General features: G+C 43.0%; 2 protein-coding genes across 3 annotated transcripts in view; one reads left to right on the top strand and one right to left on the bottom strand.

Annotated features, from left to right (window-relative positions):
* Window positions 1–10,440: 10,440 nt before the first annotated feature.
* On the bottom strand, window positions 10,441–56,774 carry mllt10 (MLLT10 histone lysine methyltransferase DOT1L cofactor). 2 transcript variants are annotated; one of them, XM_034108517.2, is made up of 19 exons: window positions 56,414–56,774; window positions 52,966–53,045; window positions 50,926–50,980; window positions 48,197–48,306; window positions 48,011–48,114; window positions 47,701–47,794; window positions 37,626–37,724; window positions 34,547–34,880; window positions 33,477–33,695; window positions 31,722–32,234; window positions 23,288–23,445; window positions 19,401–19,512; window positions 16,453–16,531; window positions 15,223–15,416; window positions 13,951–14,091; window positions 13,359–13,414; window positions 12,602–12,840; window positions 11,152–11,242; window positions 10,441–10,748 (listed from the first exon to the last, which is right to left on the bottom strand). In XM_034108517.2, the coding sequence occupies exons 1-19, from the start codon at window positions 56,574–56,576 to the stop codon at window positions 10,503–10,505; spliced, it is 3,087 nt and encodes a 1,028-aa protein (XP_033964408.1). In that variant the 5' UTR covers window positions 56,577–56,774; the 3' UTR covers window positions 10,441–10,502. The 2 variants fall into 2 exon arrangements, with proteins under 2 accessions (XP_033964408.1, XP_071062977.1); XM_071206876.1 differs by having other exon boundaries at window positions 50,926–50,991; window positions 52,968–53,045.
* A 10,002-nt stretch (window positions 56,775–66,776) lies between these two features.
* Window positions 66,777–68,104, top strand: part of skida1 (SKI/DACH domain containing 1) — a 3,470-nt gene continuing 2,142 nt past the window's right edge. The window contains exon 1 of the mRNA XM_034108345.2: window positions 66,777–68,104. This exon is cut by the window's right edge and continues 2,142 nt beyond it. Coding sequence (XP_033964236.1) covers window positions 67,053–68,104 — 1,052 coding nt within the window. The 5' untranslated portion in view covers window positions 66,777–67,052.

Genomic DNA, 68,104 nt, shown 5'->3' with positions numbered 1-68,104 from the left:
TCATACACGCCTGCACACACAGAGAAGCAGATATTGATTGGCGATAGATAGCGAGAGCACGGCTCCTGATAAGAAGGCCATATTTGATGTTTGTTCTGCCAGTAGAGAGAGATTAAATCACAATGAGCAGCCCACTCCATCCTTGGCTTCGTCCCTTCTCGAGGCTTCGCAGGAGTTTAGGGGTCGAGCTTAAGGGATGACGGGTGAGGGATTGTAGACAAGGGGCGCCCGGCCCGCTTAAATCCACTGTGGTGAGAGCCATTGATTAACGTAGCCGGCCTGTAATGTTATTCAAGGGTGTGTTTCGGTACAATTCCAACATTTCATGCACAACAACAACTGCTTCTATTCTAAAGACTCCCTTCTCGTGGACTGACAGGCATCAATGCATGTCTGCAGGCCCGCCATGGGTAAGAACACCAACACATGCACGCAAGCATACACACACAATGGGTCATTCAACCACTGCTGCTCTACATACCTGGTTTAAGAATGAGATTTGTCCCCCCTTCTTTAAGGTATACTTGTGCATACATGTGTCACTTAGCATATATTAAAATACAAAATGTTTTAAAACATTGTTGTGCCTCAATTTAAGCAAATCTGTAACTACTCATGCAAATCTGCATAAAGCGGAAAAAGTTAGAGCTGGAAACTTCTCAACGTCAACAGTCGCCATCTTGGCTACATAACAGAAGGGGAGGGGACAGTAGTTTATATTTACTTCCATTATAAGTAGATGGAAGCTGCTTCCAAGAAAGCCCTTGTGCCGGAAATATAAATCCACACGTGGGTTTTCATGTGACAGCATTTCCCCTGCCTCCCTCCTGATTGCTGTCAACGTGTTTACCTCTATTGTGTTCCCTCGTTGTAATAAATCCTTCTCATCACTACAGCGTTAAAGGTTTTGTCCCATCGATTATCACCTAAGTGTGGCTAAATCAAAATGCACCGATCCCGGTTCCTGCAGCGAGCGACCTGAGTTTTACATTCGACCCTAAAGCCACGCGCAGGACCCAAACCCCCAGTGGAAGAGCATGTGCGCGTATAAAGACGGTGCATGTCGGCCAGCACCGTCTCAAGGGTTGGGAGATTATGTCGACAAAAGGTGCACCTGGTGCTTTAGATTGAGTTTCTCTCCTCCCCTTCCTCCTTTTATCCCCCGTCCATCCCCCTCTCCCCGTCTCCTCTGACCATCTCCAACGTCACCCTGGGACTTTTATAAGATTAGACCTGCACAGCTTTTATAATTGTGCCACTAATGCACGTCAACAGACCGGAGAGACTAAGGAGACTTTTTCATAGCAGACACACCTCTTCTACGATTCTAGTTATGTTATCCTCAGATATAATCATGTATGGTGTGAAGGGGGACAGATAGGCTCAGTTACACAGGGCTAGTCCTTTTTATCACAATGTAAGAGTATCACGGGTCACTCCAAAGGAAGTAAAGTACCAATGCATTGATGCACAAAAAGACCCAATTACAAATAAAAGTGCTGCAGTTAAAATCATAATCAAGTAAAAGCACTCATACTGCAGGCCCACTACGTCTGATATTAGTGGTATTAATTGTGTGTTCATGGGAAATCTAGTTTGTTCTACTTATAATATTTTAGATTTCTATAATGTTTTGTTTAAATATTGGATTATTTTAAATCAATAAGGGGAAAAAGTCATTGTTTTTTGGTGCAATGGAAAAAGAGAAGAAGACACTGTTGATGCTGCAATGAATGCCTCTTATGTTATAAGCTTATATGTTATAACAGCTCCTAAATACATGTTTTTTATTCAATTGCTGCCAGATACATGTAAAGGTGAAAGGATGTTAACCTCTGAACTGTGGTGAATTAAATGTATAAAGTAGCATTAAATGGAACTATGTGTACGAATTCACTAAGCTTTAAATAATTAGACTTTATTTTACATTTTCACATTTAATGGGAGAGTTATGCTAAAAACTGTTAGCATTCAATAAGAAACATTTTTTTGTTACTGAATGAATCAAATCAGCCTCTCTTAAAATAAACCGTATAGAACCACTCTGCTTTTCATGTCTTGTATTTGATGCCACGGATGTTTTTAAGATGTCATTTCTGTGATAAATTCGTTACACATGTTGCATTAAGGCTTCTTGTGTCCACAGATGTTTTTTCAGGTTGAAATACATGTACAGTTCACCAGGAGAGCCCTTTTTGTTCTCCCTTTCTGAAGAGACACACCAGAGATACAAGTTAGCAGACGGCTCCTGTGTGTGTGTGTGTTTCAAGGTCTGCGTGATGCACACGCACGCACGCACGCACACACACACACACACACACACACACACACACACACACACACACACACACACACACACACACACTTCTGAACCCCTTGAAAACATCACCGCCATATTTTACAGGACTAATATCTCATCGCGGTATGCAACAAGTCCTGCACGCAGGACAGACACACGCGCACAGACACACACACACACACACACACACACACACACACACACACACACACACACACACACACACACACACACACACACACACACACACACACACACACACACACACACACACACACACACACAGCCTTTAAAGCTCTCTCGGCTCCCCCAGCAGTGAAACTGAATCAGCTGTGTGTGTGTGTGTGTGTGTGTGTGTGTGTGTGTGTGTGTGTGTGTGTGTGTGTGTGTGTGTGTGTGTGTGTGTGTGTGTGTGTGTGTGTGTGTGTGTGTGTGTGTGTGTGTGTGTGTGTGTGTGTGTGTGTGTGTGCTCTAGTTGAAAACACACACACTAGCCTTCCCTTACAGCCCAGGGGTCTCCAGTCTGCATAATAAATGAGGCCTGCTGATAGGTGGATGAACAGGGGAGGGGGAGGGCTCCCACACGCACGCACGCACGCACGCACACAGCCTGTATTATGGGTCTATACCATTTAACAGCTGTTGCCGGAGGAGAAATCCCAGGTCTCTTTACATGCTTGTTGTTCGCTCATTTATCGTGATTGCAGCTCCTCCTCTCTCTCTGATCTTCCAAACAGCCTCTGCAGGGATGTTTTCTGCAGTGTCCTTGAGCAAGGCACTTCGCACTCATCTGCAGCTTTTAATACGTGATGTTTATCAGCTAATCATAAAAACACAAACATACGGGGATGATTAGGATTTTAGGCTGATAATTTGATATGCACACTAAATCACTAGAAATGCTTGAGGAATACCTAAATCAAATCTGTCAAGTATAAAAAAAGATAATTTATAACACACCTCTCCTTTACCTCATCAATTCAATGTAATTATTTTACACGGACACACATGAAGTTCCCCGAACTGGCCATCACTAACCAGAGTTATTTCATAATATCTCACATAGCCAACCATCAGGAAGTAATTATCGGTAATGATCTGCCGGTGACTGATCTATTTTTACCTGATGATCAAACCAGATCTCATCGGAGAACTATATCCCGTCACATTCATTATAATCTCCACACACACATCCATCTCTGCCAGCCCCACCTGTCCCTGTAATGGAGTTCATTCTCCACCCATTCACACTCAGGGTAAATACAGGAAATACACTGAAGAGGTTTCTTATTGTGTGCAGGTTAGATGTAAGCATTTTAAATGGGAATACATCTGAATGAGTGAGTGACTTTAGACCTGTGTACGATACATTTCTGGCCCTTTTTTGCATTATGTTCTAACAGGTTACTTTGGATAATAATCCTTTTTTTTTGGGCAAATAAATACAAATATTGGAAAATATATACACCATTGACTAATCATGCGTTTAAAACAAATTGACTTATAGAAGCCAAATAAAAAATGCAACTTGCAAAGAAAAAGGGAGTTTATATATAAGTTTAATTGAATGTATACATAATTTAGTGCACTTCTGTGTGGGTCCCCTGCAGTTTGCAGCGGTGGTCGATGGTCTTTAAAATACCACAGTGGAGGTCACCATAAGAGACAGCAGGCTGTACAATCTCCATCCAGTTGAAATATAAATATAATAAGAATATAGTGCAGAATGAATTGATTAAACTAAAACAATGCTATCAAAAACACCACTACATTAGTACAATTATAAATACTGTAAAATATGGTTATAGTAAAGGTTTAGGAAGTGACAAATCACTCACTGTAGGCTTCATGTATGTTATAATACACACATCATGTGTAACAGGCTACATGCTAAGTAGTTGAAATACACGCCAGAGCCACGGAGTGTAATCGCTTCCTGCTTCACATAACCGTATTTAAAACCCTTACCCTAACATTTAGGCAGAGTGTGGAAATTATCATAATTAAAAATCATTTTTGCATGCAACATTTTGTTCTAAAAATCTCGCGTGACTCAACATTATCGCGGGTCCTCAGACAAAAACGAACCCGCTGCAGGCTGCAGGAGAGCCGGGCTCTGCAGAGCTGCATTTCCCCTCTCGAAGGGGGAAAAGCAGAATACAGAACACCTCTTCTCCCCTCCTCTCCCCGCTGAGGTTCATTCTCTCTCGGTGCTCGGTCGAGTTTTCCTCCCCGCTTGTTGGAGGGTTTCTGAGCTGCTTTCTGCTCGCCGGTAGGCAGCGGAGGAGGAGCGGCTCTCTGGCCGGGCAGCAGTGCACTACAGGCGGCAGGAGCGGAGCAGGAGCCGCTGAGTCCCGGAGAGACGCTGCAACACGCCCGGCGATGAACGCTTAAAGGCGTCTGCAGATCAACAGTTCCCCCGCAGATCAACAGTTCCCCCGCAGATCAACAGTTCCCCCGCTTACAGCTACATATAACCAATATTATTTATACAGTCTTATATCCGAAATAAAGTGTTAATTTGTACTAGCCTATTTCTTTGTTTGCCGGTGTTTGCAAACACCAACATACACAAATAGATATAGATTTTTTTTTTTTTATATATATAGTTTTTTAAAAATTGTTTTGTATTTATATAAAACACGTTACATTTTTCTGTAATTGTTTGCGGTTTTATTCAATGTTTTTAGTAATTGTTTCTCAACTGCAAGAATCCTATCTATTTTTGCTGTGGACATATGTAGCTAGGTATGGTGTGTTCTTGTTGTTGTTGTTGTTGTTGTTGTAAATGATTTCATTGAACTAAACTGCAAGTACTCACGTGGTCCAGTGCTAACATGTCGTTATGGGGAGTTGTTCTTGTCTGTATTGAGGGACAGAGGGTGTTGTAAGATTGTACAGAAGCAGTCATTTAAGACTACATGAATAAAACTGAGCAGACGGCCTTTCAAAATAAAATGAACAATGTTGCAGTCTGTGTACCTTTAGGACATCGCCAAGAAGCTCAAAGGTGACTAAAGATAGAGTGTGTGTGTGTGTGTGGGGGGGGGGGGGGGGGGTTGACAGAGGAGTGTCACTACTAACCAGAAGAATACGAGCTATCGGAGAATGAAGAGGGATGAGGCAGAGTCCTGCTGCTTCTCCTCACCACCATTATCCTACAGGAGGGAAACCTGTGGGGGGCACGCGCACACACTAACATTCAAACACACACCCTGGGAATCTCCTCAGCTGTTCCCCCTTCTCTCTCCTCCTCCTCTTCCTCCTGCCTAAACACCTCTGCTCTGCGGCTCTGGTTCCCTGCAGGTTCCTGGCCATGAGGCTCCTAATGGCAGCCACTCTGTGATGATTTACGCTGCATTACTGTACACACTGCCTCCTGCTGATGGTTTATTACATCTCTGTTTACTGCTCTTTGGTCTCTCTCTGAGGCTGGGGCCTAATTAAATAATTTAACTGAATTACCAAACATATGCCAGAACCTGTATATAAATTACTCATGGTTAACTTGTTTTATGTTTGTGCGTTCATTTCTGCTTGGCTGGAGAGGAGTTCTCAGTTCATCCAGGATGATGAAGAGGAAGATGGCAGAGTGGAAGTCTGGGAAAATAATGTTCTGCAAACCAGCAGGATCTATGTTTAATGCACATGTAGGTGAGTGTGTGTGAATGGTTTATTTTTAGTTTAGGAAATAGGAGAATTTCTCAGTTCATAAAGGAATAACGAATCCTTCAATTAAATAAAAATAGCACATTTGGACGGTGACAAATTAAGAGAGTGTCTTGAGCTGTGGTTACATTTAATTCAAATAAACTAGTAACTATTTTAAATGCTGTTTTTTTTGTTGCATCATTTAATAACACATTAATTTATATGTGTTAAAAAACACATTTTGGGGCCCCTCGTACTATTACATCAGTGTGCAGATGGTAGTTCCCCAATAGCTAATTCTAGCGAAAATCATCTGTTCCCTTTTTGAATTAATCTGTATTCATGGTTCTGTGTATAAAAAACTACACACATAACGAGTAAAGAAAACAGAAAGGGATACCTACATTTTAAATGCATAATGTGTGTGTAGTAATTGCAAGCTGTGGATTTTTTTTCTCTCCAATCTCTTCTGTTTAACTCTGTTAAGCTATCTTGGTTGGAGTTTTTTGGAAAACAAAAATGCAAAACAATAAAGAACGCCTCATTGAGTAGCTCCTAGCTTAGCCTCGAACACAACGAGGCTGCACGCTGCAGACAGAGGTTCTGTTTCTGCAGAGCATTCCGCTATCTGCTCCGTGTGTGGGTCAGTGTGTGTGTGTGTGTGTGTGTGTGTGTGTGTGTGTACTAACATCGGAGTTTACCAGTGTTTTCAGTTTGTGATCAGGCTCCTGGTCGGGCAGCCCAGGGGTCCTCCATCAGCTGGTAAGCCCTCCCACCCCGGGGTTTCTGGGGGGGGGTGATCGATGATGGACACAGCAGCTTTGCCGTGTGTGTGTGTGTGTGTGTGTGTGTGTGTGTGTGTGTGTGTGTGTGTGTGTGTGTGTGTGTGTGTGTGTGCGCGCGCGCTATTACCAGGAGCAGAGGGGAGGCAGGTCTGATGGTGGAGGCTTATAGAAGAGAGGGTGGCGGTTGTGTGTGTGTATATTTAAACAGCCTGGGTTTGATTGACAGGCCTGATAGTGAGGGGGGGGGGGGGGCACGGTGAGGGATGTTTGGTAGTGGGGGGGCTGGCTGAGTGAGCAAGTGCTTGAGAAAAGAGAAGAGAAAAGGGGGTTTGTGTTGTTGAATGCAGGTTAGATTGTGTGTGTGTGTGTGTGTGTGTGTGTGTGTGTGTGTGTGTGGTGTGTGTGTGTGTGTGTGTGTGTGTGTGTGTGTGTGTGTGTGTGTGTGTGTGAGAGCAGGGAAGGGGGACTGGAAACTCCCGTGTAGGGGGTATTTTGGGGGGAGCAGGGGTGCAGGAGGAAAGTGAGCTTTTAATTACCAGGGCAGAAGCAGATGTAGCAGAATGGTGCCCCCACCTCCACACACACACACACACACACACACACACACACACACACACACACACACACACACACACACACACACACACACACACACACACACACACACACACACACACACACACACACACACACACACACACACCACACACACACACACACACACACACACACACACACACACACTCTTGGCAGCTGGAAATCATCAGCCTTGGTGGGTGGATGTGTGTGCGTGCGTGTATTTGTTAGGACAGGAGCCTTGAAGCACATTGTTTACATGTAAAGATGTTCAGCTTCTATCGGCACTTCTTACCTTGATGATCCCCCCCCGCTTATTACTGAATAGGTAACGTCATGCTGCCATATTTAACTAAATGAGTGCCTCATAATGTAAACCAAGGTTGATGTCTTAATTGACATTGCTGTAATTAATTTGGAATACAATTAATTACAAATACATATTTTCCAGGTGCAGGGATCACAGGATCAATAGAATAAATATATCTAATATTTCTATATTATTTTACGAGTTATTAACAGTCTTCTGTACTATGTTGTGCTTATCAAGTTGTTTACATTTGCCTTAAATGTTACATTACTCAATTTTTGAGTATCTTATAACATCTAGCCACAGGCAGTTTTTAAAAATACAAATAGAATTAACACATGATCAGTGAAAATATTGCAGTATATTAAGTGCATTAAATATACTGAAATATTCGTCAGTCTTTTCTGACCGGAAAAAGTGTACAATTTGAAAATAGGATTTGCATTATATTTTGTTCACAGAGTGATAAATACCACTGAGGATTAGCTCAATACATCTGTGAAACAGCAACACATCTTTACAACTGATGGAGCAACGTAACTAAAGCATCATTTGAAAACACTTCTTGATACAAAGACAGAAAGCTCTTGTTAGTTTTATCCAGAGTGTTTCTTTATTTTTGGTGTTTTGAAATACATTGTCAGATTTGTTCCCCTCCCATTATTTTCCACCTGTATAAAATGTATCCGAACAAATGTGTGCAGATGAAAACACGGTGCCGAGTATAAAATGACTTCTCATCATGAAAACGGTGCAAAACTTAAAAAAGAAACAATGTCCCTGCACATAAAAAAATAAATTAATACTTTGTGTGTCCAGTCACTGGTCCTAAAGATTCACACACAAGCTGAGGCTTCATTGGCTTTCCTTCACACCAGCACGGCCAATCACAATCACTTATGTACACCAACGGCCAATGAGAAAGGTTTATGTACACTTAACGAGGTAAAAACTGTGATGACACATCCTCCTACGAACAGCTATGTACAGCCAGACCCCGCCCCAATCAGCCAACTAGCAATAGCTTCTAGCTTTCAAACACAACACAGGTAGAAGTCATCAGACGGGTTTTACAGCAAGATGAGGGAAAGAAACAAAACAAAGAAAACGTTACACAGTAGTATAAAAACGATGTTAGGTGGCAACACCAGCGGGCTTTTTAAAATATATCTCCTTATGCCCTTTACACAAACCCCAAATAAATAAAAAGCACAATACAAAGTTGGCTTTGATATCAGAGAATGCAGCAGAATAATATTTCCTGGTTTTTATTAAACGCACGTCCACCCTGATGAGTCTTATTGTAATCTGTTGCCTTAGCAACGCAGCTTAATTACCAGTAGCATAAACTGGTGCAGGGGTGATGTGTTACTGAAGGCCGACCCGGAAGTTAGCATCGCAAATACTCCCCCGTCAAAAAGCCGATCGGATTTCTTCATTGGCTTTTGGATTATTGCAGAAAATAAGATCTGTGGAAAACACACATTTCAGATACGCTTTGTTCAGCAGGATATGATGATTTTTTAAAAGCGTAAATGAAAACACGAGAAGTAAAACGATAACGTAAGGCTATAAAGGAACTACAGCACGGTCACATCACCACCGCTAACCTAAAGGCGGCTCATGTTGGGTGTGATGACGTTTAGTCGTCTCATTTAGACACTTGTTAGCGACCGCGTTTTTTTAATTAACCAGTGATGTATCTGGTCCAACTCGTGTTAACCACAGAACTTATTTCAAGCTAACAACCAAAAACACATTCATAAAAACAGTTGGCTTTAACAGGAGGGAGCTGGAAGTGGTCAAATGCTAACTCATTTCCGGGTCTTTAGGACTCATTCCTGCGCCACTCTATTGTGAAGAGTTGGGCCGAGTGACAGGGACTCGGGTAGAAGGGACACAAGTCCTCCACCTTTGGCCTCAGGCACTTTGGTGTGGCCCCCGACTGGCCTCACTGTGGTGGTTTGCGTTAGGTCCTGATAGCTGGTCCTGCTCGAGAGGTAAGGCTGACAACCAACTGCATCCTCTCTCTCCGTGTGAGTCTGTGTGGATTAACGCATCCCTCTGAACATTCAACGTGCTGCGTATTCCTTTTTTTTTTTTTTTCACATTCCCTGAGTGAGCCCCCTGTATCTGGCCCAGAGAAGAGACAGTCAAAAGCAAGGCTTCTGCGGTGACTGTATGAGGCTTGGGTCACCGACATAAAGAGACAGTGAGAACATGTGGGATATTTTCACAAGCCTCTCACTCAATAGTCCCCTCGGGATCGCTGCGAGACAGATGTCAAACACACATCTGCTACTGTAAAGTCCTGTAGTGGGGAATTCTTTTTTTATATATATTTTATGTATTTCTGCTATATATTTTTTATGTTTGTAGTTCTGTGTGTGCTAGCTTGTGTGCTGAGTTAGCAGAGGCCCTGAGAGAGTGAGACAGCAGAGTGGGATGTTAGTGTGGACGATGGAGAAAAGAGACACAACGAAAAGAGAGGAAATTAACGTGACACACACGAGAGAGACGTGAAGAGATTAGAGAATAAAACATTGAGATCAAACACACCATGTGCTCATTACTGACACGAAGTTGCTACCAGTGATATCGAAACAAAATGACCTCAACAGTGACAAAAACTTGAAGCAGCACTAAAGCTAAAAAAACCTAAAACCGGATGGACATAAATAGCACAATGTATCTGATTCCTGACATAAACCTCCAGCTGCAGATGCACGCCGCCACTCGCCATAGTGTGTGCTAATAATCCAGCAGGAACGCAGATTTCTCTGCTGCACTGAACCACAAAGTGGACCCACAGCCTCCCGAAGACTCTGCATATTTATTTTAAAAGAAAAAACAATAACCCAAAAACAAAGAGCATCTGCCGTCATGTCTTCTCCTGACCCGCCACGCCCAGCGCCTTCTCGCCGAGCCGCGGCTTCTGCGAGTCGGCGTGAGCGTGCTGCATCGCCAGGAAGGGGTTGGCGGTGATGGCGCTCTGGTTGTTGATGGGCAGCTGAGCGGAGGACATGGAGGACATGGAGGGGATCTGGGCGGAGGAGGAGAGCGACTGAAGCTGCTGGAGCTCCTGCTGCTGCTGCATCAGCTGGTAGAGCAACACCTGCTGCTGCTCCTGAGGGAGAGAGGGAGGAACAACAATATTTGACTAATGTGCAGGTCGTAATACTCATTTTGCGTTGTCAATGCTGTACATCTACTGTATGGTCATGTCAATAAAGCTTTTGAATTGAATTTAGAGAGGGACAAAGAGGGAAAGGGAGGAATACAAAGCAAGGAAATAGAGGTTGACGGAGAAAAGTCAACATTTTAGATGACAAAAGGAAACGAGAGTTGGATAAATAAGAGTGGGATTATAAGGGGTAAGGGCAAGAGGTGAAAGATAAGAAATCAATACAGGGAATGAACAACAAAAAAAGAATTGCATGCATGTACGCATGTACCTATGAAAACAAAAGCTTTCATCATCACATTTAGCTGGTGTAGGCGATGGCTGTGTGTGTGTGTGTGTGTCGTACCGCTGAAGGCTGTGCAGAGAGCAGCTGTTGGAGCTGATGGTGCTGCAGGAGGAGTCGGTGCTGCTCCGACAGCAGGCCGAGCCGCGCAGCGCTGACCAGACAAAACACAACACACACCACTTTAAAACACGGCTTCAACACATTACAGGTTTACAAAGTGGACTGCAGTCAAACGCAACATGCAGAGAACACACGTGTCTCAACACATGACATCGTCTTCCTTGAAACTTCTTCAAAAGCAAGACAAATGGATTATCTCCATACATTAACTTCACCACTCACACTAAACATCCAGCACTACAATTATATCACAAACAAATCTAGTTTTGGTTTTGGGAGATAAGGGGAGCTCCAGGTTGCTGTGACGCTGGACTGACTCCAGTCTCACCTGTTCTTACTAGCTGCTGAGCTGCAAGAATCCAACACGCAAGCAGAAGGAAACAGAAAGGAGAGGAGGAATAAAGCTCACATTCAAACATCTGTAGAGACTCAGAGAAAGGGTTCGTGCATGATCCCTGACATAAGGAGTGATTGTGGAGCTTTGATTTGTAGGATGTGAGAGAGTGACGTTAAAGGCATCTGGAGCGGTTGATCTTAAAAACTCTTCTACTATAGAATATGCAGAAATTCCTAAATCTGCAGAATAATTGTTGCAGACTATTTAGATAATGGATTGATAGTTATAAGTATTTCTTCATGCAATGTCAGACATTGCTGATGCCTCCCAACTATGCCCTGCTCGTCTCTGTCATATTAAAGTTAACCAACCAAGATATTTAAAGACTTTGAGAACTAGGATGGATATGTTTTACTATTTTACATACAAAACAAATTATCGATACAAAAATACTTCATTGGTATAGATAGCCCTCTTTAGCATAACTTCTGTCTTCTACATTCATTACACGTCACTTGTTAGACGCTTTTATCCAAAGCGACTTCACACTCAATACTGTGGGCAATCCCCACAGGAGCACTTTGGGGTGAAGGGTCTCGGGGACACAACGACATGCTGACTGCAGTGGGGTTTAACCTGATCCGAACACCAACGCACTAACCCACTGTGCCACAGCCCCCCACATTCAACTTTATTATCTGCTTATGTTTTATAAGACGCAGATTTCTGTTAATTAAAGCACTCGTACCGGTTATGAACGGGCAACAATTCCTAAATCTCCACAATAATTGTTGCAGACTTTTTTGATAATAGATCATAAATTATTTGGTTTTTTCCATGCAAACATTTCAGACATTGCTGATTTATCCCAACTATGGAGATTTCTCGCTGTTCTCTGTCATATTGAAGTTAAAGTCTTTAGACTAACACACCAAGATATCTAAAGACTTCGAGAAACAAAGATAGATAGCATAACTTCTGTCTTCTACATTCAGTTTTCTTATCCACTAATGTTTTTTCAGACGCAGATTTCCGTTAAAAAAGCACTCGTACCTGTTATGAGCGGGCATCGTAGCTGCTGCGGGGGTGTGGGGGGGGCCCGCTGGGTTCTGGATCACTCCGTTCAGACCCCCAACGATCCCTCCCATGCCCAGAGCGCTGCCTGCTCCCAGAGCTCCCATCAGCCCCGTCACCCGGCCGTTCAGCTGGGGGGGGCTCTGGGACACGGAGGGGGGGGTGGAGAGAGACGAGGTGGAGCCGCTGCTGCTGTGGCCCCCGCAGGAAGCTCCGTCCTAAAAGAGGAGAGGAACACTTTATGAAAACTTTCTGTTGGGAAAACCCTGAATGTCCTCTTCCAGCATGAGAGCAACATGATAACAAAGGCATCCCAGCTGTAGCTGTGAACATGACGGGATGTGTGACGACCTAGAAGAGCATCAGGACTGTTTGAGGCAGATGATAGCTATGTGATGAACATGATGACTCAGCCTCTATGGAGAGAGACATGTGACAAGCATGCTCATTTCTGACGTGGAGCTAATCTGAAGTAAACATTGAATACTGCTTTCTACTCCTCCATCTTGTGACTGTGTGACTCCCTCTCTTGGATATCAGCATGTGAAGGACACTGCTCAGAACTGATGCTCTGTATGTGATGACTCCTTCCCTTCTGGAGAGGATCACAAAGACTTTCTTTTGGTGACCATCACAAAATAACTACCATGGGATGCTTGGTACCGCATTAATGACACGTTGCTGCTCCGTATGTCTGAGGTTGTGTTTGTACACAATTTAAACTGTGGTTTCTTACCTGAGCTGACGCAGGAAATGACGAGTCGGTGCCTCCGAGATGGCCCCCTTTCAAATCTGCAACACACATGCATGCAGTTAATGATTTCATTCATTATTCTCTGTATTATGTTTTCAATCATTTGGACACAACATAGTGAGAAATGTCCTTTCTAAGTGATGTTGGTCCAAGGCCATGATTTCATATTGTTTTGTTTGATATTTCATAAAAAAAAATCATATCAAACACGGAAAATAATCTTTACAATTTGAGAAGCTGAGGCCAGAATATATTTGACTTACTGTTTTTGCTCGTGGGTGTGTTTGTGTACATGTGTGTGTGTGTATACGTGTCTGTGTGTACATGTGTGTGTGTAAACGTGTGTGTGTGTATACGTGTGTGTGTATAGATGTGTGTGTGTGTATACGTGTATACATGTGTGTGTGTGTGTGTGTGTATACATGTGTGTGTATACGTGTGTGTGTGTGTGTGTGTGTGTATACATGTGTGTGTGTGTGTGTGTGTGTGTGTGTGTGTGTGTGTGTGTGTGTGTGTGTGTGTGTGTGTGTGTGTGTGTGTGTGTGTGTGTGTGTGTGTGTGTGTGTGTGTGTACCAGAGGAGGGGGTGAAAGGCACTGATAGCTGAGCGCTGAGGAGCTGCAGTCTCTCCTTCTTCATGGTCAGATTTTTGATCTGTTCCTCCAGCCTCCGGTTCTCCTCCTGCAGCTGGTGGAGCGCCTTCAACATGCCCAGCACTGAGAGGGGAACACGAAGAGGACAACACATATTCATCACTCAGAGTCTTCGAGTGGAATTCAGCAACAGCACTTCCTGCTGAAACATGTTTGGTAAATCTATCTGCTCTGAGTTCCCACAGAGGTCTGAGATCAGAGCTGCTCTGACTTTCTGAAAGTCCAGTGCGTCCTTAAGGTGAAAGTATGCAGCTCTGCAAAGACTCCTCACCACTTTGTTCAAATACACAGTGACTGATTAGACAGGGGAACTCGGGGGGGGGGTCAGAGGTCAAGATCAGCTGCAGAACAGTGACGCTGGTGAGAAGCAGACGAGGCGACAAAGGCAACTCAGAGAGAAAAGGTTTTTACACACAGGAACTTAAACCTTTTAACTTCATGGCTAAAAATAGGCAGATAAGTGACGATAATAACACATTGGGAGCAAGAAGAGGCAAGATGTGGAACTAATGATCAGCAGTAGGGCTGTGTATCAAACTTTAAACCGTCATGAAAGCGTAACAAGTACCACAAGATGGGATCCCATTCCTCAGTTTAAACATCTCAAACGACACCAAGCCCTGAGTGTGAAGCCCCTGGTCTACAATACTGTTCTGGTTCTTGCATACATTGGTAAAAAGCTGGCATCTTTCATAAACATCTTTTTTAAAAACATAAGTGTGTTTTAAAATGTCTAATGTTACATTTCTCATTTATCAAAGCCATATCGGAGCAGAGAGTCATTTGACATAACTTAAATGACCCTCGGCTGCCATGGACAGTCTTACACTAACGTACATTCCCAAAGATATGGAAGTGACTGTTATTTTGTATATATTGATTGTTGTGCTTTTATTTACGTCTTAATGTGTGCATATGTATACATGTGTCTGTTGATTGTGTATATATATATATATATATGATGTACATAATTGTATACATATTTTTATATACATTTATATTTTTGCATTTGGGATTGTGGGAAACGGTATTTCGATCTCTCCGTCTGTACACACAAACTGAAAGACTGACAATAAAGTTGACTTTGACTTGACTTTGAGCCCTGTGTGTGATGGAGTATTCATCAGGTGTGTTACAGTGTGTGTGTGTGTGTGTGTGTGTGTGTGTGTGTGTGTGTGTGTGTGTGTGTCTCACCGTCCCCCTGAGCACCCTGCTGCAACAGGAAGCTCTGCCCCTCGTTCCACTGCCTCTCCAGGAGCTGCTCTATGCTGGTGGCCACCGGGGGCAGCGTCTCCCCCCCGCCTCCCCCTGCCCCTAGCAACCCCAGCGCCGGCCCCGGCAACGACCCCGAGGAGTCATAGCGGATCTGCAGGCCACCAATGGGGGAGCTGAATGAGGGGAGAGAGAGCGCCGATAGAAAGGGGGAGATAGAGAGGTCAATGGGGAGATTAACGACCCAACATAAACGTCAGACAAACATAGACACTGCTGGCTATAAAACTACATCAATTTGTTGTTACAGTGGCCTCTAGTGAAAAGGGGCCAGGCTTGTGTGTGTGTGTGTGTGTGTGTGTGTGTGTGTGTGTGTGTGTGTGAGGCAGAGAGAGACAGACAGACAGAGGGAAGTGAACTGTCTTGATGCGATAAATCTAACGTGCTGAAACAATCTGTTGAGTGTGAAAGAGAGGAAATGAGGGACAGCAGGAGAGTCGGAGAGACGGGAGGAGAGGTGCGTAATGCGGGGAAAGTAATGTCAAGATTATATCACTTTTAATCGCGCTGCAAACTTAAAAAACGCTCATATTTAAAGTGTCACTGTCACAGCTATATTCATAATAAGAGGCTAAATAGTTAATCTTCAAGGTGTTCAAAATGTCATTAAATTAGCTTAAAGACTAAATCCAATATTTCTGACACAATATTCTTCTGTTAAAATATTAAATCAAATGTCACCCCTTCCCACGCACACATCATGTCTCCTTAAGGCAAGATGTAAAAAGCAAAATACTGGAAATTGTAACCAACCTCATCAAGTGAAATTATCCATCCCACAGAGAAGTAGAAACAAACAAAAACAGATTTGTGACGTCAATAATCCCATCCTGAGAGATCCATGCAAACACTCCCAGATGCAGGAGATGCAGAAAAGCAGACTGTCCTTCCATGTGTGATTAAAAAAAAGAGAGGATCTGAGTGGAGTTGAAGGATGGTTACCACCTTCAAAAACACACGTTATCGTTGGCTGAGAGAGGGTAGCCTGTAGGGGTGAGAGCGAAAGGGAGAGTGTGCATGTGTGTGTGTGAGGAGTGAGAGAGGAGGCGAGGGGCCAGCGGAGGGAAAAGCTAGAGAGGGGGATGGGTGAGGAGGGGGGGCAGTGAGGAATGTAAATGGGGAGGGAGCATCTGTGTGTGTGTGTGTGCTCACCGCGGGGTGGTCTTGGGAGAAGCTCTTATGGAGAAGCCCTGAGCTCCGATGCCACTGCTGCCGTCTCCCACCTCCTGATCTACACACACACACACAGAAAGAAAAATCAATCGTACATAAAGACACGCACTGAGCCAGATAAAGTTAAAACCATGACATTTACAGGTTGTTCTGGTTAAGTTCTGTCCACGCTGAAACACGGCAGGAAATCTCTTCTTTGTTTTATTTTGGTGCGTAAATAAATAATTTGGGAATCACAGCGCGGGTTAATCTGCTGCGTCTGTGATGGTCATTTAATTGAGACTTAATACATTTCAGTCTGTAAATACAAATATAACATGTTAATGGCGAAGAGAATTTCCTGCACAATTCCACAGGGACAACATGCATATAAATACAGCTTAATAACTGCATTGAGTGACTGGCTGAATAAAACATACACAATGAGTCCGTTCAGAAAAATGTCTCGAGCCTAAATCTTCTTCATGGGGTCTATTGTACCATCAGATTTAACACTTATATTCATGACTGTGTATCAGTGATAAACCCGCTTCTAAATCTGTATTTATATTATATATCTGTCCTGGCTTACAGTACATGTTGTCCTCATCAACTGTCCAGCTTTGATGATTACTTTATTTGATATTAACTTTTAAATTAATGCCAACTATTATTGATAATTGATGCCTCGGTTTGACTAGATTTTGAAGAAACAAAACACAGTATTCCAGCTTCTTTAACTTAGAGTTTTTTTTACCGTCAGGAAGCTGATCATTCGTGACCAAGAGGATTGACATTACGGCTGCTCGATTATGGCCAAAATCATAATCTCGATTATTTGGGTCGATAATTGATATCACGATTATTAAAAACGATTTACTTTGAAAACATCCATTTATCGGAAACACAATGTGAACAGTATGTTTTTAACAGTCGATTACTCTGAACTTTAAGGATAACTCGACTGAAAAGCCAATAAAAACTGATCGATGTTGTTTTCGTAATCGTTGCAAGACAAAAATCGTAATTGCGATTAAAATAGGATTAATTGAGCAGAGGATGTTTTCATGGGCTTTGGGAACAACGGGGTGTTTTCACCGATTAAAGGGCATTTTATAAAACAAACAACGGATCAATACATCGAGAAAATTACCTACGGAATAATCAACAATAAAATAATCATTAGTTGCTTCATTAGTTTTTTTTGGAGATAAGAAATACCATCTGAGAACCAAAACAAAGACGTGTTGACGTATCGTCATCCTGGCTGTAACCTCCTAAACTTCCCTCTCTTTCACAGCGAGCTTCTTTCAGCGTCTCTCCTCCTCTGAGGGTCCCCCCCCCCTCTGAGGGCCCCCCCCCCTCGGGCCCCCGGCCAGACGCTTCTTTTCATTTTCCTCACTGAGAGTAATGAATCACACATGCACGCAAATGCACACTTTTGCATTTACACACTCCCCTCTACTTAAGACAGTCAATCCCAGCTTTTACCCCCACCGGGTCACCTCTGCGGTCCCTCGCTCGCCCTCTTTCTCATCCCCTCTTTCTCTCATAACGCGCTCCCTGCAGACACTCGAAAGCAAAGAGGAGCGGCTGCCAAAGCAAACAGGCTGCATGCATACAAACACGTGCACACCTTTCACGTTTGTGCCCACATGACCCTGACTGGTCCACAAACACGACTTCACGCCGTGTAGCTGCACACGTGCTGCACAAACGGTGTGTGTGTGTGTGTGTGTGTGTGAGGGCACGAACAATGATTTTCCTTATTGGGGAGATTAAGTGATTAGCCGGTCGACGGAAAATAAATCAGCAATGATTTTTTAAATCAATGATTTCTGTAAATGTTCAAATAAAAATGCAAAACAATTCCTGCCCTTCAGACGGTTGGCTCGTCTCATTGGGATATACGGAATCACACCGGGCGCAATTCTCCACTTTCTGAAGAAAAGGTTGATCTAGTTCTCAGGAAAATACATGGGAAATTAACTAGTTATGATATTTATAGATATTCAAAAAAATAAATAATAATAACCTACATTTTAAAATCAAATAAAAAATAATTTGTATTCAAACGCTTCTTTACTAGTGCTTACTTAAATGTTATATATTAAATACAATTAAAACATAATTTTATCTAATATAAAAAGTAATATATGTTTCAAATAAAGCAGAAAAAGTTGCTTTCACAGGGAGACAATCTGGCAACACACACACACACACACACACACACACACACACACACACACACACACACACACACACACACACACACACACACACACACACACACACACACACACACACACACACACACACACACACACACACACACACACACACACACACACACACACACACACACACACACACACACACACACACACACACACACACACACAGCCCTGTGGCCGCCTGTCAGTCAGCTGATTAGTGAGTTGACCCGCGGGTCAACGTGGATCTGGCTCTGATGACGGCTGACTGGCAGCAGGAACTAACTACCTTCCTCCTCCTCTTCCTCCTTTCTTCTCTCCTCTCTCTTCAGCCAGATGTCTTGTATCAGGAAGCGGCTCTTCTCATTTCTAAAACCACGTCTTACTCCTTCATCAGCTCCTCTGGACAGATAACCACCCTCCCGTTTTCTCCTCAAAGCAGCTCCCGTTCCCCCTCCTCCTCCTCCTCCTCTTCCTCTTCCTCGTCCACCCTCCTCTTCCTCTAACCACAGCTCAGAGTTTAATGTTTTACATGTAAGCGATACGTGTGTGAGCCGTATTTGTTTGTGTTTGTGTGAGAAGGGAGAACAATCAACGCAGTGTAACAGGATCCGAGTGGGCGGAGCTTGAAAATATCCCGAGTGCTGACCCCTGACCTCTCTGTGGGGCCGCGGGGGCGTGACCTTTCCATTATCACCCTCACCCTCACACACACAGTCACATTAGGTGTGTTACCTGCTGCCGGTGAGGCCTCGGACTGAGCGATGAGAGCTGCCATGGCTGAGTTTGGATTCAGCCGGTTACCGAACATGTGGGAGGGGGCGAGGTTAAAGACGGAGCCGCTCACCTGGAGACAGAGAGACAGAAAGTAAGAGACAACAAGACTGGTTTCACTGGGATTGATTCAAACTGCTGTTATGAGTTATTTAGAAGAACACTTAAATTTGCCATGTTCTCTTTTATTGTATAGCTGATGGTTTAGAGACAGAAGAAAGGGAACAAGGAAGCGAGGTGTACAAAAAGTCCCACAATGCGTGTTATCTGCATGACTAGCAGGAAGGAGTTAGAAAGGAAACATCCAGCAATGCCTGAAGTGTTAAAACAGCTCCTATTCAATGGTAGAAAAATAAGTATGAACACAAATAAAAAACATTTAATATAATATTAGGGCTACAATTTAAGTTATTTTTTTAAAGACTCATTATAATGAATACATGGAACTATTAAAGTTAAGTGTATAAAATATCACAACATTAAAACATGTCAATTTAAATGTTCCAGATTTTGCAAACAATTCTAATAATTTAATTGATAATGATACAAAACAGAAACAAATATTGGCTGAAACTTTAAAGTGTTTTTGTTTCTTTGGTGTGTATTCTACAGTGCATTTAGCTTTGAGTGAGAGGAGTGGCTTTGTATTACATTTTTTGGGAGGTGTTCTGTAAATTTAATTAGCCTAAATCAAAATCTGAAAATCAAGCTAATCACTATTTAAATTCCGCACTATTGATTACACATTTTCAGAAAGTATCTACATCCTATGTCATGCCAATTAAGCTTTTTAAATTAGTACAAATTTCAATGTGGATTTGACAACTTTCATATCATTACATGTAGATAAAAACATGGATACGTTATGGATGCACGGATCATTATTCAGCTTCTCACACACACACACACACACACACACACACACACACACACACACACACACACACACACACCCCCCCCCCGACAGTACGCTGACATGCTGACAAAGTGTTTCTGATAGACGGAGTTTAATCCAATTAAGGCATTTCCCAAATAAGGACCGTGCACTGAGGGGTGGGGTGAGACGTTAGAGGGCGGAGCATCGGGGGGAATCAGGTCTGTCTCAAAAGAACAAAATGGCTGACTGCTGGTGTTTAAACGCTCCAGCCAAACACACACCAGAAACATCATTTCTGTCACTTCTCGTGAAGCTGAAAGAATTACATAATTCTTCTTAAGTCGCTGAAGAAAAAGGTTATTTTTTGGTTATCAAAGAAAATGTAATCATCAAATTGCTGATAAATTAAATATCAATAATAACCCGGTTTCCTAAACTTTTTATGGTTTGACAACAAATATTTTTGAGCGGCACTTAAACAAATAACTTTTTTATATGAGCAGAAAAACTAAATCCTGTATTTATTAAGGCTTTCGTTAAATATTCAGCTTCTCAAGTCGTTCCTGTTTCTGGGTGGGAAAGAATAACGTCATTACCTCTCATTACAAATGGATGGACCTGGTGTCTCTGAAATAACAGAAAATGGGAAAACTTCCTGGAAACTCGCATCACTGTTTAGCGTTAAACCCAAACACAGACCTGTACCCTCCGTGCACCCCCCCCCCCTCACTGAAATGACTTCAGATGTCTCCCCACCCCCCCCCCCCTCACTGAAATGACTTCAGATGTCTCCCCACCTCCCCTCGCTGCCATAACCCAGCCCCCTTTCCATCAACATTCATTTTTCATTCACAGTCTCTCGCACTCCCCTTCTCTGTCCTGGGCCGACACACACACACACACACACACACACACACACACACACACACACACACACACACACACACACACACACACACACACACACCACACACACACACACACACACACACACACACACACACACACACACACACACACACACACACACACACACACACACACACACACACACACACACACACACACACACACACACACACACACACACACACACAACACACACACACACACACACACACACACACACACACACACACACACACACACACACACACACACACACACACACACACACACACACACACACGGCGTGATATCCTGTGCTTCCCTGGGCCTCCCGTCCTCTATAATATGTGCTGAACAGAGAGGAGCGGGGCACGATGAAGACCAGGCCATACCCCCCCCACACACACACACACCACACACACACACTTGCCCCGATCCCTCCCTCCCTACACCTACCCCTCCATCCCCACTGTGGTGCTTGTCAGATGTCATTACATCACAGGACAACAGAGGGAGAAAAAGAGAAATGGATGGGGACAGAGGGAAGGAAGGTCGAGGGTGACAGAAAGTGTGTGTGTGTGTGTGTGTGTGTGTATGTGCGTGTGAGAGAGAGAGAGAAGAAGAAAGAGAGGTGGCAAGTGGACACGGGAGAAAAATGGAGTAGGGTGGACAGAGACAGAGCAGGGTCTTTGGAGAGGTTTTGAAAGGGTGGACTCTTGGGTCACCGATTGACGATTTACAAAAATAAAAGTTTTGGGGGAGCTGACTGAGTTAGAGTCAGTGCCCTCACAAACCAACAACAATTACAAAAAGCCTAACAATAGCAGCTTTAGGTCTGAACTATCTACAGAATTGAATTAGACTTGGATAAACCTGCTCAGCTGTTGCTTCAACATCTCAGGTCTAAATAGGAATATTTTGAAAATGTTCCTACAAATGTTACATCCATAAAAAACCCCAAACACTTGAAATAAATAAATCTAAAATAGGAGGTATTTTTCTTAAAGTCTTGAACACATTTCATAACTTTCCCAGATGCTTTTTTCCAACATTAAATGGTATGAATTATAATGGCAAGTGAGTATTAAGATAACACCGCAAATGTGTTTTTCTCCTTTAAATGTCAAAAGTAATAAGTCCCTGTGTTCTGAGTAGATTACCACACACACACACACACACACACACACACACACACACACACACACACACACACACACACACACACACACACACACACACACACACACACACACACACACACACACACACACACACACACACACACACACACACACACACACTAATATGCAGTGTATTAATAACAGCGCTGAGAGATTTAGTGAGGAGGACGTTTAATTAGTGTGCTTTGGTTTATTTTTGTTCCCACCGTTATCTGTGAGAGATGTGGCTGAATTGGTGTGTGTGTGTGTGTGTGTGTGTGTGTGTGTGTGTGTGTGTGTGCGTGTGCGTGTGTGTGAGAGAAAGAATGAAGGAATGAAAAAAGAAAGAAGATTACACTGCACATTTAAGTACTAATTTGATGACCTTAAAACCCTTTCAATAACATACAACAAAAACACATCTGACACCCGAGCCTGCAGTTATCTAGTCGTGTTGATTTGAATAACGGGAACATTCAGTGTAATGTGTCCTTGCCTCGGCTCACAAATCGGAAGCTAGTTAAACGTTTTCTTATATGTAAAAATGTACACGTTGTCCTTCCACCTCCATCTGAGCCGAGTGTCCGCTCCCTATTTAACGTATGAAGACATCGGTATTGGACGTGGTGGAAATGTCATTGTTACATTTCGGTCAAATTAAACCGAAAAACTAGACCCGATCATCCGTTCCTTATCCACATGTGATGCCACCCGTCCTACAATCTCAGATATTTGAAGAACATTCCAGAAAGGAACATTGAAACTAAATGTCAGACTTTTTAATGATTTGCTGGGAGCCCAAGGAATAAAAGAACGACAGAGAGACCTTTCCTGTACTTTCATGTATGTAAGAGTGTGAGGGTGTCATTGAGAGTTCTTTGCAGTGTGTGTGTGTGTGTGTGTGTGTGTGTGTTCGGACTCACATGTGTGTTGGCGGTGCTGGTGAGCGGTGCGGTGGCAGTAAACGGAGACGGAGAGGACAGTGAAGGTGTGGGCTGCTGCTGCTGCTGAGACAACTCAGAGCCGCCGACAGAGGCAGCTCCAGACCCCGAGGTCGACCCGTCAGCGCCGGAGAAAACACCTGTGGGGACACGAGAACATTAAATAACAAGAATACAAAACTGCGTAGAGGCTTGGCAGCGAGTCACAGTATGAAAAGCACGTGTACATATTAGAATGAGTGATACATGAGCTCTCTTTTGGATCAGTCGAGTCCTTGCTTTGTCCATAGTGGCTCGAGAGCGGTACATCGTGGATTAACATTCAGTGTAAAAGTTACTGATCTAAAATGTACAGCCAATGTAATGCTAAATGTAATGCATGATTTGATACATAGGGGTCGGATCATTTGGTTTCTTTATGATTTTATAAAACGGCATCCATTATAATAAACTCAAACACACAGCTGACGACTCAAATCATTAAGATTTCACAAACTCCGGAAAAAGGAGTTCAATAAATCTGCAAATTCTCATCTCTGTATGTTTTCTTTGTACAAATTCCAAAAACGCATTTTATTCAGCTTATAATAAATGATTCTTATATATATATATATAAAAAAAAGTTATAAATCACTAACAGAAACATATTGCTCCAGTTTCACACTCCCATACGCATGCTCCATTCTCTTATCTCTCTCCCTCCCTCCCCCTCACACACCCCTGTGCTCCAGGGATAAGCCCTGCCCCTGCCCCCCTTTGACCCCAGCAGAGGAGGGTGTGTGTGTGTGTGGGGGGGGGCAGGGCCCCTCAGCCCCACAAAGGCCTGAATGGCTCAGGGCAGCACACATTCACCGGGGGAACAAGAGATCTTTGTGCCAGGAGGGGGGAGAGAGGGAGAGCAGCAGAGAGAGAGAGAGGGGAGAGATATAGGAACACTGCGAGGGCCCTACATACTATTTATAACACTTTGTAATATGCACCAGAAAAATTGATACCCAAAGCAGGGCGGCCATGACTCGGGGGGCTCGAGCTGCTGCTGCAACATCAGGAGGATCTGATGAGACATAGGACTGCTGCAAACACCGAGATACAACGGGAGGAAATACAGATGTGGATTCATATTTACTTTATTATGTACGATTATGAGGTCGTTTAAAACCTCCAAAAGGTGGAAGCAGTTTGAGCAACCACTGTCCATGTATGCTGGGTGTCACGCTCGATTAAAAATGTTTGAATTACATTTAATTAATATTTGGAATCTATTTTCCTGAATTAGACAAACACGTTTTTTATTTCATTATCATTTTTTTGGCAAGAAGTAAATTATAATTTAAGATAAAATGCAACACCAGTTTTATAAATAAATGTGTGTTTTGTCTGAAATTCATATTATATCCAAGTTATTAATTCAATTAAATATCGTCTCTTTAAAGAGAAGAACATCTTGCTCCAACACACGGGTGAGTTCTGGGATTAAAGTGAAAAGCAGCTCCAGCTAAAAACCCTTCAACCCTCGCATTAAATACAAAACAACTACAAACAAATTCAATTTAACCAAAGAAAACGTTACATTTGTTTTTTTTATAGTCGCAGAGGAACGTGTACCGTCTTTTAAAATATTACAACGAGTGTTATCTTTACAAACTGATATTCCTTTAATAACTGCTTTTGATGGGAATTACAACTTCCCCTATAATAAAAACCGTAACCCCCCCCCCCCCCCCCCCCACACACACACACACACACGAGCTTGTAAAACTTCCACCCCGTGTGTGAGATCGATAACGTTAAGCCCCCGAAGCGCAGCCGCCTCCATCGACCTTCCTGTTCCTTCTCCCTTCCTGCTCACTACGTCTGTGAGCTTAAGGAATATCCACCTTGATTAGTTCAAGCCGGCTTTATCTCCATAGGAAATCTATGTCGTGAATTTAGGGAGGGTTAAGCTCAATCTAAAAACCAAGTGCATGGCGTCATACTCGGTTATTAAAGAGCTGTGTCTTCACTTGAACTCGCTGCTCGTTGTGTGCTGGAGGGGAACGTCCGGCCATGTGATGCTGAAGCTGGGGGGCCGTGTGGATTTTTTCAGTTGTAAAAACGGCAGACAGTCATTTAATCATGGTTAAAAATGGAATGTGGAGACAAACACTGAATACCATCCCGGCAACAGAGAGATTTATTATTCTGAGACATTTCTACCACCAAAGATAAACAGAAATGTATTCAAACATCGCAGCAACGTGTAGATGGCGCAGAGCAACACAGTCCGTGTGTGTGTGTGTGTGTGTGTGTGTGTGTGTTTGTTTGTTTGTCTGCATGCATGCATCACCTGTATGTGGGATTGCCACAGCCTGATAAAGCCATATTGGTTGCAGAATTAACAGCAGATTCAGCAATATCTAAGTGTTTTTGTGTCAATTCGAGGCGTAATTCAAACTGCTGAATAAATATATGGTACAAATATTTTCTGTAGCATATATTTATTCAGTTTAGGGAGGAGGATCACACACGTTGCACATAAAAGAGCTGTCACTTTAAGCTGTTTGTCTCCAATTGGTAGAGGTTTTCTGCTTAATGTGTGTGTGTGTGTGTGTGTGTGTGTGTGTGTGTGTTGTTTTTCTTCTTGTCTGGCGTTTAAAAGTCTTTGTTATTCTCCAAACATATTTTAAAGCTCCACCCACCACAGTGTTCAAAATAAATACACTTATTCCCGAAGTAAATCTAATTTGATTAACAATAAACTGCCTTTTTTTATTCATCGTAAACATAAAAACAACTTTAAAGAACATTTGAAATTGTGAAGTAAAATGTTTTTTTAAATCAATTTGTAAATAATTTATCTTTTTTTTTGTTTTATTTAATGACTTCGTTTTTTGTTCAAAATAAAACTATTTTTTGCAGACATTGAAACACGCCGACAGAAGATGCCTCGGTGTATCTCACATCACTTATTCTAATGCAGATTTGTACAGGTTTCATATTTTATCAACAGGCTTCATTTTGTATTTTCACAACTTCCTCTCGCGTGCGTTTAGCAGTGACACCAAACCGCAGGTAATTACCATTTAACTGAAATGAGTAAAACAAATCAATATCTGTCCTTAAAATAAATAACCTAATAAAAACAACTATGCCTCGATTTTTGTGTGTCTTTTCTTATTGTTTCCACACACACACACACACACTCTGGTCTGAATACATTCTCTCCTCCCCCACACACCAAGCACGTCCGTCCCATCAGTGACCCCCCTGCCGTCAAACATTAACCTAACCAAAATCTAACCCCCTGCCCCCCAACACATATCTATCAGGCTAACTATCTATCCATCAGCACACAGGAAGGAGGGGGGGCGCCAAGATCCTCCCTATTACTGCCCTGCATTAACCCTGAGCTAAATATTTACAGTAGGAAGAACACACACACACACACACACACACACACACACACACACACACACACACACACACACACACACACACACACACACACACACACACACACACACACACACACACACACACACACACACACACTTCAGTCAGCAGCTGTGGTCAGCATGAAGCCACCGCTGCACCAAAAACTGAGAAGCTCCAGCTAAATGTGCTACACTCGTCAAGCTAAAGGCAAATGTAAAATATCCGCAACACACCTTTAAAAGTTTCCCTGCATATCAACGTTCATGGACAGAAAACGTGTGCTTATACTTTTAGGATCAATACATTTGAAGGTTTGCCATCATTAAACCATGTCAATGTGTGAGACAGACAAAGGTAAACGCTCCATTTCACGCGACATGTTTCTTTCCAATCAGAGAAAATGTGAGAATTCACCTCATACATTTGAATTACATCACATTTATGAAATGCTAGCTTAAACATATGATGCTACTAAAACATACATATCCCCAGATCAGACAAATACGACAACACCAGTTTGCACTTCACAGTAAACGTATTGTTGCACTTCTTCTTAGCAACCACGTGGTTTTCATACTTTATGAACGGAAGAACAACTTCTACAGATGTGTGTATTTTAAAATATATTAATTGAGTTGTTTGTATAACATATGTAATGTGTTTTGAAGTTTAAGGAGAAACCTAATTCAACAATAATGACTAGGAAGAATGTAGTATAATAATAAAAAGACTGTATTCATATAGAAAAAAAGTAGTAATCAGCAAAAAATAAAATAAACAACTAACTCAGTAACAGACAAACATGAAGTCTGAGGAAAGACACACACACACACACACACACACACACACACACACACACACACACACACACACACACACACACACACACACACACACACACACACACACACACACACACACACACACACACACACACACACACACACACACACACACACACACACACACACACACACACACACACACACACACACACACACACACACACACACACACACACACACACACACACACACACTCAACAGGTGATGTGCAGAAGGACCAGAGTGCAGGTCGGAGGGGAGGCAGGAGAAACAAATGGAGGAGATCCTGGAGGAGAGGGATGGATGTGTGTGTGTGTGTGTGTGGGCTGCGGAGCCATTTCCATCAGCAGAGGGGAACTCCAAAGCATAAAGACAGTTGCCAAGCAACAGAACACGATGAAAGAAACATACAGACCACTTCCACGTGTGTGAGCGCAAACAGCACACACACACACACACACACACACACACCACACACACACACACACACACACACACACACACACACACACACACACACACACACACACCACACACTTCAGTCAGCAGCTGTGGTCAGCATGAAGCCACCGCTGCACCAAAAACTGAGAAGCTCCAGCTAAATGTGCTACACTCGTCAAGCTAAAGGCAAATGTAAAATATCCGCAACACACCTTTAAAAGTTTCCCTGCATATCGACGTTCATGGACAGAAAACGTGTGCTTATACTTTTAGGATCAATACATTTGAAGGTTTGCCATCATTAAACCATGTCAATGTGTGAGACAGACAAAGGTAAACGCTCCATTTCACGCGACATGTTTCTTTCCAATCAGAGAAAATGTGAGAATTCACCTCATACATTTGAATTACATCACATTTATGAAATGCTAGCTTAAACATATGATGCTACTAAAACATACATATCCCCAGATCAGACAAATACGACAACACCAGTTTGCACTTCACAGTAAACGTATTGTTGCACTTCTTCTTAGCAACCACGTGGTTTTCATACTTTATGAACGGAAGAACAACTTCTACAGATGTGTGTATTTTAAAATATATTAATTGAGTTGTTTGTATAACATATGTAATATGTTTTGAAGTTTAAGGAGAAACCTAATTCAACAATAATGACTAGGAAGAATGTAGTATAATAATAAAAAGACTGTATTCATATCGAAAAAAGTAGTAATCAGCAAAAAATAAAATAAACAACTAACTCAGTAACAGACAAACATGAAGTCTGAGGAAACACACACACACACACACACACACACACACACACACACACACACACACACACACACACACACACACACACACACACACACACACACACACACACACACACACACACACACACACACACACACACACACACACACACACACACACACACACACACACACACACACACACACACACACACACACACACACACACACACACACGTGCAGAAGGACCAGAGTGCAGGTCGGAGGGGAGACGGGGGGAGGCAGGAGAAACAAATGGAGGAGATCCTGGAGGAGAGGGATGGATGTGTGTGTGTGTGTGTGTGTGTGTGGGCTGCGGAGCCATTTCCATCAGCAGAGGGGAACTCCAAAGCATAAAGACAGTTGCCAAGCAACAGAACACGATGAAAGAAACATACAGGCCACTTCCACGTGTGTGAGCGCAAACAAAACACACACACACACACACACACACACCCTATTTCTGATGGATATAGGTTGGTATTTGGCACAACATGTTTCTGTTGCAGCGTTTCGAGGTGAACGGTGAGAGCGCTCCACAGAACAAAAACAGCTCCAAGGCCACACACGAGTAGACCTGTCACAATAATTACACTATCAACCCATCGTACAATATATGGACATGCAGAGAATTTTGCCGACTTCCATTTTGCCTGCTGCTTTCCCGGCATGTTTGTTAACAAAGTAACATTTTAGCCGCCATTATGAAAGAATGAACAGCAGGGCTTGTCTACCACTAAAAGACGTGGGTGGTGTGCAGACATTGAGCCTTTTTGTTACAAGAGAACACATTTCATTCATTACTCTGTGATTTAATTTGGACCTTTTTTGTATTTAGGATATTTAATTAGTTTTTACATTCCAACTCTGGATGTGGAAAGGTCCGAATGTTCTTAAGGATTACAAGTGCACAGCTCTTTAAGAGGCAGTGTGCGAAAAAGTACACGTCCCACCGTCCGGGACGTGTTATTTACAATATCGGACAAGTAGATCTTTCAATGGACTCGTCCGGCGGACAAGTGACGTTTTTCGACCTGATTTATTGACAAATGATTGATACATTCAGTTTACAAAAGGCAGAACTCATTCGCAAATTGTCCGTGTCCGCCATTGTTCGTTTAGAAATGTTAGTTTCGGTTCTACTTGTCGATTCCTAAGGAAATGCATCTCGCCGCTTTCTGTACAGTTAGACGGGGCGGAGTGGGGAGGGAAGTGTAGCACAGTGGCCGTGTTGGGAAGCAAAACTCGGTTCCGAGTAGGAACAAATAACAAGTGTCCGGTACCGGGATTAATAAGAGTTGTGAGGACAGGAGGCCGAGCCCCGCAGCTCTCTCTATGCTCCGTATCAGCTGATCGCTGAACGGTGCAGCTCAGCGTCTCTCTCTCTCTCTCTCTCTCTTTCTACACACAGCGGATCCGCTGCCCGTTTAACAGCCTCATCGTTGTCAAACGTTCTTATGTTCTTCCTCTAACACGTAATGAAGGTTATTAAGCGTTTTTGCTCCTGAGTTGTTAATATTGACCACCATTTCCTTTATGAAGTGAAGCAGCCTCCCTGTCTGTCCTCGCGCTGTCCTCACATCCCCGGACCCCCAGACTCGGAGGAGCGCAGGGATGTCAGTATTGTTTATGAAGCAGGGTATAGAAAGTACATTATTGAAATGAAAATACTATTTATTTACTTTTACAAACAGTGAGCAGCTGCAGCAGGTGTGCTGCAGGACATGTGTAAGCGTGCAAGCGTCTTTGAGTTGTAGAAAAGCGCTAGGCCTATAGGCTATAAATATAATGTATTATTAGGTTATGTCCCATGTGTTGGACATGTGTGGTTGGACTCTGTCTCACAGGCAGGTTGCAGTGTAACATCAGAGGAGACTGGGCCAATTGTACATTCTCAAACTGCACCACTTAGAACTAATTAAACAATGCAGAGATTATTTTTATATAATTGTATTCAATAACTGTAAGAAATTCAACAGTATGAAGTGATTTGTAAATAGGAATACAGATTTGACTTAATGTTTTCATAAAAAAAATGTCTCCCAGTTTGTCACGGGACTTTTTTACCCTCTCAAAGAACCGGAATCGAGAACCAAAAATAACCGGAATCGAAAAGCAGAACCAAAATCGTTAAAATCCAAACGATACCCAACCCTATGTGTGATGCAGTAACATCTTACCGCTCACTTACGTTGAGCGGTGTCCTAAAAACCGTGGGAAAATGTAAAATACGATGACGAAGAAGAAGATTCCAGTGGCCCCAATTTTTGTCCATTCTGGACAAGTGAAAAATGTATTCGGACAAGTAAAGTACTCTCTAAAAACTTTTTCTCACACTGCGGGGGGGATACTGGCATCAATATGCCATTATATTATAAATAGGTCTGTGGCTTAAAAGCCTTTAAATGACGGTAATATTGTTTATTGCTATTATTTTTAGGATGATATGGCGTCCAACAATAGTAGCTTTTTATTACAGGCCGACATGTGAGGCACTTCCCTTTTACCCATTTTGATGACACTATGGTGGCCATGATGGGACAACTTCTATATCCATCAGGACTTCATTGGTTCCTCATGAGCTGGCAACAACAATTTATTTTGTTGTTATTTATTGTGGAGCAGCAGCTAAACTGTGAACATATTTTCCTGACACAGACAGATGGATCTGAGTGAGTATTTCTTTCACAAACTCTCCTCACCATTGCTTTGTGTTTTGTGTGAAGGTAAACTTGATAGGAAACAACTTCTTTTTCGGACAGGACTTAATTGGTTTCCTCATTTGAGCTGGCAACAACGATTTAGTTTGTTGTTATTTATTGTTGAGATAAAGGAAACGGAAGATATTTTCCAGACACATGGATCCGAGAGAGTATTTCTCTCCCAAACTCTCCTCATGGTTGTGTTTTGTTGTTGTGTATGTTGACGGTTCCTCCTCACCTGCTCCGGTGCTCGAGGAGCTGCTGTTGCTCTGCAGACCTCCGTTCCTGAGGAGTGACGGGGACTTCTGAATCCCAGCGCTGACCCCCATGACCCCCAGCCCCCTCTCTCCTCCTACCCCCACTCCCAACCCACTGCTGGAGACTAAGCCCGGGCGTCCTGAGAGTGCTGAGGAAGAGGAGGAGGACGGGGAGGCGGAGGGGGTGGTGGTGGCCGTGGTGGGGAGGGAGAGGGAGGGAGCGGCCTCTGAAGGCTTCACCTCCGTCGTGAAGCATGGTCCAAATCTGTTTCTCCAGTTTCCCTTCTTCTTCTTCTTCAACCCGTCGTCCCCTCCTCCTCCTCCTCCTCCTCCTCCTCCTCCTCCTCCTCCTCCTGCTGCTCCTCCTCCTCCTCCTGCTCCTCCCCCTCCTCCTGAACTGGAAGGGGGGGGTCTCTTGTAGGCAGCGGAGCCACCGAGGCTTGGCGTCTCGCTGGATGTGAGACTGTGGGAATTCTCATACAGCTTCCCACCCACTGAAAAGATAAGAAAAGCAGAAGTGAATACCTTTAAGTGTAAAGCTCATGGTGCTTTATTTGGGGTTTGTGTGGACGCCATCAGAATCAGAATACTTGTATTAGTCCCACAGAGAGGACATTTACATGGTTACAGCAGAATAGAGCCAAAGACAGCTTAAAGGTCACCCATCCTGCTATTTGTAGGCAATAGCATAGGTCTCAGATATATAAAAAAATACAAAAAACATGTCTATGAAGTATTTTGCTCAAAATACCAAACAGATCACCCATTCTCATATCCCTCTATTTCACTTCCTGTTTCACAAGTGCTGATTTGGGGTATAATTTTTTTTTGATACAAATAAAAAAGGAGGGGGCGGAGCTTATGCGGGACCCGGCAGCTACCATCTAAACTAAATGCTGCCGTGATGAAACGCCATATCATGGATTATCAAGGATCTGAAACAGCATGGAGCTCAAAGGCTTTCTCTCTTGCCGGTTACACCACAAGGTGAGTTCCTTTTTACTTCCTGCTTCTTCACACACATGCTCTCCAGTACAGGTTAGCTCTGAGTGTTAGCGATGCTAATGTGAACACCGACCATATTACGTCCAAAACAGTCCGGCATTGTTTCTGATAGCAACGTTTCTGATTGGGCCGTGGGTCCACATTTCAGATATTACGTCATATCGGACGCAAATCTGGATCAGCTCCGTTGTTCCCCGTTTTTAGAGATTTGGAGGAAAAGAGAGAGGGTTTTCTTTTCTGACGCTGCGTGAGTTCCCCGACACACCGGGGACACATTGATGTATAGAAGACATCTACAAGTGCATTTTGCATGATAGGTCCCCTTTAATGTTAACTAAGAAGAGTGCATACAAAAATATTATAATAGCTCTGATAATGCTGCTACTCATACAATGTGTGTTTCTAATTGAATTGTTAGTCCACTCATTTTAGTTTTTTTTAATGCACATATTTCATTCCATTCTATTTCAATGTAAATACTGCTTTATTTAATTTTTTACTATATGTTTTCTTATTTTTTTGTTATGTTATTATAGTGTTCTTAAAATAGTTTGCTATCTGTGTTTTTAAATGTTTGTTTTACTTTTATGTATGCAAGTCAAATTCCTCGTACGCGCCAACCTACCTGGTAATAAACCTGTTTCTGATTCAGAGTCTTTGTGTGTCTGCACAGTCCCTCTGCTGTAACACTGCAATAAGTGACTTGTGATCTGATTCTGAACGCCTGGTACCTGCAGAGGCCGTGGTGGCGGACACCAACGAGCCGAACAGCGTCGCCGTTCCCTCTGAAGCTCCGCCCTCCGAGCTGGGCTTCACGAGGCAGCTGCTGAAGGACGGAGGGGAGGAGAAGGTGGTCCCGCCCCCAGGACGCAACGATGGATCTGAGAAACTCAAGAAGTCTGAGGAGGAAGGGGCAGAGGGGGTCTTACTGGCACTGGTCAACAGGAGGCCTGGATGAAAGAAAAACAATGACAGAAAGAAAAGATAAAGACACATGAGATGGAAACAGAGAGGAAACAGACGTCACAGCTGGGGGGGGGGGGACTTTCATAGACTCTCCTTTCAATCATCATGAGAGAAGCAGAAACAAGATAACCAAAATAAGCATTTTATCTGCTCCCTTGCTATCTATCCGCCCTCCCCACAAAGGAAGTGCCTCGAGAGCACCCAGACACACACCGTCTCTCTTCTTGACACACACACACACCTTGACAAGCGCTTCAAGGTCCTGATAGTACAAAACACAGGAGCTCAGTGTGAGCTTTGCCTCCCTTCAGGTCCAGCACCCCCCCCCCCTCACATGTTCTGTATTTTTCTGTTTGTTTCTGCGTCTTTTTCCCAGACGGGGCCCCGATTACCGGAGCCAGAGGCCAGTCGAGAAGAAACACTGTTATCAAGGCCACACACACACACACACACACACACACACACACACACACACACACACACACACACACACACACACACACACACACACACACACACACACACACACACACACACACACACACACACACACACACACACACACACACACACACACACACACACACACACACACACACACACACACACACACACACACACACACACACACACACACACACACACACACACACACACACACACACACACACACACACACACACACACACACACACACACACACCTCTTATTTAGGATTTAATTTCTGTAATTGCAGTAGTGCTGCACTTGCTGTTTTTTAGGTGGATTTTGTCGCCCATTTCTCAGGATTATTTCCCAGCTGTGGGAACATTAACATACGGCACCATTAATTCACCTTGGTGGAAAGGCCCCGTGGAGGCAGATGTGGAAGATGTTGCCATGGTGACCACGGCGGAGGGGAGGGGTTTCCCTGAGGAGGAGAGAGACTTGCGGCCCCCCCGCTGTCCCACAACGTGACCCGGGACAATGTTCTTCTTGTTCTTCGCCTCCGACGAAGCCGCCTTCCCAGCGTCCGCCGCGGCCAGGCCGTCTTTGGAGCCGCCGGACAGCGCCGACGACACTTCCTGGAAGTTAGCGGTGGTGAAGCGGGCACTGCCGTCGTCCAGGCGCTTCTGAGAGGACGTCGGGAGAGAGGGGACGCCCCCCACTGAGCTGCCACTGATAAAGGTCTGGAGGAGGTGGTTTAAATGTTTAGTCAAAATGCATCATTATATTTAAGTTGGACGGACAAATGTGCTGGTATTCATTTGGTATTGAGTGAAGCTCTGAATACATAGAACAGGGAGGAGAGGAATGCAGAGAAACAGACCCGACTTGCACCATCAGTTTTATTGTGTTGCACTGTTGGAGGAGCCTGTGACCTAAGATGTTCATTATCATAACTACACTGTAGTTATGTAGAAATGACAATAAAGGCCTTGAATCTTGAATGTCTTGATCTGTGCTTCGATCTGATTTATAATTGTAAGTAGGGCTGCAACAAACGACTAATTTGATAATCGATTCATCTACCGATTAATGAAACAATTAATCGACTATTCGGACTAGTATGCCTTGCACAATTTCCCAAACGCTCTTATTTAGCCATCAACTTTTAGATTTAGCTTGAGGTTGTTTTAGGCATGTGGAAACTAACAATAAAGATGAATACTTGATTCAAAAATACATATATTATTAAATTAACTAAACAAATTGTGAACAAAATTAACATTGCTTTTTATTTAAATTAAATAAATAATATTTCACATCAAAAGAAACAACAATATTTTAACAAATGGTATTGAATAATCTGATGACAGAACTGTAAACAGAATAGCTGAAACTTTAACAAACTAAATAACTCAGTTTCCTCTAATCATAACCCATGTTTGTATCATTGAGTTAACTCGGTGTGTTGCTGCTAGCATACAGAACACCTGACGTGGAAACGTTACTCGTGGACGGGGCTACAGAGCTGCTAGAAAGACAGTGGAACCCGGTGCATTCCTCCGTCTGAATGTGGAGCACTTTTGATAAATGTTTAGACAAATTGCTCGTGTTAGCGCCCTCACAGGCTAAACACTCTTGACAACGAGCATCGTCCACCTCGAGACGGGTAACATTTAACCACACCTTGGAGCGCTTCTCTCCGCCATCCCGCCGTGTGTTCATGTAGCAGCCGCGTGTGTAAACTGCCCCGCATAGATGCATTTTGTTTGTCTTTTTGCATGTTAGAAACGAGTTGGCGACACTAAGACTGCGATATAATGTTTATGTAGCAATAATACATATGACATATTTTTTAAATGTCTCCAGTACCGATAAAAAGACCGATAACGTTGGAGCTTAACGGTGCGTAAAACACACGTGATGACGTCACCAACGAATCGACGACTGAATTAGTTGGCAACTCATTTGGTAATCGATTTTAATCGAGTTAGTCGATTAGTTGTTGCACCCCTAATTGTAAGTGTGACAGGGATTATATAGTGTTTCAAAGAGTTCCCTATTTCTCATGTTCAGGTGCATCACCCACCTCCAATGTATGTAGTGTCTCTACTTTAAAGAGTCCTCTCCTGCTGATGTTCAGGTGTATATCAGTATGTAGTGTCTCTACTTTAAAGAGTCCTCTCCTGCTGATGTTCAGGTGTATATCAGTATGTAGTCTCTCTACTTTAAAGAGTCCTCTCCTGCTGATGTTCAGGTGTATATCAGTATGTAGTCTCTCTACTTTAAAGAGTCCTCTCCTGCTGATGTTCAGGTGTGTATCAGTATGTAGTGTCTCTACTTTAAAGAGTTCTCTCCTGCTGATGTTCAGGTGTATATCAGTATGTAGTGTCTCTACTTTAAAGAGTCCTCTTCTGCTGATGTTCAGGTGTATATCAGTATGTAGTGTCTCTACTTTAAAGAGTCCTCTCCTGCTGATGTTCAGGTGTATATCAGTATGTAGTGTCTCTACTTTAAAGAGTCCTCTCCTGCTGATGTTCAGGTGTATATCAGTATGTAGTGTCTCTACTTTAAAGAGTCCTCTCCTGCTAATGTTCAGGTGTATATCAGTATGTAGTGTCTCTACTTTAAAGAGTCCTCTTCTGCTGATGTTCAGGTGTATATCAGTATGTAGTGTCTCTACTTTAAAGAGTCCTCTCCTGCTGATGTTCAGGTGTATATCAGTATGTAGTGTCTCTACTTTAAAGAGTCCTCTCCTGCTGATGTTCAGGTGTATATCAGTATGTAGTGTCTCTACTTTAAAGAGTCCTCCTGCTGATGTTCAGGTGTATATCAGTATGTAGTGTCTCTACTTTAAAGAGTCCTCTCCTGCTGATGTTCAGGTGTATATCAGTATGTAGTGTCTCTACTTTAAAGAGTCCTCCTGCTGATGTTCAGGTGTATATCAGTATGTAGTGTCTCTACTGGGACATGTCTCCATGCTCTAATGTTCAAAAAGCTCTTTATTTGTCTCATACTGCCTGTGCTGCAGCACCTCTTTTCACCCTCTGTCTGAAACCAGAGCCCAGTCTGCGCTGATTGGTTAGCTTAGCCGGCTCCATTGTGATTCATCAACCGCAAAGAGAAGTCCCGCCCCTTATCACTTACAATGTGTTGGAGCGCCAATAGACTCTGAAGTGTTACATAGTGATGTCCAGGGACTGCAGATGGAAATAATCTAATAGCAAAATCCATTACCTCTTTTTAATGTATTTGTATGCATGTTCTTGTTTAACAAAGACACTGAAGAAATGAAGGTTGAAAGAAAAGGGAGGAGAGGAAACGTGAGAAGCACCGGAACAAGGAAAGAATAATATGAAAAGAAGAGAGTGGGAGGACAGGGTAAGAGAGGGACAGGGAAAGAGGGCCATAAAAGGTAAATGAAGGTGAAGACTGAAATGAACCTGGTTTAATATTTAACACAAAGGAGTAAGGAAGAGCACCCTCACCTTTTCTGGGACCATGATATTAGGAAGGACGAGGGAGGGGGACATGTCCATGGAGATCTTCTTGTGTTTAGGTTTGTGCCTGTCCCGCTCCTTGTGTTTCTAAAGATAGAGACAAAGAGGAGACTCAAGACACGGTGCAAGGAGGCGAGAAATACAGAGAAACAGACCCTTATTTTATAACCCGGAAAACACTGAATATGGAGACCACATCTGCAGAAGAACAGACGCCAGAGATCACTAAAAGCTACGAGTTATTGGGATATAAGCACAAAGGAGGAATAATGTGTGTGTGTTAGAAAGAGAGAGCATTACATTTCAAAGGCTCAGTCTGAGATGAAAGCTAAGAGACCCGCAAACAAGGAGAGTGATGGCGAATGGAGGAAACGGGGATTCAGCACGCTGCAGTTTAGAGCCGAGTGTGTCTAAGTGCCTCTCGCCGCGCACAAAGTCTCATCGTTTCATCCAATCATCTCCTCTTTCTTCGACCACCACAGCTCAATTTACACCCTCGCTATCACACGGGCGCCGCCGCCGCCGCCGCCGCCCTTCCTCTCGCACCCGAGGTGGCGACTGGGTGCCAGTGCATTTACACCTCACATGCGCACCCCGACACCTCTCCGCACAGGAATATAGTCACACGTATACATGCACGCTACCGAATAATAGGTGGTGAAAATATGCAGCGATCCTGAGAGACATGCTTGTGCGTCAGTGTCATGACAACTCCAGGAAAAAGCCCCTCCCCCGTCGCCTGCACGCAGGGTTAATGCCCGGAGGCTGGTGACAGTTTAGCCAGACTTTCTGTTTGTATGAGTGGCAGTTAACAGACTGCAGCAGCCAAATCAGGAGATAGCAGTTTCACCTCTCTGCACGCCGGCTTCCTGTCACGCTAAGGCTCCGGGGAGCTCTGTTCGAGTGGGCACAACTTTAAACTTTCCCCTTTTCTGTCTCCAGACATGAAGCTTTAATTAAAGCTGTTAAAATCATCTTCTTTCTGCTGCCTGATTGTATGATATATATTCTGTGTTAGGGGTAAGAGGAAAATATAAAATGTTGTCATGGATTAAAATAAACATACAATAAGTGGGGAATTTCAACTGTTTGGATGATTAAAAGTTGGTTCATGAGTTATTTGAAAAAGCTGTCTTTTTAAGTCATGTAAGTATTTTTGCTTTATCTATATCCTGAGTAAGGCGTAGGACCATTTAAGTAAGTAATTTATTATGGGTACCCATAATGACAAGTCGCTGCACATTATCCCGCTTATTACATGGCCACATTCTCAACAAAGTAACGACATGACTCCCAATATTAATTGAAATGTTTTTATAGATTTAGAAAATAGTAGGTTATTATGTATTTTAATTGACATGCATCCGCTAAGAAAAGTAGTCCGTTATTACCGTTTGAACTAACGTAGCAACGGCAGGAACTGCTTCGATAGCGTTTTTGCGGAGCTTTTTGATTACAGATTTGAAAAGCAAAGCCCAACTGTATACAGTTAAATCGACCGGACTTCTTTGTGCAGATGTGAGCGTCCTTAACAGCGGTCCGTCTGTTCTGGATTAACAACGTGTCACGTGTTCTGAATTGACCAATCAGAATCAAGTATTCAACTAAGCCATGTAATAATTTGTAATATGTCTTGCTTTTTGGTCATTTGATTTTTAAGGAGCGTTGCAACTGGATTTAGCTTCTTTTATTTCTATTTTCTGAAGTTGTGCATTACTATGAGCAGAACAAGTCATTCTAAGAGGCCCGAAACTAACAAATGCTTTCCTTTTTTGCACAATAAATTAGTTACACGATTATCAAATTTGTCGTTTAATTTCCTCTGGGGCTGCCTCCAAAACCTTTGGCACTACTTTAAACAACAGTGCCTACCATGCAAATTAGCTTGAGACAGCGGGTAACCAGGAGAGACGTGTGCAAAATGAGCCGGTTAACTTAAACAGCAACGAATAGGAGAGATGATACCGGAGAAAAGGAGAGTGCGAGAGGTAAAGTCTTTGGGACTCCCTTGTTGTTTTTCATTAACATTCCTGAGGAAGGTGTTGATGGACAGAGGTTGAGCACGTGGGGTCGGATAACACACACACACACTCACATAGAGAAGGACCCAAAGCACCGGGCGTGGGAAACATAACACACACACAATGTAACCCTGACACACCCTTATCAATCAGGTCAATTGATTATACAGGCGGAGACAAAGCCTTTCAGCGTGTCCTCTCCCCTCTTTCTCTGCGAGTGACCGTTAGCAGCCCCATCATTTGACATGTCCGAGGGCTCTTTCAGACTGCGTGGGGTAAATATGAGTGGTGGCACAGAACGAGGGCCACGTCTATTTATCAAGAAACTACCGAGCAATGAGAATTAAAACGGCGGGCTGGTATCCTCTCCGTCTCTGTCCAACGCTGCTCATGTGGTCCCGAACTGAGACAAACACTATTCTGAAAGATCTCTGCAGTGGATATTTCTTTCTTCTCTTGGCACACATAGGTACTTGAAGCTTTTGTTTGTTTTAGTCAAACGCTTGGAATAGAAGCTGCACCTATATGTAATTTAGACAAAATAATAATAAAATGAAGCCATGGTAATTCAAGTTTAGGCAACTTCAAAAGGTTCACCTGTGGAAAGTAGTTATTCAGCTGTTATCCAATTATTTGTATTACCATCGAGGAAAGAGATAAAGCTTTACTGGATCGCATTTAATTAAGAGGCGCTTCTAATATTCTGATTATTGTATAGAATTAATTTGTTTTTCATTTTATTTTGAAATGAACAAAGCTATTACTTTTGCTTATTAATTTCTGATCTTAATTGTAACATGAATAATTTATCTGATACTGAAATAGAATAAAAATAAAAGCAAATCCTCACGTTTGAGAAGCTGAATCCAGAGAACATTTGGCATTTCTTTCTTGGTAAGTTGATTAGAAAATAATAAATGCAAAAAACAATTAATTACTCAATAAATTGTTTGGTCACCACATTGAAGGTGGGGTAGGTAATTTTGGAGAAAGCCGCTCGAGTGCGCTAGAATTTGAAAATACACAGCGCCACGGCTTCCACAGAGGACATTTCTTTATGGATTCATAAAGCACTTCAGATATTCATTGCCATCGGGACGTTAAGAGCATTCCATGGAATATAACAAAAAGTGGATGTCGAGCCGGTTTCTCAAGCGTACCACCCACACCTTTTGACCGGCACAGTGTGGGGATGCGTGTGGTGTTTTTCCACATCTTAAATCTTCATTGACAAGAAATTCAATTGAATTGTTATGCAAGACAAAACAATAATTGCCTTTTAATTTGATGTAAGATGCATTTTAAAGGCTTTCTATGGTAACACAATAGCCTCAGGAGGAAGGTGAGAGGGTACAGAAACAGAGAGGGGGGGGGGGGGGGGGGGGGTGAGGGAAGAGGGGAGATGGGGGGGAAACAGAGGACGGGGGGGGAAACAGAGCAACAGGAAGTAAGGGGGGAAAATAATCCGCCCTGGCCGAGCAGGAATTCCCCTGTGCAGTTTCCTGCAGGATTTTCTGACCAGCCATTGTGGTGTGTGTGTGTGTGTGTGTGTGTGTGTTTCCTGGAGGCCTTTGAGTGGTCAGAGTGGGGATCCTTTAGCCCCTGCTGTTGTTTGACTGCAGGGTCTAACATGAGGTGGGTTTACATCTGAGCCTCCAAACCTCATAACAAATGCACGAGCGGACACACACACACACACACACACACACACACACACACACACACACACACACACACACACACACACACGGCCTTAAAGGGACGGCATTGGAAATTAGCAGTGGCTTTAAATGCTGTGATTGATTGCATTGTTTATTTGTTGTGTATACATCTGTGTTTATTACTTTGTGTCATTTAATTATTCTTAATTAAATGGACACATCTGCACAGACAGAATCGTCCATAAGCTGGATTTGTTTGACGGATAAAATGTCAGCCAACAGGCTAAATGCTTAATTTAGATTATGCTAAATACTATGAATTAACACAATGGAACATCTATTGTCTTGTGGCAAACACTATTAACTAAAGCTGAAGAAAAAGATGGAAAAGGGAACTCAAAAACTATTTCTGGCAAATAAACAAAATGTCTACTGACGTGTGTCTGCACAAACACGTTTAAAAATAGTCTTATTGTCACATGAGAATCTCATTCAGTGGAGATGGAACACGTATATGTTTAACTATTAACATGCCAAAAACAAGCTTGAACTATTTTCATAATACTTTTATACCCATTATAAAAAAGATGTAGTAATACTGAGGTGATTGGATATACTATTGGAAGCCCCGTCGAATTAGCTTTGGTACAATATATCTAATACTTGTAGATCCGTTTCTATACTGATTCCTTTTCAGATGGTCTGAACCAAGTTTCCCTTTGCTAAAATATCCTCTCCGTTAGATGTACACACACCGAGTCTCCCCTATCTTCATATATGAATAATAATATACATTTATTTTGGGGGGCGCCTTACAGGGTTACAGATTTACAATTTACATTTACAATTTTACCTTACAAATGAAAACAGTGGATTTAGTGAAGTATCAGCCGGGTAAGACAAGACAAACAAGAGGACATGGACTACAGAAGGACACAGGGTACAGATTATAGAGAAAATGCCAGTTTGAACAGGTGGGTATTGAATTAAGTACTTGCATGTTTTATCTAATGAGCATCATTTATTTGCCGCATTTCATTTTGCAGCGAGCCCGAGTGCTTGATAAACTTCACACACTTCAATATCTGGAACCTGTGATCGCTATGTAGGAAGCGAGAATGGCTGCATTTTCAAAGCGCTGAAAATCAACAACATCTTACAGAAAACCCTCCAAACATCTCAACTGTAGAGGGACAGTCGTGTGTCGGGCGTTTACACGTATACTGGCCTGCACATGATGAATAATACTAACGTCTTCTCGGTTTTTGAGCGCGATACAACTGCCTTTCCTCACAAGGGCTCAGTACACACGATACAAAAAAGTGGAACAGATGACTTGACACCTCCTGTAAATTCAGATTGTTCACAGCCTGAGATTACATGTCCTGCCAACAGCTGTGACTGATTAAGTCACACTAATGCAGCGTTCATTAGAGCCTGGAGTCATACCAAGTGCAACTGCTGCTGGGTCTGAACAACACACGTCACCACTAACCTGGACATCAAATTAAAAGGAAAAGGCCGTGTTGAGAAAACTGAAGGACACATTCACGCACTAATCTGTATGGCAGAGGGTTTCACTAAGAATACTCTTATCAAAACGTGTAAACAAAGATAGCGAAAGGAATTCTTTTCAAGGCCATCCTTTCATTTTTCTCATATCAACTGACTCAAAAGAGCCATTCACGGCCCAGGGTAGACATTTGGTTCACTTGCCTACATGTTATATATAAATATACAATCAAATAAGAGAATTTAGAATAGTTAATAAAAACCAGACTAGCGATTTAAACAGAAATATGCATTCTGCTATGCCTGCTGCTCGTCAGAGGAAATGTTCTGCCAATATCTTCAAAGACTGCCTCCATCAATGCTCAATACGGAGCCATTGTACTGAAAACGATTATTGATCAATGCTTTTACTGCGTGTTCGCATGTCCCTGCACAGTTTGAGAATGCGAGAGTGTATGTTTCTGTAAGATCCAAGGACTGTCTTACCTTCTGCTCCGTGTCTGAGAGGACGAGTCACTTAAGCTTTGAGATCTACTACCAAGACCCCTGTGACTTCGCTAAAACAAAGTAAAGAGGGATTCCAAGCTTCTGGATTAAGTCCAAAAGAAAAGAGTCTTAAATTAGACCCAAAGAAAAAGGAAATTTAGGAAACTAAAAAAGGCTGACGGAGAAAACATTGTCACGGGTGTTTATGGGTGTCTACATTGAGTCAGTATGCATGGTGACAATAGGTATTCAAACTATTCATTACACCTCCTCTGTAGATTCCTTTTTCCGACTTTCCCTAACCCAATGTAACCGTTAGGCATAGAGACATGCAAATGTTCAAAATCCGTCATGGGACACTTTGAGTGGTCTTGGTTATCGATCCCAGCTTTCTGCATTCTTACATTTCAGCCAAATGACCTCCAGGCACTGATCAAGGCTCGTGTTTACCCAGCCTCTGTTCAGAAGTACAGGTCCATGACCAGAGTTCCTCTTTGCATTTCATGTAAAACTGACTTTCCGAGGAAACCCGGTGCACCCTGGGACATCAGATAAAGCTCAGTGTCTGAGTCACATGGCAGTATCTTCCCTTTTAAAACCACAATGTGGATCTACATGCAGTCGAGTTCATCTTTTGCTGTTCTTAAAAAGGTCTACAAAATTAAAAGGAGCTTAATTGTCAGTATCACCTAATCTTGCTTTATAGTAAGGTGTGTTTTCTCTGCACCTTGTTCAGGGATAGACGTTCTTACACTTTCAATTCGATGAATATAACTTGCTGCTAGGGCTGCACGATATTGGAAAAAACTGACATTGTGATATTTTCTTCTCCCGCGATATATATCGCGATATGAAAAAATACAGCAATTGAAGAAAAGACAAGTTTCTTTTGTCTGCAAACCTTTCTTGAACTTTAGTGCCATACAATTGGTATTTTTTTAACAATATTTAACCGGATGAAGGAATTTAGCCACGGACTTCTGGATCTTAAGTTATCAGAGCAACCAGCTGAGCTAGCTCGGTTATCCTGCTGTGATCTGATCAACAATGATCCTGATTGGTGGTTTGCTGACAGAGCCTGCATGTCACTCACTCAGCACGAGAGACATGAGAGCCGCGCAAGTTTTCCTTTTGTAGCAAGCAGCAAAATAATTATAACATGACGTGTTTCATTTGCCTACTTAATATCCCACGTCCTAAAAAAATAAATAAAAAAATCGCAAGTCCAGCGATGTCAATATTGCGCATGCGCATAACGCGATTATCGTCCCTACTTACTGCACTACAGTCATGTTGTTACTAGGGATGCTCCGATTGATCGGTCACCGATCGAGATCGGCCGATACTCACTCTCTACCGATCGATCGGTGCTCTCTAAACATGCCGATCGCGAGAGCCAATCGCATGACGTAAAATACATGACACTTTTCTCTGTGTGCGGCAAAACAAGCTCGCCAACATGGCTTCACCGGTCTGGCAGTATTTTAAGGTGTCCGAAAAAGACAGTAAAATAGCGGAATGCAACGTGAAGCAGAAATCCTGCAGCTCCGCCCGCCGGACCGGTGAGCGGAGCGACACACAAGAGTTAGACCTTACACACTTAGCTATTTTATCTACCTCTGGAACAAGCTAAACTAGTTATTATACATATATTTATTCTTCACTGTCGGGTCACTCATTACTGGATCAGTGAGCTGCATGAGATACTGACAGGCTGTCAGGAGGGAGAGAGAGAGAGAGAGAGAGAGGGAGAGAGGGAGAGAGAGAGAGAGAGAGAGAGAGAGAGAGAGAGGAAAAGAGAGCGCTTCCGCTCATCTCTCCCGTGTTATTCTCCAAAGTGAATGTAAACCTGAATAATGTACATCATTTGAATGTAATAATTAAGTTGGTTGTTGTTTGTGGAAGCTCCAGTGAATGAGCCGCATTAACTGACTTTAAACATCACTTTAAATGGAAGATTTAAAGTGATGTTTAAATCTTTCATTTAGGCCCCGCCCACTCGATCGGTATCGGCTGATACTGATTCCGGCGATCTGCCCCGAAATTGGCGATCGGAGCATCCCTAGTTTTTACGGATACATATTAGTCACTTCTTGTGTGAGACATCTTAAGACACAAAGTTATGCAACACTCTGTACCAATCACTGACACTGAAGAAACCAAATGTAATGCCCACACACTCCTTGAGGAAAAGGGGAAATGAGTCACAGTCGTGATGAAATCAACAAACGAGGGTAATCTAAGTTTGAAATTAGATTTGGCTACCGACAGAGTCCAGTCAAATACCATATGTTGCTAACATGCCGTAAACATCCATCAAGGGGTATTTTATGAATCCCCCTCTCTGCTAACAACGTTGCTTTCCTCGTCATCGATTCCGTCTCGTGCATTTCTGTCATCCATACAATCCCAGCTTAATGACATTATGCCCCGGCATCCAAAGCCGTTCATACGCGATCGATAAAGCAGCACGAGTCTTTCCATCAGCGCTTTTTAACATTGCAAAAATGTCATCTGCGTTTGTAAAGCCTGTACCTCTGTTCCACAAATCATAATAGTTAAGTCACGCTGCTGTTCTTCATATCTGCGTCTCCCCCCAACATGTGTGTACCTTGCAATAGGTTAGCTACCTGAGAGGCGGAACAGAATCTAAAGACACAACAGGACGTCTCAGTGAAAACACGTTTCCTCTGCATGTGCGTTGATATGCCTATCTCTTTTTCATTCTTCTCATATCTGATTGAATTCTGCTTGACAAAAGGGCCGGCTATCCAGCGCCAGGTTTGCATTCTGCTGGTTGCATAGGCAGAGTAGCAAAAACAGACAACAAAAAGATAAGGTAGCAATCATGGACAAAGGATCTGCCTTAAAGGACTGAAAGCTGAAGCGCAGGCACAAGAGACCGACTTATATCTTCCTCTGGTCAACCTGTATGGCCTTTTACATCATATTCATCACCGTGTGTATACCTATACTGCCCAAACAGAAGGAACAGCTGGTCCCACTTTACAATAAGACTACCCTTAGAAATTATTCATAAAGGGTTATGAATTAGGTGGTAAATACTTTATTAATCATTAAGAAGCATTTATAAACCAGTTCTAACATAGTTTTCATACATAACACAGGCTCACTATTTGGCAAGATGACTAAGCCTTATATTGGCTACTTAGCGAGAATTAACTCGCTGAACAGATACCAAGGATGCTGGCTGAGGAAGAAGACGAAGTAAGCTAAGTAGTCAATATAACACTTAGCAGTACAGATAAATGTGGGCTCACTATTTGGCAAGATGACTAAGCCTTATAGTGGCTACCTAGCTTACTTCGTCTTCTTCATCAGCCAGCATCCTTGGTATCTGTTGCTCACTGAGTTGATTCTCGCTAAGTAGCCACTATAAGGCTTAGTCATCTTGCCAAATAGTGAGCCCACATGTATCTGTACTGCTAGGTCTTATATTGGCTACCTAGCTTACTTCGTCTTCTTCATCAGCCAGCATCCCATGTGTCTTGGCATCTCTTTATGACCATTTATTTACGAGTTACTAACATTTATAGTTGCCAAAAGGGAGCCTTGTTGTAAAGTGTAAGACACATTCCCATTTATTAATGAGTTACTGCCGTTTCTAATAAGGCTTAGCAGAACAGATAAATGTGGGCTCACTATTTGGCAAGCAACCGGTCACAGTCGCCCTGTTTATCTCGTGTCTTATAAAAGCTTATTAAGGATTCATAAAGTGTTCACAACCTAATTAATTAATGAATTACAAACGATCCGTAAACCCTTTATAAGGGTAGTCTTATTGTCAAGTGGTGCCGAGAAGCTTCTCTGAAAGCACCTCACTGCACATTATGATTGAAATCAAATGTCCAATTAGGTTAAGCAGTAAAAAAGCTACTAACAGTGTTGACCATAAAAACAAGCGCTAGCTGCTGTTGGAAAGGAAACCGTAAGAAATAAATGAGTGTTTAAAACCCATAAATAAGGATGAAGCCTGATTAGACTTGTTTGACCTTACAGTTAAAACCTTAAAGCACCTACAAACCAAACCCGCTGTGCCCGCTGTGGGCTTAGTGCAAATACACAGGGGAGTGGAGGGAATATGGGCCACGTGAGAGAGATTAGATGCATTAGGAAGGGAGGAGGACGAGATGGAGGGGTAAGGACAGGTGGTTTATCTCTCACAATACGAAGAGGTGTTTCTCACTGGGTAACATGGAAACCAGTATGTGTGTATCGTGTCTATATATCAGCTGTTCTTATAGTTAGTGGAACACACATCGTCATTCGGATTGTTAATAGACCACTAAGACACTCTCATGCATATCTGAATTTTAAGTTTAGAGTATCGAAAGACATGAGAAGATACGAGAGGTCACTTACCAATTTGCTGTGGTGGTATTTGCAGTATCCACAGTACTTCACATTGTCTGCGTCCGATCCTTGCTCCTCACACAACAACCCCGCAAACTGGGCACTGTGGCAGAGAGTAAATTACATTATCTGTAACGTAAATCTCTCACTTTTTGTTTTATGGGCATTTCATTGATGTGTCAGTGGAGAGGGAAGGGCGATCTGACAGAGGAAGAGGGTGCGTGACATGCAGCATTTGTGCCATGCATCCTATCCACTGGAGCGCTCCACAATCTCTCTCTTTGTTCAGTGAGGATTACGGGATGTGAACGAGTCTCACCATGTGACGTGGAAGGCCTGCCTGCAGCCATGTTTGTTGCAGGTCATACAGGCTCCAGTGGCTGCTTTACTCTCTCTGCCCTGGTCCTCGCAAATATAACATGTCTACAAACAAACAGAGAAAGACAATGTAATTCAAAAACTTACTTTACATGCAATTGCGTTACTAAAGGAATGATTTCTTTACCTTGTTATAACGATCATGTGGCACTGACTGGAGTACTATCGGCTCCATCGTCGAAACATTCGCAAATTCTACTTCCGGTATATAAAGCGCACAAACTACATGGGCCCAGCCTGCGAAGACACACAGAAAACAACCATCAACCTTTGTATATGTGGCAGGAAAGGGGAGTTTATGGCAACATTTATAAGATGTGTAAGCTGTGACCGTCTTTAAAAAGGAATAAGACATGTACAAATGTATGTTTGTTGATTGACTGATCACCTGGAGAATCAGCAAGGTAAAACAAACCCCAGCCGCTCCGATTTGACATTTTATCGACATAACGAGGATTGATGAATCGAGAAATCAATCGTCAGATCAATACATTATTTAAGTTACTGCAGTCATTCGTCGAGTACCTTGCAACGGTGGATAAAACGTCTTTGGCCAAAACCCTGAGAACCAATCTAAAATCCTCTGGTCTGGCCCCGATGTCACTTTTGGTTACATTTAACAAATTAAACAAATTAAACTCGAGTTCAATCCTGAATCGTAAAAGTTGTCAATTTGCAACATGGGAGTTAATCTACCGAGTAGCCGTTTATGGAGCCCTAACACACACAGCTGCCTGTCAGTGAAGACAAACTGGGGGCGGCGGGGTGAGAGAGTGGTGGAGTGGCAGCAGAATTGACGAGGAGCTGAGGAGGAGCAGAAGGCGGTCAGCGCGAGGTCAAATGGAGGTGGGAGTCTCCTGGAGGTGTCTGTTTTTCCCCATAGCGGAAACAAAAACAGGCTTAAACTTACAGTTGAACCCCTGACCTGCCTTTGACCTGGGGGGGGGGGGCAGAGGGCGGGACAGGGGGAGGCAGCGGGTGTGAAATGGGGGCATGTTGTTGTTTTGAAGTCCCTCCAAGAATCTGGAAGAGGCCTATAAAACAGGACTATAAAACTGGCACAGCCATCCTCTTCAAACCAAGCGTTCACTTTTATCCCCCAAAAACCCAACAAAGCATCCCCGAACAAACAGACGCTACTCGGACAAGTTATCGGAGCCAAATGCGTTCAGACTGAGCTTTTACACTGTAGAACATCTGGGGGAAATGCTGTATTTTCTGGATGATCTTTCTGCTGTAAAACCTGAAAAAAATAACTAACGTCATCCATGTTGTTTTACTGTAGCGTGTACCACATAAAAAGTGCCTGAACAGTGAAACCACAGCAACATAAAACATATGGTATCCAGATTTTTGTAACTGATTTGTAGGAAGTGAACTTGTCGCTTAATCTACTTATTTTAATGTATGCCACAGGCAATGTTTTAACCTTTTAGTGGAACAGTACTCTAAAACAGTGATTCTCAAACTTCTTTCAACAAAGTACCCCCCGATCAGCACAAAAACTATTTGATAGGGAAGCAATGCCTATATAAAGAGGTACAGCACAGCGCTGCACCATCAGTGTCTGAGTTATTAAAACAACAACCTTGTAACTGAGAAACACTTAAATGCTACATTTCAAATGTTTACAATCCATCACTAAATTCATGGAAAACCAATTTTAACATCATGCAATAACACTGAGACGACATTAGTTGCATTTAACTGATCTTTTTAATCAGTTGTATTTACAATGTAGTGAAACATGGGCTTGTGCTTCACTGAGGATCTTTGTTATTCTCAGTGACAGGAAGGTCACTGCAGTTATTACACTTTTAAATATGTGTAACTCTGTTTATATAAAACCCACACTGCTCAAACTTCGTTACTTTTCCTAAAATTGTTTTGTTCACCATTAACATAAAAATAAATCTCACGTACCCCCTGCAGTACTCCAACGTACCCCTAGGGGTCCGCGTACCCCCATTTCAGAACCACTGCTATAAAACACATGCTATAAAAAGATACCCAATATCTACAGATAAAGAAGACCAAGAAGAGGAAGTGAAAAGCAGCTGTAAAGCTTATTTCTGTCTCCGTCCTTTCTTCACTTTCTATAAGTTCAGATCAAATACTCGCTTCAGGCTAATCTCGCTGCTCTGCTTTTTTACTGTCCCACCTGAAATAACAGCAAGTACCACACAGATCAACAAGTGAAGAGGAACTGACAAGGGCGGAGAAATGGACGGTGGAGGAGAAGAGACGGTGAGAGAAAAATGGGAGGAAAAAAGAGAGAGGGAGAGAGGGGTCATGGGAAGGGTAAAACGAAGGAGAAAGTAGTAAAACGGTGTGTGTTAGTGTTGTCCTGATGCCTCCCTGCAGGCCTGGACAATCCCACAGCTGTGCCTCTCGCTCTGACACACACACACACACACACAAAATATTTACAGTCTCCACCGAGCTGACCTCCCAATGAACCCAGAGAAGAGACTCCTTACAGGCCATGCACTATACCCATCCTGGCCCCCACACACACACACACACACACACACACACACACACACACACACACACACACACACACACACACACACACACACACACACACACACACACACACACACACACACACACACACACACACACACACACACACACACACACACACACACACACACACACACACACACACACACACACACACACACACACACACACACACACACACACACACACACACACACACCTTAAACTTGCCGGTGACATGCAATTAATGACAAAACTACACAAGAGGCTCGCCACATATGTGTGTGTGAGAGTGTGTGTGTGTTTGTGTGCATGTGTGTGTATGTGTGTAGCTGAGAGGGATTCTACCTCCGTTGTCTGTCCTCTTGAGGGCTCCGTCTTTATGGGGACACAGCTCACATCTCTTTGGGGACAGAAGAACCAAAAACACACAGAAAAATAAAGTTAAATACAAAGTGACTAGTGGCCATCTCAGGATGCGTGTGTGTGTGTGTGTGTGTGTGTGTGTGTGTGTGTGTGTGTGTGTCTCATCTCAAGTCGAAAACAACATGTTACAAAGAGCACAGTGTGTGTGCGGTATGTCCCTTCTTTCTGAGAGAATGATCACATGTTATCACTATCTTGGCTTCAAGCGATTATGAAGTGGAGATCAAACGTTCTTCGAGCAGCCAACCCACTTCGTGCCGTGTCATCATCATTCCTATCCCTTCAAGTCAATAGAGGAATCTGAGGGTTTCGCGTAACAGTGTTTAATAATGTCCTAACTTATGTCTACATTCATAAGATGCTTGAACTCGACTCTTTCGGACTTTAGAAAATATATACTTTCATGTATTTCTTACATAACTATTCAAATGATACAGGTGTAAGCCAGCCCTCCGCCTTCTATGCAATCACCTGCTCATTTTAATATGTTCTTAAAGATATAGAAACATTTCACCTCTTTGCGTTTCACCGTCTGGAATGATGGTTCCTTCAAGTCAAAGAAAGTGTGGACGTTTAATAATTGACGCATCTGCTTGGATGTAAAGATGTTTGACACGGCCCCGCTCAAAGGCTCCTCGTGTTCTTACGTGACCTGCTTATCGCTGTAGTTCTCCCCTTAACGTGTGAATGAGAAACCTGGCGTCCCGCATCGGTTGAGAGGCTGGAGGACACACCTAGTTATCCTGCTACATTTCTTCGAGGGAAACTTTGCCCTGAGCACACATGAATACGGCAATTCTGCAGATCATTCCTAGCACCTGTATCAACAACTACGCGAGTAAATCTTGTCTGACAAAATCTCGACAGGTCCTTAGAAGTTTGCCGAGGTCATATTAAGTTTAAACTCAGCACGCCATACCAGTGTGTGGCTTTAGCACCAGCGAAGAAGACGTAAAATACAGAGAGCCAACATCAGCTGTGTCCTGCATGATTTAGACGCCTGAGGACAGTGGGTCATATACTCGGACGCATAGTTGTCCTGCTGCCGTGCCTTTTTTAAGTTGTTGAATGTTTGAGATGTCTTAATATAATGGAACGGGATGGCATTGCTCGAAAGCGCCAACAATATACATTTTAAGAACTCAACATCAATAATACACGATAATCCACAGACCCCGACAAATTGTATTTGGAGTTGGTTTACTGGACTCCCTCGAGCAGCATTTGAGATAATCTTTTATAGAGCTTTCAAATCAGGATTAAATGTGATTTGGGGCGATCTGATGGGCGCCTGTGCAGAATACAGAGTGTGTGATCGGGTCAAAGGACAGCGGGAGATGTCATGTGACTCAGAAAATGCTGCCGTGACAGGATGCTGCTTCCCGAACAGAGGCTAGTCTGTCTAATGTCATGCCTCTAAAATGCCTTTGATACGGCCATGCTGTATTGAGATTGAAGATGACATGATAACCATTGTGGGCTAAAAAAAATACGAGCAATATTAGCTCAGTGCGCGAAAGAATGCCACTAATGCTCTGTAATAAATTATGTTATTTAAAGCAAGCCCTCGTTAGGCACTTCGTAGATTTGTTACCATAACGTCGTATATACACAGGGTCCCAGGATGTAATGAGGACGGACTGAAGAACCCTTTAATGCAGCAGGCAATCCTAAAATAAAATATGAAGTTTAATCCCAGAACAAATGAACGATTATCATGAAAACATTGTCTATAGTGATTGTAATGTCACTGTAATGTCTTCCCTTGTCTTTTGTCTTACGATCTGTCCTATTTTATGTCGTAAATTACGCCGTTATGATGCAAGAAAACATCTAGGCTTGATCTGACGATAAAATATCATCGTATTGTTCCCCGTTCCTAAACAAACGAAGGCTTATAAGGTCGGACATCTTTGCACAGATGATACATGGGTAGATGGATTGTGTGATAGTGTGACTCACCACTCGTGCAGCTCTCTCCTGAGATTCACACTTTCTGCAGAACCAAGGACCGGTGGGCACCTGCACGATGCCATAGCATGCTGAACACAGAGAGAGAGAGGGAGGGAGGGGCCTTAGAGTAAGCCCTCACGATCACGACAAAAGATGACATTTTACACCACAGAATACATCTACACAGTGATAATGCGGAGGCGTGTGGCGCAGTGGATAGAGCGCTGGTGTTGGGATCAGGGGAGCACAGGTTCAAACCCCACTGCAGTCAGCATGTCGTTGTGTCCCTGGGCAAGACAGTTCACCCCAAATTACTCCTGTGGGGGTCCGAAAACCAGTCAGTATCTGGTGTGACCACCATTTGCCTCACGCAGTGCAACACATCTCCTTCGCATAGAGTTGATCAGGTTGTTGATTGTGGCCTGTGGAATGTTGGTCCACTCCTCTTCAATGGCTGCCGAGTATACGCCGATCCAGAGCATCCCAAACATGCTCAATGGGTGACATGTCCGGTGAGTATGCTGGCCATGCAAGAACTGGGATGTTTTCAGCCTCCAGGAATTGTGTACAGATCCTTGCAACATGGGGCCGTGCATTATCATGCTGCGACATGAGGTGATGGTCGTGGATGAATGGCACAACAATGGGCCTCAGGATCTCGTCACGGTATCTCTGTGCATTCACAATGCCATCAATAAAATGCACCTGTGTTCGTCGTCCATAACATACGCCTGCCCATACCATAACTCCACCACCACCGTGGGCCACTCGATTCACAACATTGACATCAGAACACCGCTCACCCACACGACGCCACACACGCCGTCTGCCATCTGCCCTGAACAGTGAAACCCGGGATTCATCCGTGAAGAGAACACCTCTCCAACGTGCCAGACGCCATCGAATGTGAGCATTTGCCCACTCAAGTCGGTTACGACGACGAACCGGAGTCAGGTCGAGACCCCGATGAGGACGACGAGCATGCAGATGAGCTTCCCTGAGACGGTTTCTGACAGCAGAAAGTCTTTGGTTATGCAAACCGATGGTTGCAGCAGCTGTCCGAGTGGCTGGTCTCAGACGATCTTGGAGGTGAACATGCTGGATGTGGAGGTCCTGGGCTGGTGTGGTTACACGTGGTCTGCGGTTGTGAGGCCGGTTGGATGTACTGCCAAATTCTCTGAAACGCCTTTGGAGACGGCTTATGGTAGAGACATGAACATTCAATTCACGGGCAACAGCTCTGGTGGACATTCCTGCTGTCAGCATGCCAATCGCACGCTCCCTCAAAATTTGCGACATCTGTGGCATTGTGCTGTGTGATAAAACTGCACGTTTCAGAGTGGCCTTTTATGGTGGCCAGCCTAAGGCACAGCTGTGCAATAATCATGCTGTCTAATCAGCATCTTGATATGCCACACCTGTGAGGTGGGATGGATTATCTCGGCAAAGGAGAAGTGCTCACTATCTGGTTAAACCGTGCACCCCAGCACGTGCACTCCGCTCTGCATCAGCCAAACGGCTCGCTGCACCCACACTTCGAGGGGGACCCAAGTTCCCATCAGCAAAAACACGTGGGTTTGCTATCCTGGCTCCAAAATGGTGGAATGAGCTCCCATTGACATCAGGACAGCAGAAAGCTTACACACCTTCCAGCGCAGACTGAAAACTCATCTCTTTCGACTCCACCTCGAGGATAGAATTACTAACAAAGCACTTATATACTAATAAAGGACTGGCTTATCTATAGCCAGTTGAGTAGCACTTGAAATACTTGGCTCTATGAAGCCTGATGTACTTTATGATTCTGTTTTCTTCAAGTTTGTGTCTTCCTGGTCGAATGTACTTATTGTAAGTCGCTTTGGATAAAAGCGTCAGCTAAATGTAATGTAATGTAATGTCACAGATTCTTTCAGATTTGTGAACAATATTTGAGAGAAATTGTTATTTTGTGTAAATAGAAAATGTTTTAGATCTTTGAGTTCATCTCATGAAAAATGGGAGCAAAAACAAAAGTGTTGCATTTATATTTTTGTTCAGTGTACATCTCTTTAAGGGATTAAATAAATGCCAGCAATATGACAGAACAATGCAGAAAAAAGACACACATTGGACAATGAAAGCAAACTTTCATTTAAAACACTGTCCTGACTGCGGTTCACAATATTAAAGTAATAATATATTCCCAACATACTACAACTGCAAACTAGCATGCCGTAAATAAAGAATAGACTGTGCTGCCTAGTTCATCACTAAACCACAGCATTTTAAAAAGACCACATTTTGTTTTGATGCGAGCGTTGAATATGTGATCCGATATCCAAAACACTCCAAACTACAATCACTGACGTCTATATTTAGAAACACTTGGCAGTACTGAAGCTTCACAACTCAACTTTCATCTGGGACAGGCTTTGCTTGATGCTAAAAGTATAACAATCCACTAAAAATAATTTTCCTGCTGAGGCTGGAATAATATGATGCAGTCATTAAATACTAGGCTATGAAATGTGGCACTATATAATAACAACATAATAATAAGGCATGCTTAAGACCAGCAAAGTGGACCAGGTGGTTAAAAAAAGCAAGTTAACAAACCTACTCTCACTGGACCTATTTCGCAGTCTATGCAATATCAAATTAAAACAAAAGAAAGTGTGTTTTCCTAACAAGTGCTCATCATTGAAATGCATCCGTGTGTGTTCATGCAGAGTTGCTGACATTTCAAATAGTTGTCCCCCTGCCTTTGCCAAGTGGACACATGGCCAGCTGTTACACTTGTAAACAGTGGACGTCATCATGAGTCATCTTGGGTGAACAGTGTCTTGGCAGCACTGTATTTGTTTACATTGCCTGTATTTAGATTGTTCTATTACTGCCACCATATGTGTGCACCTTGTCTTCCAACTGTTTATGCACCTTGTTGTTTGCAACTTGTGTGTAATCCTTATTTATGCACAGGTACACTGGGAAATGTCGTTTCTACCTAAACGTCACTGCAATGTAAATAGATGCATGCATATCATAACAATAATACATGCTAACATGTAGCAGCTAGAAACCGTGCAATTGATGGCTTTAATATATGGGGTTCTTTCCATAATGCAGTTTGCACTATTTCTTTAGTAGTAAGTGGCCGTATCACATATCTATAAAGCCCTTGGTGGGAGTTTTGCGCGCACTTTCACACTTCTGACAGGAGGGGTGTATCCCTCCTCTGGATCCCGCCTGACAGGAACACAGAGGGAATGAGAGCAACCAGAATAGCTCTCATAAAACAGCTGGCAAAGACCGTGTGCAGCGGATTAAAAGCCAAAGTTAAGAGCCAAAACAGTAGAGAGCCTGACCTCAGCCTGGCCTAGTGAGGGCAGGCGGAGGAGGCTCCATAACCTTGCAATAACGCTAACTAGCCTGTGAGCTAAGTGCTAACTCGTAGCCTGGGTGAAATACGCAGCTTTACCTTGATGCACGGCCACGTTGCAGCCGTGTCCGTCGCAGTACACCAGAGGGTTTTCCGCCCAGCCTCGCTCGTCAGAGCAAACACAGCAGCCGCCGATCATCTCCTTCATATTATTCGTCGACCACTCGTCGTCCGCCGCCAGACAACGCTCGCCGGAGACCATCTACGAAGAAAGCGGACATGCGGAGGAATACGGTGCACAGCTAATCAGAAAAAACCTCCGCCGGAGACGCCCTACTTTCCTACGTAGCTCTAGGTTCCTCTCTGTCGAAATGTCATGTTTTTAAGGTATTTACGTCCCTTTTTTGACACCGTATTTTCTCACCAAAACATCCACTTCATGGTGCGGCGGTGAGGAGAAGAGGGGGGGGGGGGGGACTCCGTAGAGAACCGGATGTGCGTTTGACGCACGGCGTGCTCTGTCACCGGAAGTAAAACACCGATGTGATTGGCCCGCTGAAATCCGTTTAGGCTCCACATGGTCGAAAATGTTTGAAGGTTTTTGTGGCAAAAATATTTTCCTTTGCACGACTCACTGTCAACAACACTGTTACACAACATGCAGGTAGGTACTACAATCTGTCGGGTTAACTCAAGTACTTTACTTAAGTAATATGTTGACACAATAGTACTTTACTTGAGTATTTACATTGTTTGGCTACTTTATACATTTATACAGTGGCCAATTATATACTTTTCACTCCTACAGGTATTATACACCTACTAGCTACTTTTTACATACACAAGCTTATAAGATACGACACACTTCTTTACTGCTTATCAACAGTGTATTTTTGGAAGTCTATAGAAGTTGCTCCACATCTACAAAATAAAACATTAAAATGTATATGATATGCACTGTATTTGTTAGCTTTAAAACACAGAATAACCAAATATTGTTTAAAACTGTGACTGAAAAGAGACAATATACATAACCAGTACATTTGCTTTTGAGGTCCACTGTGCAGAAATAAAATATTGAACATTTTTAATTACTTGTTGTTGCTGCTAATACTTTTGCACTTTAACTTAAGTCATTTTTATTCAGCACTTTTTACTTGGAATAGAGTATTTTAATACCATAATACTTCTACTTAAGAAAGGGATCTGATTACTTTTTCATGCACCTATGTGGGATACTGACAGAACTATATTCAGGCCCTAACTGTGGAATCACCCCCTGGAGTAAAATTGTTGCATTATGAGCAAAATGTCCTGAAAGTGTTCAAAGAAAAGTATCCTGTGAAGTAAAATGTTCCCTGGCAGTGTTTAACCATAAGGCCTGTCTATATGATGGGTTTTTTAATAATAATTACTTCTCTTTTTTTTATAATTACTATTATTGAGTGGCATGATGTAACAAAGTTCAATTACATGCAGGTGGGGTTTTACTGATGGGAAACAATTAAAAGCAGGGTGTAAACAAAGGGGAAGTATACAAGTCTCTACCAGTATCCCACAGTGGAAATACTGCATTACACCTAAGCTAAAGGGCTTGAATTCAAAATAGAACTAGAAGTATGTTAGCTATATTACCAAAGTATTTTTAAAGTACAAATATTCATTGTGAAGTCAAATGTTTTCCTGTCTGTTTTACTATTATAAAGAAAGTATTGTGTTTTTTGATGACTAACTCTCTTACTGTTCTCTATTTAAGTAACATTTTGAAAACTGTACTTGCGTATATCTGTAAGAATGCTTTTGGATTGCTTTCACACTACTTCTCAATAGTAGGACTGTGAACATGTTTAATTATGTTTTGGGCTTTATAATAATTTTCAACTTGCAATGCAGAATATTTTCTAGATGTAATTTATGTTTGTCCACATGCATACTTACAATTATTGTTTTATTACTGCTTGTCAAACTAATCGTATGCAACATGGCAATGATTTAAACAAAACATTACTTTTATAATTATATAAACAAAAGATTTTCAAAATAAGCCAAATATTTGTTGTCAACTATTAGGATTCCCTGCTTCACTATTTTACATTTATTTTTATATATTTGTAAAGACATGTAACTTGTGGTCGGAAAACATTTAACGCATATTTAACTGTTTATAACATTTTAAATAAATAAGGTTGGCCTCACTGCAATTGACTGATTGTATTGACTAAATCATTAATGGATTAATTGGTGGGCAGAATAATCAATAAAGAAAATAATTGGTTTCATTAGTAGTTGCAGACCTGGTGCGTTCACACAGAAAACATTAATAACCAAGATATCGAGTGATGGCACTATATTCTGGAAAGCTGCTGGTTTTCTATTTCTGTTTGAATTTTGTTTTATTCATGATTTACTTTACTTAAGTTGTTTCTGTAAGGTTCTACTTTGATAGCTGTCACGTCACTATATTACTCGTGGATATTTGTAGTTATGATAGAGGCTTAATAATTAACGTTCAAGCTGTAATGCAGGGTGTTTTACAGATGTCATGTTTGTTTATATTTCTACACATACATAGTCACTTATCTTGCTAACTAATAGATGACAATAACTGGGAGGCTGTGGCGCAGTGGACTGGTGCGTTGGTGTTGGGATCAGGGGGCACAGGTTCAAACCCCACTGCAGTCAGCATGTCGTTGTGTCCCTGAGACACTTCACCCCAAAGTGCTCCTGTGGGGATCGCCCACAGTATTGAGTATGTAAGTCGCTTCAGATAAAAGTATCTAACAGGTAACATGTAATGTAACTGGGTGAAAAAACATGACATTTATAACTGTTGCACCATGCTATTGAGAAATAATAATTAAGAATAAGATGGCGTGGGCCTGCTGAGCGTAGAGCTGGGAGACTTGAGACAGAATTTGAAATGCTTTTTATTGTAATAATGAATACCTTTAACTAAAGGGGCTTTGAGAATCCTATATCAGGCTGCTTGTCAGACATGTCAATATACGGTTTTGTTTTGACAGCATCCCCATGCTGTTGCCAAGGATGCTCCACAACACACACACACACACACACACACACGCTATTCCAAGCACTCAGCTGCTGCTTGCATCACCGATTCCTCAGAGCGAGCTCCCGCTCTTGGTTTCCAGAGAAACGTAATGACTTGCCAATAATGCGCAAGAGCACACGAGCGTCCTCCATGTAATATGGTGAGCGAGAGGTCCCTGGGAGTGCCTGCCCATTGTTTGCTTTAATTTCAAATTGCTCAAATGCTCCAGTCGACACTGGGCACTGCACTAAAAGGGGTAGTGGGAGGGATGGGGAGCTGGGGAAAAGGGAAAAAAGTGAATTGTGTGTGGCAGGGGAAAACCTATTAGAGCTGGAGAGAACAAAGGGAGGCGAGGGAGGGGGCAGCGGTTGTGGAGGGGCCCATATAGCTACTGAAAATGGCAAATGATTTTTACAACTTGCACTTGATTAAGTCAAAGTCTGAGCGAATCATGTGTTCCTCTGTGTGTCAGTGAAGAGCTTTCTCTGAGTCCGACTGCGACGCTGCTTCAAACCCATGTGTGGCCTCAGACTACATATAGCACTCAGAATACTTATCATTTAAAGTATTGTATTATTATGGCAGTATGAAGTATTATAGATTTGTTGCTCAAATGAAGTTAGTATTTGGATGAAGATTTCTAAATGTCCTGCATCAGTGTCTTTGCTACAGGCCTCGAACTGCTTGACTACATCAGCTGTACTGTGCTTGACAGTTTTCTCATGCCACATAAAATATATAATTAAATTTAACAGACTGAAGAACCGTGCGCCACTTTTCCACGACACAGAGCAGGGTGTATGTCGTGGGCCACTGACTTCAACATTTAGCCTGTGTTTTGTGGAGACTTGCAATTAAAGCTAAGACTGAGATAACCTCCTTGAAAAACATTTGATTATAGTATTTCAAATGTGGTCAATTGATTTGGCCGTTTGTGAGCCTTTAGTAGACTAGAGAGTTTAATTAGCTTTCCTGTAGTATGCTTGACAGTCACTCTTGCTTTTCTTTGTCCTCTTTGGCTCTGTTTAATTGTCAGAAATGTGACTTCACAGCACTTGAGTTTTAAAATGCCCTGCGATTGGGTCCTGCCTGTTTGCTCCGGCTGAGGGAAGTGTCGTGGTCTCTCTGTGCAGGATGGGGGGCAGAGCGCTGTGAAAAGCAGCCCCACAGACGTCTGCCTCTGAAATGGTGGTGAAGCCATTGCACACACACATATTGGAAACACTTACCTGCGGGTAAGTGTTGGCCAAATGGTTACAGCTCCTTATGTTCTTCCTAACTCCATCTTTGTAAAGGCTACTGTGTTTTCTTCACATGTATACATTCTTAGAAAGAGTAAGGAATGCTGTTCAGAAACATCAAACCAGCAATATATCTAAATGTTGTTCTTTTAAGTTTCGTGTGTGTGTGTGTGTGTGTGTGTGTGTGTGTGTGTGTGTGTGTGTGTGTGTGTGTGTGTGTGTGTGTGTGTGTGTGTGTGTGTGTGTGTGTGTGTGTGTGTGTGTGTGTGTGTGTGTGTGTGTGTGTGTGTGTGTGTGTGTGTGTGTGTGTGTGTGTGTGTGTGTGTGCATTACAGGGAAACTGTGCAGAAAACCAAAGCAGTCTGCGAGGAATGTTTTCACAGACTTAGCTCATAAGCTTCAACAAATGACTACTGGCAGCTAAGTATAGCACTTTGATTTTAAAGCATTTGTATTCTCAAACAGATGCCATATGCTGTTTTCAATTCATCAATGAGGAATGTTTTTTTTTTTGTCATGTAGAATGTAAGAAGCTTGGCGTGGCAAAAATAAACAGCATTACATTGTTTACGTTAAGTCAAAGAAAATGTATGCTGTGTGACATATTTGATCAGGTTTTACACAAGCTATCCTAGCATATGCATTTAGTCCAACTATTATTCGTTAGATTGAAACAATGAAAACAGTGTTTCAGAGACAAAGCAGTGAGTTAGCAGCGTGCCGGGTTTTCAGCTTTTCATGTGTGTGATGGATTCAATTTCTATCTTTACATCCACATTTTCCCCAACTCTCGGTTGCTTTAAAACAGTCCATTTTAGTTCTGATAATCCCGCAGCCCCTAAAAATGCATCATTAATAAAGCGTGATAAGACGGGTAAGATTTACTTTGTTGATCCCAATTTGGGACTTTTGTGCACATAATGTGAACATTAAAGAGTAGAAAATTAAACAACTCAAAATTGAAAATAAAACGGAACTAAAAAGTAAGATCGATAGGCTACATATTGACAGTGGAATATACATATTCATTTAGGCAGTAACTATAGGTTTTATACCAGACTTCATGGATACCTTATGTGTTTTTCTGTTCTGTTTTAAATCTCTCTTGTGTGGACATAGTATGGTCTGATTCTGTGTGTCTTTCTTGTGGTTTATTGCACTTCATAGGCTACATGTAATATCTGTAGTAGGCTATGAAATTGTTGTGACAGACCATGTGCATTCCCATCTGTATCAAATGATTGTAGTTCCTGTGTTGGGAACGCTTGGTCCAAGTATGTGTTAATCGCTATTCCAATAGAAATGTTGCTGCTTCGTGAAGCTTGGAATAAAAACATATTGCAAACACTGAAATGACCCGAGAAGCCGAGTGAACCCTTTACATTCAGGAGCTATAATGCTTCTTTTCTTTTCCTCGCCACATTCAGAGGCATCCGTATTTACGCACGGTGTCCTCTCTAGTCGGTGAGTAGCACAGGGGCCCTGGAAAAAAAATACAAACAGTCCCAACACGGAGGGGTGAAAGGTGAAGAGAGCCCTCCCCCACCACTGTCCGCACACACTTCAGGCTCGGATTGCATGTAAAATCACATTCTCCGGGGGGTGGGAGGAATTCATTGTTTTGGCATGGGGCAGTGGGTTTGTGTCATAAAAAGTATATGCTCTTACAAGTGCCTGCGCCTCCTTGACCAAGTGTCTCCATAAAACTCGACGCAAAGCAAATGACTTGGAGCAACACGAGTGTTCTAGAAAAGAGTTTTAAGCCTATTCCAAAAAGATGTATGCCCAGTGAGTTTATATAAAATATATGATATTCAACCATTTTAATAGGTTACATAAACCTCGTCCGGGATTGTATGAAGTGTGAGGACTTTATATATATTTTTGCAAGCCTGTAAAACTTAAAGCAAATACGTCATTTAAGAGTGCTGAAGACATTTTGTGTTCCTTCTCCAGCATTGAAGTTTCAAACTATTTAAATCGTGTTACAAATGTTGGTTACACTGCGCCAAACCCCGGAGCATTGGTCATGTGTGTCCATCGGTCGTGTGTGCGTGCGTGCGTGTGTGTCCTTACCGTAATCCGTCTCTGACAAATTAAAGAAAGCAAGAAGTAAACATTTGCCATGTGTTGGCCTTTTTAAAATAAAAACTAGACGTTATATTCATTTAAGTTTGAATTAAACTATGCATCATGGATGTTCTTTGTGATGAATCCAGGTTTCATTGACTCCCATGTAAACTAAAACAAATACGTGAAATGTCCACGACCTCATTACACTGCATTACGTAATTGTAACATTTTGTGTCTCCACCACGTAGTCATGTCGTCACGTATTTTTGTGAGACCAGGTTGACATCCTGCAGGTTAAAGTGATGTTTAGTGATTCTCCCGCAGTGTAACTCATGCAAAGCTACAGGCAGGAAACAGCAACAATGTCCTTCCCTATCTCTAATGAGTCTAAAGTGCAGGACTTCTCGAGCATTTCCCCCCCCACCACCACCAGCTCACTGCCGGCTGTTGAGAGAAACCTCCCCCGTGTTTGAGGGCTCTCTCTCGGCCACTCGCTCTGCTTCCTCCCCTCCACATCCCGGCGCAGAGGCTGCAGAAACTGCCCTGTGGTGCATCTCAAATCTGCATGACAAAAGAGTCCCCGGTCCTAATTGGAAATACTCCAGTGTGTACACATGCACCAGGTTATTTATATTCAGCAATTATAGCAATATTATATTATCGTTTTAGGAGGTTTGAGATGGTCCTCAATTCAGACCTGCAGGTAAACGGAGAGCTCTGATTTAAAAACACAAATCATGGCGTCACGAGCAGAGGTTTGGAACATGCTGATACAAACAGTACAAATAACGATTTTTAATAATTGTATTTATTTCAAATACCTTTTACTTTGTCTTGCTCTCATAATTATTTTTATTATTTAAGAATACACATATATATTAAAAAAGTGTTTATAAAATGTATTATGATTTAAAATAATGATATATTATAGTAATATATTTTATGTAATGGAGTTGTATGGATAACTGCTGCTGTTCAGATCAGTTGGTGTGCGTGTGTGAATGTGTGTGTATAGTTATAATAGAACGTTGGGAAATTAATTGATTATAAGTTTTATAAATAGTTATAATTGTGAGAGTGTGTACGGTTGCTCATAATAGCACTGGTGTAGAGCTTTGTGACTGAAGTTGTTGCTGATCGATCCGCGCTGCAGTGACGTCACACACGTAAAACTGAAGCCTTACAACTGCTGTGCAAGCTTTACAATTTGTGACAAGGAGGGTTTGTTATGTGTTATATGCCAAATATATTAAATTGAACTCCTCCGTTTAGATGTGGACAGATTTAGGTCAGGTAATGGTTGCATCGTCAATAGAGAGGGCTTAAAAACTATGAACGTATTTAGTCAACCAATAAAAACTAACTCAGGTTTCAAGAAAGGGAAGACATGCAGGGGTCAGGCCGTGTCTGTGTCTCCCTGTCTCTCCAGGCCGGGAACAGTGCACCGTGGCTCCAGGATCGGTGTTATTCCCCCGGGGATCCGGACCTCCACAAGCTGCCCCTCCTCTCACATCACTCCGCTGCATCCGAGAGGCTCGGCATGGCCCTATGTTCATGTCATAAAGGATCTGCACGGAAATGAGCGAGCCTTGCTGCTGCAGGTTCCTATATTTACAGCAACCAGAATGCAGGTCAGATGTATCATGGGAGTTGAGTCGACCTGGAGTTTGGTGAAGTGATTGTGCAGACATATAACTGATAGCTGCACATGTCGGCGTAGCTAACGCACAGAGATCCATGCTTCAACTGAGCGTGATGTCACAAGTAAACGCAACAGCTTTCCGAGGCTGATGCAGTGAAATGTCGCACAAGGAGATCTATCAGGCTTCTATATTCATACATGTTAATTATCCATTCATGCTATACTATGCCACTTGATTTTTTAAAAGCAGACAATATTTGGCCCACAGAGAAGCTTAATCCATATTTGGTCTGACATTTCAATGTGTAACACTCTGACACTAATCATCCAAATACGCACGAACACGTAGGCTGTGTGTGTGCCCAGATGAATCCATTCTCTTACTGCTCTCCTTATTTTGTATTCGCTGTAATCCCTTGACCCCAGCGTTAGTGATGCTCTACCGTCCAACAGTGTGCGTGTATTTTATGGAAACTGTCCACAAATATCCACGAGGTTTAACAAGGAGCTATAATAAGAACGCGTGGACAACACGATGTGTGATGTACCACCGAGCTAACACCGCTGCCATTCAGCGTACAGTGAATGCTCTGTAAATAAGCAAATAGGCTTAACATTGTGGGAATGAGCGTGCCCAGTCTTGAGTCTGGCCCCAGCACAAACTGCACTGCGCGTGAGGAACGGGCCACAAGGGATTCACGTGTTTTATAGATAACAAAGACGCAACATAATAACGCAGGGAGTGATGGGAAAATGTGTCTCAGGGTGAAACACAATGGCCGGTCAAAACTGTTTCATACGGCCTACCGGTAATTCAGACAATTAGCTTTTAATGTGTGTGTGTGTGTGTGTGGTGTGTGTGTGTGTGTGTGTGTGTGTGTGTGTGTGTGTGTGTGTGTGTGTGTGTGTGCGCGTGTGTGTTTGTTTGTGTGGTGCACGCGCGTACGTGGCTCAAAGTGTGCGTCTTTCTTTATGATTATGCGTGTGTGTGTGCGCGCATATCCTTGTGTGTATATTTGGTGAAAAGTCATTGCGTTGTGTGTGTGTGTGGGGTGTCCTCGGCGTGCACATGCAATATGCACGTATTCACAGAAGAAATGTTAAAATGTGTACAAAATATTACACCAAATCAGGTCCTATAACTAAAGTGATCTTTGTGCATTAATCCGCACAAAGCGTGCGTGTTCCTGTTCCCCTTGTGAAAAGCTACTTGTTGATTATACTGTTAACGTATAGCCTATGTTTTAATATGTTATAATTATTGTCTGGTTAAACCTATTTTTGACTATGAAATCTTAATCACATTGTTTAATGGCTTAACATATTTTCTTGGAAATCTTTGTGGGAAAAGCAACCCTGACTCTGCACTTTTACTGACCAATCACTGCTCGCGTTGTTTCACCACGCTATACAATCTAACTGGGATGTTTCGGTGTAGCACGAGTCCACTAAACTCGCCTGAATATCATTTCTAGTGTTTGACAATAAGGCACATTGTTTATCTCCAATTATAGCAATTAACTACACACTATACATACTATATGGACGTTGTAACACCCTGCTGAGCACATTTCAAATGAATGCAAACACACACAGGGAGGAACAGAGACGCACACACTGAAAGGGAAAAGGTTGAACATGCCGATGTCGTAAGGTAAAACAGACGCATTCATATAGGCCCTCACAGAATAAATATATGAAAAGTGTAGGTCACTTAGTCAAGCATCGAGGAAGAAAGTCATATGGACGAAAAGCCCGAGCCAACAGACGCAGACACGTAGAGCCGTGGTCAGGCAAAATGTGGAAAAGCAGCTCTGCAAGTGTAAAAAGCTAATGTCTTTGTTTAAACTGCGCTGCGTTAACACACATCACCGTGGAGTCAGTTCAGCTATCGATTGCATACTCCTGCGTGCATTGTGACGTGAAAAGTGAACAGCATTTAATGCATTCCAGTCTTCATGACATTCTGCAGACTCATATAAACCTATTCTGGTTTAGCAGCTGGAATATGAATTTGCTTTATTTTAACAGTGAAGAATTTGGGCACAAACTATTGTATCGGTGGGGTGTGTGCGGGGGTGGGGATGGGATATCCATTTTTATTGCATCACCTGTCAGCCGCGTCCAATGGGCGTCGACTCGGAGGGCATTAATTGATGAAGGTGTCTCCAGACCCGCGCACCTCCCCTCTCTGTCATTTTATTTGTGGCTCGACCAGCAGCCAGAATAGCAGCTGCATTTTTAGCTCTTATTCTTTTTCTCTCTCTCTCTTTCTCCCTCCCCTCCACCCTCACAACTCTCTCTAGCTCTCTCTCTCTCTCGTCTCTCTCTCTCTCTCTCTCTCTCTCTCTCTCTCTCTCTCTCTCTCTCTCTCTCTCTCTCTCTCTCTCTCTCTCTCTGTTCTCGCTATTTTATCCCTCTGGCTGAGGCAGTGGTGTACACCTACCCCTCGTCCTGCTGCCGACCAGAGGGGAGTGGAGCCGGCAGAGGCAGGTAGCAGCAGCCCCGGCTTGGTGGACGTATCCGTCGCATTCCTCCACCATGCCGGACCGGGGCAAGAGGCGACGGGTGGATGCTGTCACATACACCGGCAGCTCCATTTAATGTCAAAGTTTGCATTTCATGATGCAGCAGTGTGGATTAAAGGTATGAGCAGGATGAGCTCTGTGCCAGTCACCGGTAAATCCATAGCATACTGAGACTGCATGGATTAATATTGGAACATAAAACATGGGAGACCTGGAGTGTGGCTTTGAGGAAATGCAAGGAGTGAGATTGGGATACCTGCTCATCCAAGGCAAGCAAATGTTTGCTTTGTCTCAGGTCTTCACCGACCTTCTGCAGAACATCCCCCGGACCACGGTGCACAAGCGCATGGACCACCTGAACGTGAAGAAGCACCACTGCGACCTGGAGGAGCTGCGGAGGCTCAAAGCGATTAACTCTATAGCTTTCCACGCCGCGAAATGCACGCTCATATCGCGGGAGGACGTGGAGGCTCTGTATTTCTCCTGCAAGACGGAGCGGGTGTTAAAGTCCAACAAAAGGAAAGCGAAAGCTGCGTGCTCTCCCGGGGCTGAGGACGCGTCCCAGGGACGTGCAGACACCGAGCTATGGAAGGAGAAAGTTTGGTTCAGTTTGCACGGTGTCCCGGAGACACCTCTCAACAAAACGAGCAGGAGGAAGGAGCTGAGTCCCTGCCTCACCGACTCCAAACTACCTCAGTTTTACCAGAAAACGAACGGACGGGAGTACCGCTCGGCGACTAAGTCCGGTCACAAACACTTTAAAAACTATGAAACAGCAAAAACAGCAGGGAACCGGGTCACTCTGAGCCAAAGGCAAGCGTTTTTCCGGCAGCCGGTAGTGCTTCAGTCCGCCATAGCTGCTCAGTCCAGGCTCTCGCGCTCAGCCGGCGACCTACTTCACAAAAGGAAGAGGAGGCGCGAGGGGGGCAGGAGCAGACACGCGCAACAACACGTACCGCCGGTGCTGCTCGTGCAACCCAAATCCAGCCACGGGACTTCTTTCGGTGCTTTCCACCTCGGTCCGGATCTCTTTCTGGACCCAAGACCTCACCACCATCACCACCACCACCATCATCATCACCACCATCACAACGAGCCCGGCTTCCCGGAGAGCTACAGCAGCGACACCGAGTCCAGCACCTACTCAGACCGGGCCGACTCGGACTTTGGGTCCGGCTTCTCCAGCACCAGCAACTCCGGGAGCTCCGAGGAAGAGGAGGAAGAGGATGATGAAGATGACACGCAGTCAGAGAG

This window comes from Pseudochaenichthys georgianus, chromosome 20, assembly GCF_902827115.2.
Source record: "Pseudochaenichthys georgianus chromosome 20, fPseGeo1.2, whole genome shotgun sequence".
NCBI classification, from domain to species: domain Eukaryota; kingdom Metazoa; phylum Chordata; class Actinopteri; order Perciformes; family Channichthyidae; genus Pseudochaenichthys; species Pseudochaenichthys georgianus.
This window is presented reverse-complemented; position numbering and strand designations above follow the sequence as displayed.

Bases quoted from the DNA above. Each gene is read 5' to 3' on its own strand.
- mllt10 (XM_071206876.1), bottom strand. From the start codon at position 56,576: ATGGTCTCCGGCGAGCGTTGTCTGGCGGCGGACGACGAGTGGTCGACG. The intron at 53,046-56,413 runs GTAAAGCTGCGT...CTCTGTGTTCAG, and splicing joins CAACGTGGCCGTGCATCAAG to CATGCTATGGCATCGTGCAG. The intron at 13,415-13,950 runs GTACACACACAC...TGTGTGTTGCAG, and splicing joins GCCTTTCACCCCCTCCTCTG to ATTTGAAAGGGGGCCATCTC.